At 42.8% G+C, this 60,029-nt stretch overlaps 3 protein-coding genes across 5 annotated transcripts; 2 read left to right on the plus strand and 1 right to left on the minus strand.

The window, feature by feature from the left end:
* Nucleotides 1-1,634: 1,634 nt before the first annotated feature.
* Nucleotides 1,635-22,212, plus strand: DHTKD1 (dehydrogenase E1 and transketolase domain containing 1). Its single transcript, XM_069869436.1, has 17 exons — nt 1,635-1,794; nt 4,438-4,593; nt 5,365-5,576; nt 7,573-7,767; nt 8,085-8,354; nt 11,959-12,130; nt 12,615-12,813; nt 13,668-13,980; nt 14,970-15,054; nt 15,709-15,848; nt 16,153-16,303; nt 17,794-17,900; nt 18,984-19,148; nt 19,495-19,577; nt 20,668-20,837; nt 21,344-21,429; nt 21,865-22,212. Exons 1-17 carry the CDS (start codon nt 1,635-1,637, stop codon nt 21,964-21,966), a joined length of 2,766 nt encoding a protein of 921 aa, XP_069725537.1. The 3' UTR covers nt 21,967-22,212.
* Nucleotides 22,213-24,950: 2,738 nt separating this feature from the next.
* SEC61A2 (SEC61 translocon subunit alpha 2) lies at nt 24,951-42,390 on the plus strand. 3 transcript variants are annotated; one of them, XM_069871112.1, is made up of 12 exons: nt 24,951-25,052; nt 26,547-26,614; nt 30,362-30,427; nt 32,215-32,293; nt 35,858-35,989; nt 36,134-36,243; nt 36,839-36,992; nt 38,606-38,766; nt 39,793-39,990; nt 40,206-40,397; nt 40,527-40,603; nt 41,277-42,390. In XM_069871112.1, exons 1-12 carry the CDS (start codon nt 25,046-25,048, stop codon nt 41,461-41,463), a joined length of 1,431 nt encoding a protein of 476 aa, XP_069727213.1. In that variant the 5' UTR covers nt 24,951-25,045; the 3' UTR covers nt 41,464-42,390. The 3 variants fall into 3 exon arrangements, with proteins under 3 accessions (XP_069727213.1, XP_069727299.1, XP_069727374.1); XM_069871198.1 differs by lacking the exon at nt 24,951-25,052 and adding an exon at nt 27,408-27,496 and having other exon boundaries at nt 26,558-26,614; XM_069871273.1 differs by lacking the exon at nt 24,951-25,052 and adding an exon at nt 27,408-27,475 and having other exon boundaries at nt 26,558-26,614.
* A 1,086-nt stretch (nt 42,391-43,476) lies between these two features.
* NUDT5 (nudix hydrolase 5) lies at nt 43,477-57,003 on the minus strand. Its single transcript, XM_069872153.1, has 9 exons — nt 56,986-57,003; nt 53,032-53,140; nt 49,435-49,502; nt 48,288-48,340; nt 47,497-47,604; nt 46,517-46,612; nt 45,382-45,492; nt 44,184-44,237; nt 43,477-43,817 (listed from the first exon to the last, which is right to left on the minus strand). Coding segments are annotated over exons 2-8 (501 nt in total). The 5' UTR covers nt 53,095-53,140; nt 56,986-57,003; the 3' UTR covers nt 43,477-43,817; nt 44,184-44,235.
* Nucleotides 57,004-60,029: the final 3,026 nt, after the last annotated feature.

The raw sequence follows: 60,029 nt of genomic DNA on the forward strand, positions 1-60,029 counted from the left end.
AGAAGTATTTCATCATCATGTGATCTGCCTGCAACATTTGTCTTTCTCCCCAAGCACAGAATAGAAATGTTTAACTACGTCAACCTTTCCTGCCTTTTTACTGTCAACTCCACAAAGTCATGTAGTATTGCAGCATTATTTCCAAGGTTCCTTTGTTCTAATATACGTTGAAATAATCAATATTCAAAGCTACATTTCTACTGTGCTTTACTCTATTGGTCACAAGCCAGCTATCCTACTACAGCTGTATCTTTTTTGCCTTTTTTGCAGCTTTAAAGGTCATTCACTTTTATTTTTCTCCTAAGTGGGCAGTTATAAATTGTCATGGAACCAAACACACAGGCTTCATGGAATACAAGTGACCCATCTCCAAGAACTGTGACTGTCACTGAATCCCTGGCCAACTGATTGAGTTGCAAAATCCAGTTTCACCTGTTCCAAAAGCATATAATCACTGTTAGATATGAAGGAAAGAATACTCTTTGATTTCCCTGTTGTAAGGGCAATCTGCAAAGTAGATTTGTGGGCACAAACCGAGCCTGTGGAAAGACAGTTTGCCCTTACTGCTCCTGCCTCCCAGGCCTGCACTTGCATGAAGTTTGGAGAATCACAGGAAGCCTGAGGTTGGAAGGGACCTCTAGGGGTCATCTTGTCCACCTCTCCCTTCTTAACAAGGGCTACATAGAGTTGGTTGTCCAGGTAGCTTTTGAATGTCTCCACGGATGGAGACTCCACAACCCCCCGGGTGTCTTGTTCGAGCATTTGGGTACCCTCACGGTAAAAAAATGTTTCCTGATGTTCAGATTGAGCCTCCAGTGTTTCAGTTTATGCCCATTGCCTCAGGTCCTGTCAGTGGGTACCACTGAAAGGAGCCTGGCCCCATCCTCTTTGCACTCTCCCATCAGGAATTTATACACATTAATAAGAACCTCCTGAGGCTTCTCTTCTCCAGGCTTAACAGTCCTAGCTCTCTCAGCTTTTCCTCATAAGTGAGGTGCTCCACTCCCTTCATGATCTTCATGGTCCTTCACTGGGCTCTCTCCAATAAGTCCGTGTCTATTTTGTACTTAGAAGCCCAGAACTGGACAGGTGTCCCTGCCCATGGCAGGAGGCTTGGAACTAGATGATCTTTAATGATGGGATGTGATGGGATGCAGTGAGACAGGACAGGCAGCGGGATGGGACAGAGTGGGATGGGACGGGATGGGATGGGATGGGATGGGATGGGATGGGATGGGATGGGATGGGATGGGATGGGATGGGATGGGATGCAGCAGGACGGGGTGGGACGCAGTGGGACAGGGCAGGAAGTGGTGGGATGGGACACGGGGATGTGGCGTAAAACGGTGTGACGGGGCACAACGCGATGGGACGCGGTGGGACGGGAAGCAGTGGGACGGGGCGGGAGGCGGCGGGGCCCCTCCCCTCCCCTCCCCTCCCCTCCCCTCCCCTCCCCTCCCCTCCCCTCCCCTCCCCTCCCCTCCCCTCCCCTCCCCTCCCCTCCCCTCCCCTCCCCTCCCCTCCCCTCCCCTCCCCTCCCCTCCCCTCCCCTCCCCTCCCCTCCCCTCCCCTCCCCTCCCCTCCCCTCCCCTCCCCTCCCTTCCCCTCCCCTCCCCTCCCGGTCCCGTGCGGCCATGGCGGCGGCGGCGGCGGGCGCGCTGCCCCGGGCGCTGTGGCGGGGCGGCTGGCGGCGCTGGTACCGCACCGAGCGCGGCGTCTACGGCTACAAACCCCGCAAGGAGGAGAGCGAGCGAGCGGCGGAGCCGGGCGGCGCCCCGGCCGGGGGCAGAGCAGGTCGGAGACCGCCCTCCCGAGGGATCCCGAGGAGGGGAAAGGGAGAGTTTGAGGCGATGAGGCCGAGGGGAGAGCTCGTCGCTCTCCAGAGCTGCCTCAGAGGAGGTTGTAGCGAGGGGGGGGGTTGGTTTCTCCCTGGCAGGCGGGGACAGGACGAAGGGAACGGCCTGCAGGGGAGATTTGGGTTGACTCTTAGGAGAAATTTCTTTACTGAAAGGGTTGTCGAGCGCTGGAAGAGGCTGTGGTTGAGCGGCCGGCCCTGGAGGGGTTTGAAAGGCGTGTAGATGTCGTGCTTGGGGAGATGGACTTAGCGGGGCTGGATCGCTGGTTGGACTCGATGATCTTAAAGGTCTTTTCCAACCAAACCCGCGCTGTGCTGTGGTTCATTCCCCCCACCCTCTCTGGGTGCTCGGGGAGCCTGGGGCTTGGAGAAGAGGCGCTTGAGGGCAAGGAGTTGGAACTGGATGGTCTTCAAGGTCTCCTCCAACCCAAACTATTTTATGATTCTAAACATAAGGAAGAATTTCTTCATCTTGAGGGTGGTGAGGCACTGACACAGGTTGCCCAGGGAAGTTGTGGCTGCCCCATCCCTGGAGGTGTTCAAGGCCAGGTCAGATGGGGCCTTGGGTAACCTGATCTAGTGGGATGTCCCTGCCCATGGCAGGGAGATTGGAACTAGATGATCATTAAGGTCCCTTCCAACCCAAACTATTCTGTGATTCTATGATTCTGTGATTCTGTTTAGCTCTAAGCTCTATCCAAGTCTCCTTAGGGCTCCTGCAGTGCTTTCTGCTCTGCCCTGGCTCTGAGATGTGGGTACCAACCTTGCTTCCAGGCAGCGGTGACTGTCAGTGACTTGGGGGATGGGTTTTGTGGCTTTTTACTGCTGGTAAAGGTGCCTATGCTGCCACGTCTCTCTTCTGTATCATCCTGCTCCAACCAGCTGAGGCACTGGGACTCTACTGCAGCACTGTGATGTGTTTCGCTCAGTTTGATACAATAGAAAAATAACTTGGTAGGGATAGGATGAGGGAGGGATGGCTTTAGATTGGAAGGATTTAGATTAGACATTAGGAAGAAACTCTTCTTGATGAGGTTAAGAGAGTTGGGCTTGTTCAGCCTGGAGAAGAGAAGGCTTCAAGGAGACCTTACAGTGACATTCCAGTACCTGAAGGGGCTACAAGAAACCTGGGGGGGGACTGTTCACAAAGGCATGGAGTGATAGGACCAGGGGCAATAGGTATACAATGGAGAGGGGCAGGTTTAGGCTAGACATAAGGAAGAATTTCTTCACTATGAGAATGATGAGGCACTGGAACGGGTTGCCCCCTCCCTGGAGATATTCAAGGCCAGGTTGGATGTGGCCTTGAGCAGCCTGATTTAGTGGGACATGTCCCTGCCTATGGCAGGGGGTTTAGAACTGGATGATCTTTAAGGTCCCTTCCAAACCAAACCATTCTATGATTCTCTGTGCTTCAAGCAGAAAACTCTAGGACAGGAGAGCCATGCCTGTGGTAGGAATGAACCGCTTTGCACATAAGCAGGAGTGAAACCAGTTTGTTGGCTCGTGGACACCAAGTCCCATCACCAAGCAGCCTTCTTGTTAAGCAAGGAAAATGTTGATATATTTTTACATTTATTTCAAAAATCATTTTTAAGTGGCTTTCTTGCTGAGAGTGTGTGGGAGGCATTACAGTTATATTCTTCTCCTGTAGAACCTATTTGAATGGGCCGACTGTGTGTACGTGACAGCTGGAGTGGAGTGCCAGCAGCAGAAATAGGAATAGCAGAGAAATAACTTTGTGAAACAGTCTCAGAAATGGCTGTGTTTTGAAAACAGAAGACTTCAGGTCTGAATACTGCCAGGGCTGTTCCTTTATCAGGATGAACTCTTCCCTCCCCTATTAAAAATGCGTTATAAACTGGTTCATATCATTAGTTTGTAGCAGATTCTGTTTGCAATGGGTTTTGTTGAGTTACAGTGTATCGACCTTGTCTGGGGCATGTATTCAATGACAGTAACTTCGTGTGCATGACCTTCCAGCTGGTCAAGTTTTGCTTATGTTGATAATTTTTTTATCTTGCAGTAGAACGCCTGCAACAGTGTGTGGCTGACATCTGCTAAAAAACGTGTTCATGTTTGGTTTGTTTAGTATGTCTGGCTCAGCATGTGCATGTGCTGTTGGCTAGTGCCTCCAGCAGATGCAGACTTTTTTCTTTGAAGTTGTAGGACCAGAATTATTAAGACCCTATCTTCCTGTCATTCTAGCAAGGAACAGGGAAAGCAAGTAATATGGTTTGAGTTGACTGAGGAAATAAGACTTTGCACGCTGGCAGTGTGCCATTTGCAAGCTGGCTCTACCTGTTGTAAAGAGATTCAAAGCAAAATGAAGTAGCTTTACATGTGTTTACAGGAATCTAACTATGAGGGGACCCGTGGGGGAAATCTAGAGTGTACTTGCTTGAAAATTTGTTGTGTGAGCAGATTTAGCATGGATGTGAGCCATTGTGAGGTAATGGGGAAAACATCTGTTTAGAAAATTATCTTTCCAGCTAGAACCTTGATGAATACTGTCTTGGTGCTGTAAATGGGTTAAACGTGAGCTCGTGTGTGATTCTGTTCTGCTTTCTTTTTGTTTGTAGTTGACCATGCTCTTGCTCGATTAATAACTGCCTATGCTGAACATGGCCACAAAGCAGCCAAGATAAACCCCCTGTTTGCTGGCCAAGCTGTTATGAATATGGTACCCGAGATCCAAGAGCTGGCAGAAGTTCTTCAAGGGCCTCTCATTACTACAGGTAAGCCCGCAGTCGTATCACAGCAAATTGTCTTCACAAGTGATTTATTAAGAGACTGTATCCACTGCAGAAGGGCCAAATATTGAGTGGTGGTTCAATCAGTAATGAACTCTTGGATGGAGAATTGTTAACTTCAGCCTACTTAAATGTTTGCTGCAGAAATCGTTGTGTGTGAGTGGCTGCCTTCTAGCATCCTTAGAAACTGTGAAACATTTTACTTCTTCTTACAGCTACTGAGGTTATATATTAATTTCTTGTGTTGCTGTAACAATCTATGATTTAGCATAATGCTTAACAAGGTAGTAAAGCTGCCAGAGCAGAGCCCCAGAGCACTGGGGCGGAAGTCAAGACCTGTCTTTTCTTGGGTCCATTAGGCTCTTGCTGTGGCCCTTGACAAAGGAGGGTCTCTCTGCATGCCTTATTTTCTCCATCTGCAGAACAAGTGCTTATTTACTTGTGATGCAGCTGGGATTGGTGCTCTGAGCCACAACATACCAAATGCTATATACTGAGTCACAAAAGCAGTGACTTTGTTTCATTCAGGGGAAACTATTTCAGAAAGGCATTTCAAGCACCTTACAAATAAGAATGAGGCCATCAATAACACTGAAATGCGCTCATAAGATAATGTCTTTTGTTTTTAATGGAGGAAAGGAAGACAAGACATTAATTCATATGCTTAAAAGGTTAACATGATTGCTAGATAACAGTTTAGGTCTTATGCTTTCCCTTCGTCCCCCAAAGTGGCTAACAACATTAATTTCCCACCAGGGCTTCTAAACATGGGAAAAGAAGAGGCTTCCCTAGAGGATGTGTTGGCTTACCTTGACCATATATACTGCGGGCATATTTCCATAGAAACAAGCCAGCTTCCAACTTTGGAGGAGAGGCAGTGGTTTGCTAAAAGGTTTGAAGAGCTGAAACAAGAAGCATTGACACCCGAAGAGAAAAAGTACTTGTGCAAACTGATGTTGGAGTCTCAGGTACTTTGTTCACTTCTGTTGGATTGTAGCAAGAGTTGTGGAGTCTGTCATGAACCCTTCACTGCTCCAGACTTTATTCATGCAGAAAATGAACAGTTGCCATCCTGAAAGGCTTTGACAGTGTGCAAAAGGAAGAAGTACAAGTTTTTGCCTGAGAAAGTGCTATACACAAATGCAGAATGCCATTAGAGATTGCTGCTGAGTTTACTTAGCAGCCATTATTGAAACAAATAGTGATACCTTTTGGTTTACATTGATTACTTTGGAAATTTTTTTCTAGAAAAATATTTCCAGCAGGTTCCATCCTCAAAAGACTTTTAGAACTAATTAGAACATCCATTGTGTGTAATATATATTCTTGTAACATATTATCTTTAACATCTGGAAACACAAGTCATGATCCTACAAATCCATGAGTGATTGGTCTTCAAAAGTGAGATTCTCTCAGGCTAATGGTCTGACAGCCTATATTAAACGTTACTGATGGGAATGCAGGGCTGGGCAGAGCAAGGTGAACTTTTGTGCTCTGGTGTAGCTGTTCTTTGTTTTCCTTTCACCCTCATGCTGTTCTGTTTTATTAGTTTTAACATATGTGGTGTCTCAAGGTTTTGGGAGAACAAAAGAGTTGGACTGAGGTGTGAGCCATATAGAACAGGTAAATTTCTTGCTTGGCAAAGGAACCTTTGTTCAATGCGTTCTGTAAGGAACTGAAAGATTTATGTACTTGCAAATATATATATAGAAAACTTATTCCAATACTTCTGTACTGTGAAAAATGTTCTTCCCCTCCCACCTTTTCTCCCTGTGTTATCCAGAAGGATGGGAAGATGGCAGAGCAGGATCTGTGGAGTTGTCCCTGTTTTCACTTTTCTGAGTGGAAAGAGTGTTAAATGTACAACTTGCCAATGACTAAACAGAAGTATATGGCATAATTCATACTTATCTTGCCTCTTTGCCAGTTGAAGGAGTTTGACAGTGACACAGGAGGGTGAAATCAAGATCCTGATAAATCCCCCACTGGCTTGAGTATGACCAGAACAGTACAGAGTGTAGAATTTGTTAGGGAAAAATCTGCTTCTATGTGTGATTAGTTCTGGATACAATATTCCTTGGAACTAAATGTTGCTTAACTAGAAAGTATTCAGCAGTTGGCTTGGCTCTTTGGCTGTGGCTCAGTTTTCCCTTCTCAGTTACAGACTCCGTTTATTTTCAGACTTCAGTTGCAAAACACTACAGATGCTTCCAGTGCTTCCAAAACTTTGTCACTTGTGAATAGGTGAAGTGGGAGGAGTGAGAGGAGAATGAAGTAAATATAGATTCATTTATTTTCCTTCCCTCAAGCATTCTTCCACCTATGTGCTAAGAATATGGGTCTGTTAGAGCAAGTCCAGAGGGAGGCCACAAAAATGATAAGAAGGCTGGAGCACTTCCCATAAGAAGACAGGCTGAGAGAGTTGGGATTGCTCAGCCTAGAGAAGAGAAGGCTCTGGGGAGACCTTATAGCGACTTCCATTACTTAAAGGGGGCCTATAGGAAAGTTGGGGAGGGGGTCATTGTCAGAGAATGCAGTGGCAGGACAAGGGGGAGCAGTTTTAAGCTGAAAGAGGGGAGATAAGAAAGCAGTAGAGGGACTATTCATAAAGGCTTGTGGTGATAGGACAAGGGGAAATGGGTATAAACTGGAGAGGGGCAGATTTAGACTAGACATTAGGAAGAATGTCTTCACCATGGGAGTGGTGAGACACTGGAACAGGTTGCCAAGGGCCAAGGGAAGTTTTGGCTGCCCCATCCCTGGAGGTGTTCAAAGCCAGGTTGGATGGGGCCTTGGGCAGCCTGATCTAGTGGGATGTCCCTGCCAGTGGCAGAGAGTTTGGAACTAGGTGATCTTTAAGGTCCCTTCAAACCTTAACTATTCTATGATTCTCTGATATAGATAATAAACAGAGGGCTGCTGCTTAAAATACCCTAATGCTGAATTTCCTCCTGTCTTTAACAGGAGTTTGATCACTTCTTGGCTACAAAGTTTGCCACAGTGAAGCGTTATGGTGGCGAAGGAGCAGAGAGTATGATGGGTTTCTTCCATGAGTTGTTCAAGATGTGTGCGTACAGCGGCGTGACAGATATTATTCTTGGAATGCCTCATCGCGGAAGACTTAATCTTCTCACGGGTTTACTTCAGCTTCCACCTGAGGTAAAAGACTAAGAGTATCAGTGACAGTTGCTCTGTGCCTGATGTGTTTGCAGTGAAGTAAAAACCTAGAAGTCTGTGTTCTGAATGCTGAAGCAATAAAAAGAAGTTGTCTGTATGAGAGCGTATCTCCCTTCTGTCAGCACCTCAGCCAGATCTTGGCAGAAGACTGTTAAAGAGAACTAATGAAGTTCTCATTATCTGTTACCTGAAGCATCCTTGAAATTTCAAGGGTAGGATTGCATACAGTTTTGTAAAAGTTTTCTTTTAATGTGTTATTGAATTTTAAAGAATATTTAACCAAATTTGTTTCTATGCAGCTCATGTTCCGTAAGATGCGTGGTTTGAGTGAGTTTCCAGAGAATTCAGCAGCCATTGGGGATGTTCTCTCCCACCTGACATCTTCTGTAGATCTCGACTTGGGTTCACACAGGCCCGTGCATGTTACCTTGCTACCTAACCCCTCGCACTTAGAAGCGATTAATCCAGTGGCCGTGGGCAAGACACGAGGAAGACAACAGACTCTGCTTGATGGAGATTACTCCCCAGAGAGCTCTGCACAGCCTGGAGACAAAGTTATTTGCCTGCAGGTATTTTCGCTCATGATTTATAATTGATCTTTGTAAGACTTCCTGGACTAGCATGTGAACAGAAGTGGTGGATATAGAAATATCAGACAAAACTGGTCAAGAACTAGGATCCTCTTTATGGAGAAAGAGGAGGGCAAGGAAGATTTCCAGGTGACATATGAGATGACACTAGCATTTAAACAATTCCACTTCTAAGATTTCTGAAGAACTGATTATGATACTTTCATTTATTTTAATAATACTCTGCTTTGAGAGCTACTTGTGCCTTTCCTCACAGACTACTTTAGTGTTTAAACCACCACTGTTAGGCTTTTGTTAAATTAAATGTATTTGAAGAAGAGCTATGAACTAGGTTGTGAAATATACAGGAGGATTTAGAATTTTGTCACTTTCTCATGGTACTGTTGCAGGAAGTCTGCTGGGATTGGCTTTTACTCCTTGAACTGTCTTTCATAGCTGTGGAGGCAGTGCTAAATAGTTCCTTGATAAGTCTTCTGTTCTTGCATTGCATTTAACTTGGAAATACAGGCGAGTCCATCTCTTAAACATTCGTAAAGTCAAGAGCAAAAATGAATTGGGACAGAACTGCTCTCCTGTGTAGTATAATAAACATAAAGGAAGTTATGGGTAGAAGTGATGACATGTTTCAGTTAAATGTTTTGTTTCCTTCTGGAGGGGTGTGGATAGTGAAAAAAAGCAGAAGGGAGAGTATGAAATACTGAGAAAACTGGAAACAAGTTGAGGTTTTACTGTTCTTATATTTTTATTAAAAAAAGTCTTTGAGGCATGCAAGTGCAGGAAGAAGTTTGTTACTTGATGTGTCTTCTTGTGCTCTCTCAGTGCAGTTATGTCAGTTAGTTTGATCAGGTATTGCTTCTTAGAGTCTCTGTCTCATAATGTTAGATCTTTGCTATGTGGTTATGAAACTACTCTGACTCCTTAAACAAAGATTCTTTGGGATAAATGGACCCTCCCTATGCTAGAAAAAAATAACATTTTTTTTAGTTAAAGGGTAAGTGGTAAGGAAGGTTGCATAGTAGAGAAGAACGACATTTAACTCTGAGCTAGTAAATTGTGTTCCTCTGTGTTAGTAAATTGACTAGAAGTATTCACCAAAGAATGAAAATGTTTCATTTAACACGACCATCAGTATTCATGATTGTGCCTTTAAGAGGTCCGAGAGGTAGATTAAAAATGAAAAAGGCAATTTTTACAACTGTGACTGTTAACTGCTCTTACTCAGCTAATCAAGAAGAAAAAGATGAAAGCAGCCACCACCTCTTTCAGAATCTTGGTTTGGATGTTTCTCTTTGGGCTTTCTGTTTTCATAGTTCTTCCTCTCCAGAAATGTAAGTGTAGAAACTCTGAGTTAAGCTTTGCTCTGGCATTTTTCCTAGTCTTCCACGAACCTGAGTGCCAGAGCCTGAGAGAGAAAAGAGTAAAGAAGAGCTGTGGTGCCAGTGTCAGTGGTAAGCGTAGTTGTCTGAGGTCTGAAGATCTTCCTTTCTGGAACTTCAGTGTGCTTGGAATATACGGAGACTATCCAACTCTTTATTGGATAACTGCCATGGACACTTCTGCAATGTTTTAATTGTTCACCTCTGCTGAAGACATCAAGCAACGACTGGTGTCTATGAGTTAAACTGAAATCTGAGAATAAGATCTCACTGAATTAAATTTCACATTTGACGTTCCACTGTCAGGATCACTGATGAATTAAGCTTGATGGTGATCTTCCTTTTATGTTCTTTGCTAATGCTGCCCAGAAAAAAATGTGCTAGCAAAAACTGTTTCCAGCTTTCTGCTGGAATGAGTAACATCCTACTTGCCCCACAGGAATTGAATCAGCTGGGGCTGAGGTGCATATGAAGAGCCTTGTGTAGTTGGGTAATCACACTGTCTGTAGGCTTTAATGCTTTGGGATGTACTGAAGTCCATAAAGTTCTTTCAGACGTTCTAGGGTCTTCATTCAAATGGTGACACCAAGATACATAATCTTCGTAGGCAGTAGAAGAAACCAGAAGGGGAAAGTGAAGGCCTAACACTTCAGGAACAAGTGTAGCATGGTAAGGGGTAGAATGGGGATGCTGTGTTGGCTCTCTTTTAGTAGCTGACTTTGGTTTTCTGTGATGCCTTTTAGAAAAGTCTCTGCACTAGGACTGTATCAAAACCCAGTGCTGTCATTTTGCTGGCTGACTACACCTCCACTCTTTTCCAGGTGTACTTGTACCTCCAAAAGTCACTTAAGACTTGAAACCATTATCCCCTGACCAGGAAGTAAAACTGCCATTTGGTTTTAATAAGGAACTACATCGATCTTTGTAGTGACTTTAACCTTCAAAGGATTGAATCTGTGTTCTGAAAAAGTTGTGATCAGATTTATCAATGGAGAGCTCTCTCTAGTTTTAAAATGTTGAAATGCTGGATGATATTACTATGAGTATTTCTACTTCATTGGAAACATGGATTGAATGCCACAGTTGTCTCCACTCCCCTTCCAAACTTTATTTGCAACATTTGGGACCTCACTTGGCGTATATTGTCCCATTCTGGAATCCTCAGCATAAGAAGGATATAGAGCTGTTGGAATGGGTCCAGAGGAGGGCTACAAAGATGATCAGAGGGCTGGAGCACCTCTGCTATGAAGTCGGGCTGACAGAGTTTGAGTTGTTCAGCCTGGAGAAGAGAAGGCTCTGGGGAGATCTTATAGCAAACTTCTAGTATGTGAAGGGGGTATGCAAGAAAGCTGTGGAGGGGCTGTTTACAAAGGCTTGTAGCAGTTGGACTAGGGGGAATAGCTATAAATTGGAGAGGGGCAGATTTAGAGTAGATGTAAGGAGGAAATTCTTCACCATGAGAGTGGTGAGGCACTGGCACAGGTTGCCCAGGGAAGCTGTGGATGCCCCATCCCTGGAGGTGTTCAAGGCCAGGTTGGATGGGGCCTTGGGCAGCCTGGTCTGTGGGAGGTGTCCCTGCCCATCACAGAGGGTTTGGAATTAGATAATTTTTAAGGTCCTTTCCAACCCAAACCATTCTATGATTCTATGATTTATTTGCAGTTATGAAATGTAACTAAGGACTTGGGCTTTATTTCCTTCTGAAAGCTTTCATTTACTTTTATATGCTTCCGTTCAATTCCTTTTCCACTTTTTTTCTGTCATGTCTGTTCTTGTCTCTCTTTGCTAAGGTACAATAGGCATAAATCCCAGTTCACCAACATTTAACTTGCAGCGAAGAGTATAGCAAGTGCTATGGTGACAGGCTTCCTTTTGGTCAGTGACTTGTTGCTGACCTCTGCAGCTTTGCTATAGCCGTGGAGCCCCTGGTGAGTCAATTTTAAGAGATTCTAGGTCCATGCCAGGTAGGGATTACATCAGGCATTCATGACAGATGTTGGCTACTGTGATGTTGTGTTAGTCGTAAGACTGTAAACTCTCAGTTCATCAAAGCGGTAGTCTTAAAAGGGTTAAGAAGTAGATCCAGCTGAAGCTGCACCTGTTTTACCTACTCAGTTTAAAACATCTTGCTTAATAAGGTCTGGTTTAGATTTTGCTGTTCCTTCAGTGTTTTCTAATGGATTTTTCCATCTTCTTCCTTAATGTAGGTTCATGGTGATGCTGCTTTCTCTGGGCAAGGGATTGTTCCTGAAACACTGACCCTCTCTAATCTACCACATTTCAGAGTTGGTGGGAGCATCCATTTAATTGTTAATAACCAGCTGGGCTATACCACTCCTCCAGAGCGAGGAAGGTCATCTCTGTACTGTAGTGACATTGGTATGTATTGAATTAGAAGGCAGATTGCCTGTTGTGTTTGAAAGGATTTTTAACTCCAGTATGAATATGTGTTCTGGCCTGTATGAATTCATAGGAGTGATAGCTTAGGATAAGAAGGAAACAAAACTTGGAATTTTTTTGAAAGAGAAGCCATCAAATAGTTCTCAGCCATTGCTCACAGACTTCCAACCAGATTGATAAGATGTTGGAACTGTATATAGAAAATCATTTTAGAATTTAGTCCTAGTAAAGGAATTGTGCTTGGACTGTGACGAATACAACAGGTTGGGCTGATTGCACTTTCTCTCAAGGAAGAATCCTCCTTGCCCCAGCTTTCATCACAAAGAACATCTTTTGTAGATTTGTTTTTGTTGTAGGCAACTTGTGATGTGTGTTTAGTTTTCAATAGAGTAGGTGTGTGTCTGCTTTCTTTGGAGGGGGTTGAGTGGAATTACTGTTGTTATGTTTTGAATCCCCGGGGCAGGTAAAATTGTTGGGTGTGCAGTTATCCATGTGAATGGGGACGATCCTGAAGAAGTTGTCCGTGCCACTCGCCTGGCTGTCAAGTATCAACGACAGTTCCGCAGGGACGTAATAGTCGATTTGCTGTGCTACAGACAGTGGGGCCACAATGAACTTGATGAGCCATTCTTCACCAACCCCAGCATGTACAAAATCATCAGGTAAGGGTAGTGCCACTGATGGAGGAACCCAAAATGTACTCATGTCCACACCAGCTCAGTATTGCTGGCTACTGTAATAAAAATCTCTGTGTAATGAAGATACTTTGCCATACCAACAAGTGTTTATATAAGTGTAGCTACATCAGCAGCAGCCTTTGGCTGAAGTGTGAGCCTGTCAAGTTAATGAAGATGGCTGCTAGTGTTGGTTCATGAATGTGCAGCTTGATGTCTCTTGGAGAGCAGTCTTGCACTTAGCCCTTATATTTCACATTCATGACGGCTAATAATCAGAAGGCAAAGCTGTCTTCTGTGTGTTAGAGGGGAGGGTAGATGGTGTGGGAGAGTGGGCAGGGAGGCTGTATGATGTGTACCTCATCTTTGTCTGGTCCTGATGGCTCCAGTGGGGGCTCATCTAAATGTATTCAGATTCTGTCCTTATCCCCAAAGAACAATACACATAAAAATTTACTGGGCAGTGAATTCTGGTATTTTAGGTGAAGTATTAATGGAATGGATGGCTTGATTCTCAGGTGGTACTGAAATCCTACTATTAATTTATCTGAAGAAAATATGCATGATAGCCAGAGCCAGTCTAACTGGGAGGGTGTTTTGACTTGCTTTTACCTGTAACTGCCAACTATGGGCACTTTTTTTAAAAATAAAGGACTATAAAGCACTTATCCGAGGGAATTGTTACTGGAAAACAAACTTGATGCAAATGAGTATAATGCACCAGGACATCATTTATTTTAGTTTCCCATGGTACTTGACAGTAGTTAGGTGGAATTGCCTTGCTCTGCAGTGACAATGTTTTCAAGATGAATATCTATGGGGTTTGATTCCCTCCCTGACAGATCCCGTAAAAGTATCCCGGACACATACGCAGAACACCTGATAGCTGCTGGGCTCATGACTGAGACTGAAGTATCTGAGATAAAGACGGCATACTATGCGAAACTGAATGATCATCTTGCCAACATGACTTTATATAGTCCACCTCCTACCAATCTGCAGGCTCACTGGAAAGGCTTTGTTGAGCCTTCTGCTAAAATCACCACTTGGGACACTGGTATGCCTGTACCACTGCTGCAGTTTATTGGAGTCAAGTCTGTAGAAGTGCCCGAAGAACTGCAGATGCACAGCCATCTTCTGAAGACCTACGCACAGGTCGGTAGATCGTAATTGCTCAAAGATGTGGCCTGTTACAGGAGAAACTCTAGCACAGCAAGGCTGCCAGTTAGATAATAGCATAATATTCTCCAGGAAAAATAGGGTGCTCTCTCTATTGAAGCTGGGATTGTGGCATTTGTCCTCCAGATTAGAGGAGGAAATAATAATTTCCATAATAACCTCCCTAATTTGTTTTTTCCCCCAAATCTGACTGTATACTTAATTTTGTTATTTCAACAATGTTTTATTGCAGTAAAGAAAAAAGTTCTGAGAAAATACGTTTTGTTATTCTTACAAATAATAGAAGCTGTTATTTATTTATATACTCTGAGTATTTTGTGAGAGAATGCATCAGGAGTTTGGCAATAGTGTACATAGTTTCTAAAGCCAGCAGTGAGTGTTTACGTTTTTTATATAAACATATGCATACTCATGTGACCAAGTTTGAGGGTCACTGTGTTTGATGCCTCATAACTTTTCGTGCTCATAAATTTGGATTGCTTTGGGTTTGTGAACATTTCTCTTTGAATGATGACCATGTGCAAATGCCCTGTTCACATCCATAGAGAGGTCATGAGTTGAATACTTTAGAAGATGGATGTTCTTGCCTTCCCAGCCCAAGCCAAGAACACCACAGCTGGGTACAATCATTTGTCTGCAGTTCTGCAGGTCAGAACAAGGGGGAATTCTGGAGACTGAAATATTAAAACCTGGTATCTTTTCATCGCTGCTAGCCAGGCAGATCAAAAGTCTGTCATAAGATTTTTAATATTTTTAGTCTAAGACCTAATTTGTTACTCTGCAGTTTGCTGACTGGTAAGTGAACATGTGGGTCATTCCAAACCAGACTAATTTGCCTACAGGAATATGGCATTGCTCTCTACTGTGGTTTTGTTTTCCTAGCTTCTAATATTCATCTGTGCCACAAAAAGAAATGTAAGTGGGAAAAGGCAGTGTAGTAACTTCCTTGTTATTTACTTGTTTAGTCAAGGGTTCAAAAAATGGAGGAAGGAAAAAAGCTGGACTGGGCAACAGCGGAAGCTTTAGCATTTGGTTCCCTGCTGAGCCAAGGTAAGAGGCGACTAGACAGCAGGCAAGAACATACTTTTGCTTTGATGGCAGTGAAGTACAGCATTAGACTTGGGTGTTTGTAAGTCCAGAGGTTGATATGATGTGTACATTTGACAATTTGCAATTGTAAGATCCTAAAAGAACGTGAATATGAATACTGTGTATCACAAATATTTGTAGATTGATTACTAAATGTCTTTGAAAAGTTGTTGCTCCTTCCCACTCTCCAACAATGTTTGTCCATAGAGCTAAGCACAAGAGCAATGCAGCTGACATCAGTGGGGCCTACAAAGTGCTATTATAGTGCATTTCATACTGCTATTTTCCCTCCTCTCTAGCCAATTTCATATCTCCGTTTACATATGATAGAGAATGTATGCATTTTGCAGTTTGCTTCAGTAAATTGTACTGTTTACCACAAAATAATTCTTGTCTGCGGAAGGAAAAAGGGGAAATGCACAATCATCTCTGTGCTTCTGAGCTGGAGCAGCTGCTGTTTAAGAATTGCATCTCAGAGTTGATGTTGCTAATGAGGAGAAATCAAAGAAGAGACTTTACAAGTGACGAAATGTTTTAGAAGTGAGGAGTTGTTGTCCTGCGTGCTTTCTTGTTACATGACTTGCTAATCTGGTGTTTTGTTTATTTCTTGGCAAGGCTTTAATATCAGACTAAGTGGACAAGATGTTGGCAGAGGAACCTTCAGCCAACGACACGCGATGTTGGTTTGCCAGGAGACAGATGATACCTACATTCCTCTGAATCATATGTCCCCAGACCAGAAAGGTTTCCTAGAGGTAGGTTCTGTGGTCCACAAGACTGTCTTCTTCAAATTGTGCTGAAACAGAAAGCATGATTTAAAGCTGCTGAGGCATACGTAGGTAGCCTTTTTCTTCTGGCAGACCCCAGATACAGAGACACAAAAGTGGCAGAGCACCCCTGTTCTCTGTACTTACCCTCTTTACAAATTTAACAAGGTGTTTTGCTTGAAGTGACTGTCAGTTGCCTTTAAGAGTGCATGTTCTCAGTGGTTCCAAAGGTTCTTAACCTTGGCTTGGCTTCTTCCTTACCCAACCCCTCCCAACAATTTCGTTTTGTTAGGTGAGTAACAGTCCATTGTCTGAAGAAGCTGTGCTTGGTTTTGAATATGGAATGAGTATTGAGAACCCTAATTTACTGCCAATTTGGGAAGCTCAATTTGGAGACTTCTTTAATGGAGCCCAGATAATATTTGACACTTTCATCTCTGGAGGTGAGTGTACAAGGAGCTAATATATTTAAAACCAAATCACTTGTAGTAAGTATGTTTTTAGAAAATCCTTCATCTTTAAAGTAAAAGGGCAATGTGTTGAGAAGAAAGAATTCTGTTTTCTCAGTAAGGCTTGTGAGCTTGCCTGCGTGGTCCTGACTTGTGTGCAGCTTTTCTCTGAAGACAGGCCATCTAAGACATCCTGTCCTTGGTGGGAGACAGTACTTCCAAAATGAGAATTGATAATATTAATGGCCATTCTAGACCTTCCCCTCTTGATTTCACTGTGTGTATATACAGTTGATAGCTTTTTAGGCTGTACCTTGCTTTCATGAGGCAACTGAAAAATTCCTGAAGCAATAGAGAAGGCATATAGTTATCGCTTACAGCAAACACCACAACACCTTGCAACCAACCTCTCAGTTGGACTCTGGCATGTTTTCTGAGTGTTCAGATGTCACAGAAAGACCTCTCTTAGCTGGACCATGCTGAGAAGATGCTAAGTTGGATTTCTACAGTGGCATTCCTTGTATGCGAGTGTCCAGGGTTTTGGCATCTAGACTTAGTTAGGCCTCTGCACTCCAGCTTTTATGATCAATGGAAATTCAGAGGCCCTGTCATACCACTCATCCTCATGTGCTTGAGGCTGTAATGAATTACTTTCAGAGTTTAACTGTAATCCCTTAAATAGAGTAGGAGGTTTGACAGAGCTTGGGGGGCCTAGCCTGTGCCTAGTACTGCTGTGTTAACTGGACTGGCTCACAGGATGCTGCCTGGGTCATAGAATCACTGGGGTTGGAAAAGACTTATAAGATCATCAAGTCCAACTGTCAGCCCACCATGCTCTCTAAACCATGTCCCGAAGTGCCATGTCTACACAGTTTTTGAACACCTCCAGGGTTTAAAACTCCACTGCTTCCCTGGGCAGCCTCTTCCAATGCTTCACCGCTCTTTTGGTAAAGAATTTTTTCCTAATACCCAGTCTAAGCCTCCCTTGACACAACTTGACGCCATTTCCTCTCATCCTATCACTTGTTACTTGAGATAGAGTCACACCTGCAAAAGGTTGAATGACCATGATATGCAGCAAATATATAATGAATTTGGGTTAGGGGTTTTCTTACTGAAGAGTTAGCTTCAAGGTCCCATGTTAATAAGGAGGACAGTTTCATTAAGAGGATTCTTACATACCATAGTGATGTTTTTAGGGTAAGTTTTAGAAGCTTCACTGCTTCACGTGCTTCATGTGGAGGGTTATGGCTTGTGGAAGCACAAAGTTATGTGGTGATTGCAGAAACTTCAGATTCTCTTACATGTGTTGTTTCACTGTTGTGAGTCTCATGGCTAAATGCCAGCAGCATGTTTCAGAGTTGTACTTAATGGTGTGGAAATTAGCTGTTCTTTTACACTTAGTAATTTGTGCAAAGTAATATGCATTTGAGGACTTTGTTCTGTGGAAATTACTTTCTTTCCTCCTCATTGTGTGTTTTCAGGTGAGGCAAAATGGCTTCTGCAGAGTGGGATAGTAATTCTTCTTCCGCATGGCTACGATGGTGCAGGCCCAGAGCACTCATCCTGCCGGATGGAACGTTTTTTGCAGGTATCTCTCCACACACTACCCTTCCACACATCTTGCATTCACATAGTCCCCATAGTAGCAATGGCAACCAATGCTCTGGGAGTCTTGCCATAAAATGCCCCATTCCTGATGTACCTGCTAGTGACAGAAGCTGGAGACATACCAGGATCATACCATCATGGTGTGATAGGAATGGGCTGGGCTGGAAGCAGAGGAAGAAAGGGAGTTGTGATGAGAAGGTGTAGGTCTAGAAGTGGTGAGGAAGCAGTTTTAGTTTAAATCCTGCCAGAACAGCTTTGGGGTGAGACTCTGGTTGAACCTTGTAATAAATATTTGTTCCTGTTGCATCTCTGTCACTGGCCCAAGTGGGTGTGTGGTAATGTGAAATTTTGGAAGGTGTGATTTGCATAGTGTTTGCAGAGGCCCTGCGCTCTCTGCAGAAAGCCCTAGGGGGACATGCTGCAGCACTGCCTGCTCTCTTTTTCTTGACTGCTGTCCTTCAGCCATGTTGTTGTACCACAGAGCGACAACAGTAGCAAGGCACAACTGCTGAATTGCAAATAACAGACCTCTAATGGCTACTTCTTATAAAAAGCATTTTGGCAGCTGCCCTGTTGTACAAACCACTCACAGACCTATCCAGCAGGCACAGATCATACAAACAGAATGCTGGACACCTTTATATATCAATTAGTAAATCTGTGGCACGTTTTTACCTCTCACAAAAATCCTCTACTATGCTATTGTAACTGTAGTAAGTAAACAAAAGCCTTTTCATCTGAGTAACTTCCCCCTGAGGAGGGGTTTGCAGCATGTTTAGAGGAAATTTGCCACTCTGGAGAAATCATAACACCTCCACTGTTAGAAAAACTGTCATACCCTGGTTACCGTGTGATAGTAGACAGTTCAGATATAATATTACTAGTTAAATGCTAAAACCATTTATTCTTTGAAGTTTTTCTTGCTGTGCAATCTGTGTCTGAATTGGGATATTTACCTTTCTCTTCTTATACTAGTCAGTGTGCCTTATGTGCCTGTATTCTCTTGTGTATTTGGCTCACTGTGTGCTTCTTGACAAGGAATCGCTGTGTTCTCCTTTTACAGATGTGTGACAGCTCAGAAGAGGGGGTCGATGGGGACCAGGTCAACATGTCAGTTGTGCATCCCACCACTCCAGCACAGTATTTCCATTTACTCCGGCGGCAAATGGTCCGAAACTTCAGGAAACCTCTCATTGTTGTTTCTCCCAAAATGTTACTCAGGCTCCCTGTAAGCTGAAATCTTTATTTTCCTTTTTTGATTGTTTTTTTCTCTCCTCTTCTGTGTTCTCTTCCCCTTTCTCTTTCTTTTACTTCTGTGTTCGCCAGTCTCTATTTTGGGGTCAAATTGATGGGATTTTGCCTCTTTGAGGCTGGATAGGTTGAGGGTTAAAGCTAAGTGGAGGTGACGTAGGGTTGATTCCAGGTCTGGTGGTGTTCTTGAGAGTCTTTATCATCCCAGTTTTCATTGGTGGGAGTGGGAATGGGAATAGGAGAGAGAGGGAAGACTCTTATCTTTTGTCCTTACCAAAAGCCTGTCTTGGTGTTTGATAACTTGCAACTCTTCCCCCATGTAGGCTGCTGTATCAAGTTTTGAAGAAATGGCTCCAAGGACAACATTCAAGCCTGTCATTGGTGACTCCTCAGTAGATCCTAAAAGGTAGCTCTACGTACTTGAAGGAAAAGCTCAAAAGGATGTCCTGTCCCTTTCTCCTACCTAACAGCTCAATTTTGAGTTGATACAAAAGAGGTGACTTTGTTAGGGGCAGTAAATATTGTTTTATGATGGGTGACTTAGTCTTACTTGTTTCTTTCCTTTTTGTCTGCTTATTTGGTAATTACCATGTCTGCTGCACAATAGTAAAGTGTTCAGGCTTTCAGTCCTTGTCCCCTACAGTTGTGACTGTAGTTACTGATCTGGTAGGTGCTCTTCTGCACCATGCGTGCACCATGCATGTTAGCTAACAGTCACTGGGAGCAGTTGTTCCATGAAGAGATGGAACACTTGTGCTGATTATGGGAAGTTAGGGTGATATTTTGTGTGTATCTTACTCCCTTCAGATAATATTGAGAATCCTCTTCACAATGGGCAACTCTGGCCTTCATTTCTTTTTCCCTCATAAGGTTCTTATCCAGTCCTTGTTCTAGTAGTACCAGAGTCTGACAGCATCCCTGATGTTCACAACCTTACCCACAAACAAAAGTCTGGAAGTATCTTAGCATCTTGGGTTTTTTTAAGTGGGATGGTGAGGCTTGAAGGGTGAAGTTTATCTCCTCACCTTTGTCCAGTAAAGTTAGACATCCAAGACATCTCTGTCTGATGGAGGGTATTGCATATCTTCAGCAGACAGTTCCTCTTTGGCATGGGAGAGGACTGTCCTCTGGGGATACTTCTTTCCCCCTCTGGTTTATTCTCTATGAAGAGCGTGTAGATGACTGACTAGGTGTTTAATTTTTAGATAGTTAAAGCTAAGCAAGATGGATCCCATTGTAAGATAACTTTCTCAGTATTACTGAAGAAATGGGGCTCTGGTATACTGTGCCCAAAAGTTAGTTTGTCAACTAATGCAGGAGAGTGGGAGGGAAGGGAAGGCAAAGAAGAGAAAAGATGATCTAAGGTAACAATGTAGCTTCATAAAATTGTCTTTGAAGTTTGGCTGGTTGTTTTTGTTGAAAGTGTAAAACTGAAACTGTCGTGCATAGAGTTTCTGTAAAACACTAAAGTTGGAAACATTACTGTTTTTCTTCAGTGTCACCCAAGTGGTGCTCTGTTCTGGTAAGCATTACTATGCTCTGGTGAAGCAAAGAGAGATGCTAGGAGAGAAACAGCACAACACAGCTATTTTGAGACTTGAAGAACTGTGTCCTTTCCCCCTGGAAGCTCTACAACAAGAGTTGAACAAGTACAGCCGTGCAAAAGGTCAGCCAGATTTTTACCTTTGTGTTTCTAGACTCTTTGATGTAAAGAACTAAATCTGTTGACTGTATTTTAGGATGAAGAGTTGTAGCGGCATTTTCCTCTTTGCTCTCTCTTTCAATACATTTAGTGTTTCCAGAGTGGGATAATACAAATGTTTACCACTTGTGCTAAAAGACTTTGTCTCTCTGCTATTGTTAGCTTCTATAAAGCACTACTAAAAATCAGAGGGCATTTTTTACATTGGTATCTGCAGTCCAGTCCTCTAAGTAGCTTTTGAAAATGGCAGTAGAAAATCAGAATATACCCACAGTCCTAATGGTGGACATACTTTTAGTTTGGCTTCAGCGAGCTGTGGCCTGCAGGAGAATTCAATCTGGCAAGTTGTCAGTTCAAAGACAGTGCCAAGACAAGAAAGACAGAGATGTCACAAAAGAAAAAGCTTTCTTTCTGAAGCTGCTGAAAAGATAAATGTGTGCATTTGTAATGTAGCTTTCTCCTTCCTTTAGTCTTCATCTGGAGTCAGGAAGAACCACAGAACATGGGTCCATGGTCTTTTGTGTCACCACGCTTTGAAAAGCAGGTGGGGGTTAAGGTAAGTTGTCACTATGGTGTTTTAGTCTTTAAAACAAAGTTTGAAGTTTTCCTTGAATGCAAAATTCTGTGATGCTTACACAAGAAAACTAAACCTGATGCCTGAACCGAGTGTGTGTTCTAATTTAAGCTGCTTGTGCTCTTTATAGCACCATTTAGTCCTGTTGAGAAGGACTGGAGTATGATGAAAGATCCCAGGTGGGAAACAACATGCTTGATCTGAGTAGGAGGACAATATAAAGCTGCTGTTTGCTCTGGCAGACTGTGCACTATAATGTTCTTGGAGCCATGGTCTTTGGGAGATGGAGAATAACTTCCTGTATTGCTTCCACTTGGGACTGCCTAGTATCTAGCAGTAGATATCGCCATGGCATCAGAGGACCTCATGGTGTGATCTTGTGCTTGTGCTTCATTAATCATTTCCTCTAAATTTCAGCTCCATCTTGTGAGCAGACCTCCTTTACCTGCCCCAGCAGTTGGCATTGGAACCCTACACCACCAGCAGCAGGAAGACATTCTTGCCAAGACATTTATCTAAGTTTCCAATGGATGAACTAGTCCTGCCACCAGTCACATTTGGTGCCTTGCCCTGTGAAGAACAAATACCAGACCCTTAAGACTCTTAGTCTCCAAAATGGGAGAAAAGATTGGAACAAGCTCTGTAATAATGAAACAATATTTTCATATAGGGGAACACCTAAAGATAAGAGGTGACACCTATTGCTTTTAGATACTTCTTGTTCTCTTGTAATACTGTCTACAAGACAGCTTTTAAAGTTAAAAAGAAGAAGTCCTGTCTGGGGGCAGATGGGTGAGGTGGCTATAAAATACCTTGTATCATGTTGCTTATCTGCACTTGGCAGTCTCTTGGAATGCTGCAGGTGTGGAAACAGTTTCTGTTTCCACAGAAGTATTAGTGCTGTCTGGTTGAATACATACTCCCCTGTGCCAGGGAACAAGCCATTTCTATAGCAGACGGTTGTGGATTTTCTCATTTATTTTCATGTGGGCCAGAAGTGAAGCCTTTTGCAGCTGTTGGTGCTTTTCTCAATGCATGAGTTGTTAAAGCAGGATTCCTGGGAGAGACCTTGTGGAGTGGCTCCTGAAGGCTTCAGGCACCACTGTTTCTCTCACCCAGAGAAGCAGCGTTTTCCCATCAAGCTTGCAGGGTGGAAAGCACACTGGAGGGCTCATGCTGTATTTTAGAACCATATTTTGTAGAAGCCAAAACAGGTTCTAGAGGCCAGCCTGAAGAGTGACACTGCCTCCTGCTGGGAAAATTCTTCTCAGTGTCCTCCTTCTGCTTTGTTTGTGTTTGGTTTTTTTTTCTAACCCCAAGATTGTACTGTTAAATTGGTCCCTTGGTTTAGTCTTCTGTGTAACTTTTCAGTAGCAAAGTCATAGGGAAGTTAAGAAACTCTCTCTTTTCCAGTCCCAGGCTGCTGCACTCTTTCACTTCTCATGAATGTGGCCTGTTTTCAAGGGCATTTCTGCTCAATTTCTTCCTTAAGTGGTCCTTAGTCCCCACACATAAGTTTACTCATGTTGGAAGAAGGCTGAAGTTGTGACCAAGTAAGAGCAACAGAAAAGAGTCAAAAACTGTGGCAAACTAAACAGAGAAGTGCAGTAAGGCAGGCGGCAAAGAGCTTGAGAGATGGCTTGCTGAAAGGTATAATAGTGAGGCCTCTTTCAAATACATCAGAAAGGCAAGAGATTTAGGAGGAGGACAGGGCTCAACATTCCTCCTCCCCACAACTGCTGTGGCAAAAAAACAACCAAACAAACCCAACCCAGACAAACATTATGGCTTTTTTTAGGTTTTGCTTTTTCCCTGAGGGCAGTCCTCATCTGGAGGCATGTTAGGGAGTTCCTGACCAAAAGCTCTTCTTTGCAGCGACAGTACCACCGACATTGTCTTGAAAAGTGTGTTAATGAAACAGGTTATAGAAGAAATTGGTGAAAGGAAGAGCAGCAAATGACAGAACAGGAGTCAGAACAGGAGTGGTCAGGCAAGTTTTCTGAAGGAGCTCGAACGGATATAGGTATTCAAGCCACTTGAAGAGGTTCCCAAAATGCACCTCTACTCCAACAACAAGACAGCGTGAGGAGAGCACAGTGAATAGAGTTGAGCTTTAGCCTTCCCAAGCCTTGTCAGAGCGGGTCTGGAGGAGAGCCATAAAAACAATCAAAGGCCTGGAATACCTCCACTATGAAGAGAGGCTGAGAGAGATGGGGTTGTTCCGCTTGGAAAAGACTGAGTAGACCTTGTTGTGGCCTTTCAATACTTAAAGGGGGCTTTAAAAAGAAGAAGCTGCTCGACATGGGCCCGCAATGCGCGCTTGCAGCCCAGAAGGCCAACCATATCCTGGGCTGCATCAAAAGAAGCATGGCCAGCAGGGCAAGGGAGAGAGTTCTGCCCCTCTGATCCTCTCTTGTGAGACCTCATCTTGAGTACTGTGTCCAGTTCTGGAATCCTCAACATAAGAAAGATGTGGAACTGTTGGAATGGGTCCAGAGGAGGGCTACAAGGATGGTCTGAGGGCTGGAGCATCTCTCACAAGGACAGGCACAGAGAGTAGAAGTTTTTCAGCCTGGAGAAGAGAAGGCTTTGAGGAGATCTTATATCAACCTTCCAGTACCTGAAGGGGGCTACAAGAAACCTGGGAAAGGATTTTTTAGAAAGGCTTGTAGTGGTAGGATGAGGGGCAATGGGTATAAACTGGAGAGGGGCAGATTTAGACGAGGTAGAAGGAGGAATTTCTTAACTCTGAGAGCAGCGAGGCACTGGCCCAGGTTGCCCAGGGAAGCTGTGGCTGCCCCATCCCTGGAGGTGTTCAAGGCCGGGTTGGATGGGACCTTAGGCAGCCTGGGCTGGTGGGAGGTGGCCCTGCCCATGGCAGGGGAGGCGAGGCTGGGTGGGCTTTAGGGTCTCTTCCAACCCAGAGCAGTCCATGATACTAGGAGGAAACTTTTCAGCAGGGACGGCAGCAACAGGACGCGGGGTGGTGGTTTTAAACTAAAAAAACTTTAGGGCGGATATTGGGAAGAAATCCGTTTTTCAGCATTTAAGTCACTGCGACACTTCTGATCCGGACCTGGGAAGGTTTTACTTCAACATTTGATGCTTCTGCCCCATTCCTGGAGCTGCTGAAACCCAGCTCGGAGGGGGCTTTGGGCGGCGCCGGGGCCTGCGGACGGGTCACGTGACGGCGGGCGGGTCACGTGGCCGCCGAGGCGGAGGGAGGGAGGCGTGTCACGTGACGACAGCGGGCGGTGGCGGTGACACCGTCTGAGGCGGGCGGGTCACGTGATGACAGCGCTGAGGCGCCCGAGTCACGTGACGACAGCGGGCAGTGGCGGTGACACCGTCTGAGGCGGGCGGGTCACGTGACGCACACTCCCGGCTGAAGCGCGCGGGTCACGTGACGGCACCGGCGGCGACAGCGGCTGAAGGCGCGCGGGGTCACGTGGGAGGGGCGGCTGAGGGGAGCGGGTCACGTGACGGTCGAGGCGGGCGTCGTCGTCACGTGACGGCAGCGGCGGCGACAGCGGCTGAAGGCGCGCGGGTCACGTGACGGCGGCGACCGCGGCCGCGGCGGGAGGGCGGCCCCGCCGCCATGGGCAGTGAGTACAGACCGCGGGGCCTCCGCGGGGGTAACGGCGGGGCCGGGCACCGCCCCAGGCGGCGGGGCAGCCTGAGGGGCTGAGGCGAGGTCGCTGCTGCGCGCCGGGCTGCGGTTCGGCTCCGCTCCTCCGTGCTTCAACCCCCTCCCTGCCCGTGAGAGTGAGATGCTGGGAAGAAATTTTTTCCTGTGAGGGTGCTGAGGCGCAGACTGCCCCATCCCTGGAGGTGTTCAAGGCCAGGTTGGATGGGGCTTGGAGCAACCTGATCCAGAGGGAGGTGTCCCTGCCCGTGGCAGGGGGTGGAACTGGCTCGTCTTTAAGGTCCTTTCCAACCCAGCCCGTGCTCTGATTCCCTGGAGCGAGTTCTGTCTTCTGGGGAGCTGTCTGAGGGCTTGGGATGCATAAAGAAGTGCAGCAGAGCGTACAAGCCAGCGTGGCAGTTTGACTGAAATGTGACTTAACTTGGCTTGCAGTGTAATAAATGTGCTTTCTTTGAAGAGGTACTGATGGTTGTGTGCTGTGGCCGTCTGTCTGGGAGTGATGTACAAATTCTGGAGGACAAACCGGCCAATACACAAGTGCTTTGGTTTATCTATTTTTTTTTTTTTATTTTCCTGAAAAAAAGGAGCTCAAACTGTTGAGCTTTTCATTTTAAAGGAGAAACAGTGAAGACAGACATATACAATCATAGAATGGTTTGATTTATCTATTTATTGTTGCAGAAAAAGAGCTCAAAGTGTTTAGCTTTTCTGTTTATTTAAATGAGAAACTGTGAAGAGAGAGGTAGAGATTCATAGAGTAGTTTGGGTTGGAAGAGACCTTAAAGATCATCCAATCCCAATCCCTGTGCCATGGGCAGAGACACCTTCCACTGGGCCAGGCTGCTCGAAGCCTCATCTGACCTGGCCTTGAACACCTCTAGGGATGGGACAGAAGCATCAAAAGTTAAAATAAAATCTTCCAAAGTTCTGATCAGAAGAAGTGTTGCAGTGATTTAAACGATGATTTCTAAACATGGTTTAGCGATTGAATTATTTTCTCAGCTAAATGCATCTGTGAAACACAAGATATTAATTTCTACATGGATACTTTTATCCTTTGCTTCTGTATTTAACTAGCACAGACTGGTACTAGGTCATTTATTTTTAGATGTGGTACAATTTAGTTCACTTCTGGTGATATATACAGTGATGTTTCTCATCTTATACGGATACCAGCTGTGGAAAAAAGGATGGGCCAAATCTGATTAGAACAAGAATCCTTGGAACAGTTTGTCCTTGTTTTCAGCTGTTTTTAAAAGGCATTAGTTTTCAGGCACTGAACCAGGTTGTGTGTTGATGAAGTAATTCACTTATGTAGTGTTATTTACAGCTTATTTCTCCCGCTAGAAGTTAGGTAAAGTTGTACGAAGTTTTATTAGGTTTTGAAGGTTCACTAATATATTTTTCTCTCCTCTTTTTTTTTTGTGTGTGTGTGTTTGTTTTTCTGTTACAGTAAAATTTTTAGAAGTTATTAAGCCATTCTGTGCAGTGTTACCTGAAATCCAGAAACCGGAAAGAAAAGTGAGTGCTGTGTTATGTTCTTACTTTTACTTGTTTACGGATAAGAGAATATTGTGATATTCAAGTTCTCACTGTCATATAAATATGGACAATGGGCCTTAAAGTAGGAAATATTCTTTGGAGGAGGGAGAATTCATGTTAAGGTAAAAGATTACCATGATGATAAGTTCTTAACAGCCTTCTGATAAATTGACCTGCTTGGTAGTTATGCTGGTTTTTTAAAAGGTCTCGTCTCTAGACTCAGTTTATTTCATTTCAGTTCCATGTGATCGTATCTATTTATATGTACAAGAACAGAGTTTTCAAGCTTTTTTTTTTCCCTGTGGATACAGCTGTGGCCTTCATGAATACCACTTTTGGCTTTGAGTACTGATCACAACTCTGGACTTTGAGCTGGCTTATATGTTACTGTGAAGAGGCTTGTGCTGTAATTTGGGAATCACAAATTCAGTTATTCCTTTCCCACAAAACATTTTCCACTCCCGTAGCCATAATTCACCTTGATCAAGTGGGAAAGCAGTCTGTGATCTCTGTTCTCCTATCCCTGGGAGGTCCTTGCCTTTCTCAGCACATTTTCTAGATTAGAATTAGTTAATTTCTGCAGATCAGGAAGAGACTTGCCCTGTCAAAAAAAAAAAATCAACTAACCACCCACCAGTATTTACTTCCCAAACTCAAGCAAGCCTAAGTGACAAAGGTTCTGGTTAGATTAACAGATTTACCTCATATTCATTGTCAGGAGTGGCATGAAAATTCCTTAAGACCTAAATGTTGATTTTTATATTCTTAAAAGGAAATGCAGAGCTGTGAACATGACACCATCAGAGAGAACCCTCTTTTGTTGATGAGAGATTCCTGAAGGTTAGGACTGGATGCAGAGAGGTTTGTGCTGGTACCCATAGCTGAGCTTGCTGGATTGAATGGAAAAGATACAGTAAAAACTGATTATTCCCCTCTGGAATTGATTTTTAAAATGATTGGGTTTTATCCTTGGCTCTTTGCTCCTTCTGTCTTTCCTTGTTGCTTTCCAGCATCTTTCCCTCTTGGGATACGTTTCCAAACCTTTATTTTGGTCAGACAGAGGCATGTTCAGAGCAGGACTCTCCTGAGCCTGGCCATGTGTTAAGATCTGGATGCGCCAGATGTGTGTGGAAGATACCCATCTTTCTTTGTGCAGCAGTTAACCTTAGTGCAGTTTTCTGGTGCTGATTTATGGCGTATCTGTCGTTACTTGGTTACATCCACCTTTTTTTTGTCTAGTGAAGTGGATGGGATGAGGAAGCAAAGACAAATCTACAGATATTCCTGTTTCTGTAAAAGCTCATTGACAGCTGTGATTTTTCTCTCCTTTTTCGTCCTCCCTTTCTGTTTGTCAGAGAGGAAGAGGGGCTCAGTCTGCCCATGCCCTTGATCAGCAGATGAAGGATGCCCAGAGGGTTGCCAAGATTCCTGTCCTCACTATTTGGGTCACTTTGTCGTTATTACAATCTAGGTCGCTGTCTAGGCAATTACTGCTGGTTGCCAGCTTTGTACAAATTTGAAGAGAAAATATAACTGGGAACATCTTTCCTAGACTGAAGAGCCCTTTGACCATTTTAAGTTATGTTCCTTGCTTGCATGTAGTCTATCAAGTGACCTAGGTTGTTCTATATGACTGTAATGCTTTGTTATTTATCATTTCATTGCAGGATGTCACTGGCAGACATAATTAGTGATGGTTTCAGTGGGTTGGTTAAGCAGACGTAATCTATTTTCTCTAAACTTGCGTTGATTGTTAAGAGAAGATGAACTTTTGGTTCAGTTGGGCTCTAATTGAATCGTTTTGCTGTTGATGATGAGGGAAGCAGGTGCCTCTATCACAGGAAGTGTTGCTTTTGTGTTTTGGCCCACTTGATTCACAGAAGCACTTGCTACTTTTTTTGGTTTGTCGTATCAGTTCATGTTTCCCTATTTCTGAATAGAACACACTGTTCGGAGCACCAAGAGGATGGTGCTTAAGTCCCTTCATTTTCACAAATCTTAAGAAAAATGTCTAGGGAATAAAATGTTCAGTTGAATCTGATCAGGTGATGAAATGTACTGTCCCTGTGGTATCAGTTGTGGCTGGAATATTTTTGAACCGATCTGTATTTTGCTGTTCCAGATATAAGGATTTGCATGCCTCTTTCCCCCCGCCTTTTTGAATCATAGAGGCCGTTTTCCTTGTGAATAACTGTGATTTGGGTGATGCAGAATTTCTTTAATGCTCAGATTCACCGCAGTCACAGTCAGAGCAGCTGTAGAGTTTGGCTGGTGCCTCAGAAGCTCAGGTTAACTGCTGGGCTGCAGAGATAGTTTCATTATGCATTTTTCTTCTTAACAGTCTGCACTTAAAATCTGAATTATAGAATTCAAACAGTGCTGGGCAAAGTGGGTCAGCACTGCATAAACTCTAACAAAAGATACTGTTTGAATTTGTTTGCTGCCGTCATTATTTTTCTTTTTTTAACTTTGTACTGTGAGTATTTTTAGCATCTGGCCTCTTTAAAAGTGTGAGGTAGTATCAGTAAATAAGTTAAATTACTGGCATTATTTTGTTCCTAAGCCAGTGCACGCTTTCACTCAGAAGGGTACACTTGACTTCTGGGTTTTCTTTTGCCCAAACAGCTCTGCTGCTGCATCAGTTTCTAGTTCTCATTTGTGAGTGTTCATTACCTATAAAACCAGGCACTAATCTTTTTTTCGTGTTAGTTCTCTACAGGCAGATTCAGCAAAAGGAGGCAGAAATCTTGCATTTCTGCTGCATTTGATCTTACATGTTAGTTCATGTCACGTTTTAGTCCCTGCTGTATTCTTGCCTGCAGTGAACACACTTATCCTAATGTTTATGGTCCGTGGAGGAGAGGTGGGAACTTGAGTGTAACACTGCATCTTAGCTCTTGCTGGTCTCTTCAAGTGCATTTCTTTCTGTCTCATGCTTCAACTAATCTTCTGGTTCAAATTTAAATCTTGTGATTCAGCTTTTGCACCTGGCACTAGTTCCAGTTGCCTCAAATGTTGTGACCCTGAGATTCACATCAATGACCATCGATCTGACGTTCTTTTAAAAGTAATACATAATCTACATCAATAAAATATTTTGGAGGGAAAAAAAGAATCTTTAAGGATTATATTATGGTCTCTGTCCTTGAACACAGTGGTGAATTAAAGCTCCCTCTAACACCCTTTGAAGAACTTAATTATAATATTTTGAATAGCTGTCCAAAACTCATGGTTCTTCTATTTTTTATCACTTGTCTTCACAGCAGTTAAATATCTTAGAAAACTTTGTAGTGCTTTAGTTTAATAACTTCCAGCCTTCCAAAACAGTGCCTCCAGTCTGTTGAAGCCTAGAGCACTAATCACTGAAAATACAGAGTTGTTGGGTTTTTTTATTAATCTTTCATGTTTGTTCTTGTATGTCCATGTTTTTAGCCATGCTGTTGATTTTCTGTATTCAAATGCTGTATACGAAACGTGTGCTACTGACTGAATGTCAGCTACAGTCTCTGCCAGATCCCATATACATTTTCTTGGACTACGCAGAAGCCCATAACAAGCGCATACTCTCTCAAATCTCAGATCGTATTAAAAATAAATTCTAATGAGAAATTATGCCTTCTGGTTCAGTATTTTCATATTTAATTCAGCATGATAATACTTCTGGTACTAATGTGCGACTGCATTGAAAATTTTATATACAATGAATGTATTAATCTCTTTCTGTAGATACAGTTCAGAGAGAAGGTTCTATGGACGGCTATCACACTCTTCATTTTCCTAGTATGCTGCCAGGTAGGTATTGATTTCTGTGTTCAGAAAATGTGCGTTCTCTACAACTAAAATAGCATGTTGGAAGTGTGAGAAGTTCTTGTTTCAGGTTGACCTGCCAGTTTCAGTTACGTATTTTTATGGTTAACTGTTTAAAGCTCAGTTAAAGAAACGTGATTCTCTGAACTAGTCTTTATTATTGATTGTATATGTTTTCTGAAACCGATGCTTTCTATTTACTCTAAAATACATGTTTTTATCTTCATATACAAAGAGTCCTGTCAAATGATGATACTGGTAAACAACCGAGCTAATCATTCATTGAGTAGTATAAACAAACCAAGCAATTTTATACATTCCTTACCCTCTCTTCACAGCTAAACTTAAATTTTAGTGACAAGTTTGAAAGTGAAATAGAAGTGTCTATTTTTACCTGATATTTCTTGCACAAGCTGGTAGATTGTAAATATTGCAGAAAAGTGTTTTTCTGAGGTGTGCTAAATTTGACATATAGAACTTGGTTTTTGTGACTGTACTGGGAAAGATTTTAGCAAAGCCCCCTCCAAAATACATGCATTTGCAAACATTTACATGATCTTTATTACTTATAGTTGCAGGAGTTCCTAGAACCTGTACTTGGGTTGTAAACAGATAGCGTGGGGTTTTTTAAAGAATGCTTAGGTATTGCAGAAAATAAGAATTTATTCTTACTTGATTTATATTTTTTATAAGATTTAAAATGGACTGTACACCTGCAGCATCAGACTTCTTAGATTACACTTATCAACTTACCCGATCCAGACTCTGGAGTAGTAGTTTAATAATTTTTGTTTACAACCCTGAAGGATTGTTGAAAGACTAAAACCCAGCTATTGTACCTACCAGTTTTTTTTGAAGGTGGGAATGATACTAAGAACTCGAAGAACTTGTAATTTATTTGGGTTTCCTAGCTGCTGGATATGTCCGTAATTAAGATTTTGAATCCATACAATGATTACAGTAGCTGAATATGGAAATGGGGTGGTGCAGACTGCAGTTTTCAGGAACTAATCTGTAAGATTACCTTGATTCCTGTTCTGCTGTTCTTGTGATTAAGGAGAGTTTTAAAGAGCTCAAAATCCTTCAGTGTTGACATGTAGAATACTGGAGGTTTTGTGTAAACTTGGCTAACTCTGACAGTTCCATATGGGAATATGTTTTAAAACAGTAGAATTTGAATATTTAAACTTGCTGGAGGAAGATATTTGCATGATGGTTTATGCTCTATCTTTAATTTGTACTGAAAAGAAAGTATGTTTAGCACCATTTACAAAAAACCCAGAAAAATCCCAAACCTGTGATCTTCTGTCTTCTCAAAGATGTTCTACTACGAGTTGTTATATTTTTTGAAAGTCAAAATTGCTGCAAAAATTATGGTGAAAAAACGTAATGTAACATCAGCTAATGTTTTTCCCTGTTCTGTTAATGATTTGGGGAGGTGTAGTGCTGCGGAATCATGTAAATCAGGCATTTACGTCTTTAACTGCAGTAATCTGGTTTACGTGCACTGACTCTTTTCTAGGGGTTTCTGCTTTTTGCTGTAGAAGGGTCTTAGTTTACATAGTTTACTCCTCTGAGTCATACACCAGTTGGAGGATTAAAATAGATGATGTCAGTGTATCTTATTGTACCCTCTGGTTTAATTGAAAAAAACCAAGACTTGGAATAAATTATATTAAACAGCGTAACCATTTAATCATTGCACATTAAGGTTTTTGATTTCTGCATGCTTTCTTTGTGTATCTACTTAACACTGCTGTGCACTTTGACAGATACCTTTGTTTGGAATCATGTCCTCAGATTCTGCAGATCCCTTCTATTGGATGCGAGTCATTCTTGCGTCAAACAGAGGTCAGTAGGTTATTCCTTTCGGTGTTTTGTAGCGGGAGAAAAACAGTTGGCTGTCTAAAACACTTTCTGAAGTTCCTAACACAGATGTTAATTAAAATTGACTGATACTTGAGGATTATTGCACGTTAGGAATGGGGGTTCCTGTCACGTGCAGAGAAGGTTAATCTTGATTCTTAAGTTTTGGGATGATTCTGATTTGAGTTGTAGAGCAGTGTCTTTCTGATTAATACTCAGGAGGGGGAATCTTCTGCCCCACCACTTATGAACAGCACTAATATGCAGTGTGAGAGTCTTGACTAGAAAATACCTTACGTGTGTGACTCAGTTCCATCTCATAATATTTTGGCAACATTATGGATGAGCAGTTTTGCAGGTGGGAAAACCGAGAGCAGAGATCATTAGGCTTATGGTTTAGCAAAGCCAAACTAACTTATTTTAGAAAGGACGAGTCGATTGCAACCAAATGTATAAGATGACTTCAGCTAATGCTAGAAATCTGAAACTTAAAATGAGTGACCTGGCTTGCATGACTCTACATGAGGACACTGACCTCACCTGTATCATGGAAAATTGACTGGAAGTGGGGAGATGAGTGGAACCCTCCCATGCGAAGGTCCAAATTATATAGGAATGGCATATCTGTCACACCAGTGAAGGTAATAAGGTAAATAAATTAGCTGTTTCACACTCTGCTGCAGATCGTGTATGCAAAAACTCTGTCTCACTAGCAGTGTGTGACAATGCGCTGAATATGCTGTCCACTGCCCAGACCGAATGGTAACAGTGGCCAAGAAAAGACTAGGGAGACTGTAAAGGCAACAAGAAGCCTGAGTGGGAAAGTTCTTTTATACCCAAGTCAACTGACTAGATGTCATTGGAGGATGTGAGTTGAAGACTGAAATTTATGACATCCTAATTTCCTTGCTGTTGGACAAGTAGAGATTTCTTTGAAAGGTGATATAGTGTGCTACCTCCTGAATGGTGTGTAGACTCTAAGATGCAGGTATGAAAGAGCCGTGTTATAATCATGACTATAATGCCTTCGCATTTTTTATTTTGATAGCAGGAAAAATATGAAAAAAAATCATGAAATAATGCTTAAGTCTTTTAGAAATTAGAACTGAAATGAGGACTCCGGTGGTTAGGCAGAAATGAAGAGAAGACTACACACAATAGGAAACACGCTCAAAAACACTTTGTTAAATTCCGATTACTTCTTAAAGGCTCTTCAGGAAATTAAACTATTGTGGGACAAGAAGGAGGACGTAATGGCTTAAGAACTGTCTGTACAAATCTGTAATGCGCCACAAATTGAATATTGCGTGCAGTTCTAATTTCCCATGTCACAAAGGGTAGAGTAGAACTGAAAGAAATAAACCACTTGGGAAAAGGCGCTGTGGAGAATCTAAGGTAGATATTAATTTACAGAAAGAGATCCTAAAAAATAAGGATTCTTTGCCTTCTAATGTGCATATTCGAAATGTCTTTTACATCTTCATCTCTGGAAAAGAACAGATGGGGAATGGATAGTCAGTTTTTCCTTACACTGTAAGGGGAAGGGGCAGCCAATGGTATTATAAGCAGCCCATGTAATTCAAAGTTTCAAAGTAAATTGCCAGAGAGAAGAAGTTGCCAAAAGCAGTTTCTGAATAAATGACCAATAGATGTGAAGAGAGGAATACAGAATGATACTTCCCCCAAAGAAGGGGCCCCTTCTGTAGGTGGGGTTTGAGACAGAAAAGCTTCTAGGCCGATCAGCTATAGATATACTTTCTACTTCTTTTCATCTTCCATATCACCCTACAGACCATGCTTCCGAACAAGAACAACTGGTTCTTGTTGAGACTTTCCAAGTCTGCAGTGGCTAAATGGTTTGTAATTAATAATTTTCTTGGTCATTTTTTGATGGAAGACCATAGTACTACACGTGAGAGCCAAGTTCCACTTCAGTGTGCAGAACTGAAAAGAATTGTGACTTGATGGAATCAGAGAATGGTTTGAGTTGGAAGGGACCTTTAAAGGTCATCTAATTCCAACCCCTCGCCATGGGCAGAGACACCTCCCACCAGCCCAGGCTGCCTAAGGCCCCATCCAACCTGGCCTTGAACACCTCCGGGGAGGGGGCAGCCACAGCTTCCCTGGGCAACCTGTGCCAGTGCCTCACCACCCTCATGCTGAAGAAATTCCTCTTTACGTCTAGTCTAAATCTGCCCCTCTCCAGTTTATAGCCATAGCTCCTTTGAATCTCCCTGGTGGATATTGTGACTTAACATCAGAAAAAATTATTTATGTCCATTGAGTGACCAGGTAGAAGATGTCAATGAGTCATTTGATCTGGCTTAACCAAATATTAAACTTGTAAAATGCATACTTACGCAAACTTTTTTACTGTAAGGTTCCAGTTTGGGAAATGTGAAACGTTTTATCACTTGATAGTTTTAGTTTCCTAATTTTCATCCACATTTTCAATGTTTTGTTTTTGTAAGTTTTCAACATCTCCAGATAGGAGAAAGTTTTATGGTGTTAGCTGGAGGACAAATTAAATTTCAAAAAATAATCTCTTTATAATGCTGTTGCTCTGAGAAGATGATGTGGAAGAATGTTACTGTATTGAGGTGCGCGAGTATATTGTACAGGCTATTTTGCAGGGGCGCTATTTTCCTGAGTTTAATTGGTTTGTGTATTTTCAGCTCTGCTCCCAGACTGCGTTATGATATAACTCAAGCAGGTCTCAGTACTTCAACAAGACCTTGCTGAGATTATTTCTGATTAGAGTACCAGCTGGTAGTTCTGGTGTTGTGGGAACGTTGGTCTGGATGCGAGCAAAGTGAGTGATGCCCCAGTTTTTATTATACCTGTTGAAATGATTGGGAGGGAAAACTAGGCAGGTTTTCTGGAATATACACCTGTGTGCTGCAGCAGTAATTTTTTGTGAAGTTATAGCACCCTGTTCAAGTTGGATACAGTTGGAAGTTGATACCTCAGTGACATTGCACCAGTAGGTGAGTTGGCAGAGTACAGCATTTTAGTGACGTGTTTGTTTTGTTAAGAATTAGTTTAATCCTTAGCTTCTGTGCTCTTAACTGGAGTCAGTGATTCCACGAGCAGCGTTATCAGCCACTGTGGGTCTGCAACACCTTTCTCATGGTCTTTAAAAGTAAACTTATGGAAAACATGACAGTTGAAGCACCGACAGAGTAGACAACCAGGGACAAGGTGCTTTATGGTGAATGGTTCCTTGATATGATATGCCAAAAAGCTGATGTTCGGTGCGCATTGACCTTCAGCGTTAGCGCGATTTCAGAAAAATACTTGATGTGAAAAGCAACATAGGTTTTTCATGCTGCTTTCAAACTTACAGATTTTAACATAGCAGCCTTCTTTCTATCTTTGATAATGATCTTTGTTGTGATCACACCTATACGGGAATATACATGTTTGAAGTGTTATGAAAAATGTTTCTGATAGGTCAGAAACCTTTCAACAGACGTAATGTCCTCAAAATATTAATTCTTTAGGAGAGATGCTTGAATGGCAATTATATTAATTTTCCTTCCTGCTTAGGTACTTTGATGGAATTAGGTATCTCGCCCATTGTGACGTCTGGTTTGATCATGCAGCTGCTAGCTGGAGCGAAGATCATTGAAGTTGGTGACACTCCAAAAGACAGAGCCTTGTTCAATGGAGCTCAGAAATGTAAGCACTGTCCCAATTAAAATTAATAAGCATAGTTTTATTCTTTAGAAAGCAGCTTGATTAGGTGATGCTAAATGTAAGATGTCTTTGGTGGATGAAATTAACAGATATTTTTTAACAAATTTGCTTTCTCTCTTGTTCTAGTATTTGGGATGATTATTACCATTGGGCAAGCCATTGTGTATGTTATGACTGGAATGTATGGAGATCCTGCTGAAATGGGTGCTGGAATTTGTCTTCTCATTATAATTCAGGTTTGTAATGAACTAATTTGTGCGTAACAGAGACTGTTTAGGTACCAGATAGCTGGAAGGAAAAGTCCTTTCATGTCCAGTTGCCTTTTATTTATCTGTAATGCTAGAAAACATCATCCTTTCTATGTCTGTCTATATATGAGAAATTCTGAATATTCCATAAATGAGGAGAAAGTTGGGATAGTTAACATCAAAAATGTTTCAGATAGGAGTGGCTGTTTGATTCTAAATACAGGAATTAGTAGACTTTGAAAGCAGCAGCTGCTGTTCAGTATCGTGGAGGACTTGTCACTAAATGGCACATATGCAGCTTTGAGATGCTGTCCTGTAGAGCAGAGCAGCAAATGCACAAACTTGAACACTTTTTGAAGAAGCAAAAAAGTTCTTTGAGTTATCTGTTTGCTAGCGGCAGCATTGAAAAGTCACAGAGATCATTGCCAGGTGAAATGCACAGGCATTTGTACGTGAAAGAGCAGAAATACTGCATGGGTGTTGATAACTCTCCAACGTGATGAAAATACTGATGCAGGGAATTAATACATAATCCTTGACTTTATTTATTTTTTTCTGTTCACTTTTGTTTCTTTTCCCACAGCTGTTTGTTGCTGGATTGATTGTGTTGTTGTTAGATGAGTTGCTACAGAAAGGTTATGGCTTGGGGTCTGGTATTTCCCTGTTTATTGCTACCAATATCTGTGAAACCATTGTCTGGAAGGCTTTTAGTCCCACTACCATCAACACCGGCAGAGGTACGTGTGCAGGAATAATTAATTATAATGTGTTTCAGTGTGCGTATATTGTACATAAACCGTCAGATATTTATTAGGTGGGCATTAGGAAAATGTTTTAATGTGTGATGATTAACTTCTGAAGTCAATTGTTTAGCACTGAAGATGAAAACGGTGTCCGAGTTATGTGAAGGTTAACAACGTACAAGTTTGCCTTTGCTGATGTGATTGCAGGAGTTAAAATGGGACTTGAAGCTGCTTGGCTGAAGAGCTTAGGATTTCCAAACCAAAACAGTCTTCTTTTAGCATCATTTAGTCCATGGAAAGAGATGATAAGAAATTCTGTATGTTTGAGTTGTTTATGATCCCAACGTTGTTTGTGGCCATAGGATGCTTTTATAGTTGGTACCTCCAAATTGTTTTAAGCTGGTTTGATTCTTCAGAAACTGCTGTCTCTTCATTGCTCAACCAAGCTTTGAGAACATCTAGTTGTCCTGAGCCCCTGGAAATACTGAGCTAAGATACAGCCTTTTTGCACCAAGAATTTAGCGACTTTCATGCATACATGTGAAATCCTGAGCCATGTTTCTAGTTTGCTTTTGTTATTATAAAATCATAGAATGGTTTGGGTTGGAAGTGACCTTAAAGAGCATCCAGTAATGATGATCACGTAATTTTTAGTAGTTCTGTCTGTTGCATTTTATTACTGCTTTTATAAAGCTGTTTATTATTTCTTCCTTCAAGTAATCCTCCTGCCCCCAGAAAAGAAACAAAAAAATACTTTTTTATGTGTGGTCTTTTTTCAGCCAGGGATTATGTAGATTGTTCTACATTCTGCAAGCTAAAACAGAATCCTGTATTTCAGTGTTGTTCTGGTTTGCGCTAAAGTAGAATCAGTGACATATATATTTGTTGTGGCAGGATTTATGTCCTGTTGTATCTGATTTTGTCATAGAATCAGAGAATGGTTTGGGTTGGAAGGGACCTTGAAGATCATCCAGTTCCAACCCCCTCTGCAATGGGCAGAGATGCCTCCCACCAGCCCAGGCTGCCCAAGGCCCCATCCAACCTGGCCTTGAACACCTCCAGGGATGGGGCAGCCACAGCTTCCCTGGGCAACCTGTGCCAGTGCCTCGCCACCCTCATTGTGAAGAAATTCCTCTTTATGTCTAGTCTAAATCTGCCCCTCTCCAGTTTATACCCATTGCTCCTCTTCCTATCACCACAAGCCTTTGTAAACAGTCCCTCCCCAGCTTTCTTGTAGCCCCTTCAGGCACTAGGAGGTCACTATAAGGTCTCCTTGTAGCCTTCTCTTCTCCAGGCTGAACAACCCAACCTCTCTCAGCCTGTCCTCGTATGGGAGGTGCTCCAGCCCTTGGATCATCTTTGTAGCCCTCCTCTGGGCCCATTTCAACAGCTCCATATCCTTCTTATGTTGAGGATTCCAGAACTGGACACAATACTCCAGATGAGGTCTCACAAGAGTGGAATAGAGGGGCAGAATCACCTCCTTTGACCTGCTGACCTTTGATGATGTGTCATTCTTAAAACTTGCAAAAGAAAAATCCTAATTTAAAAATGTTTTTCATTCAGAGATTAAAATTTCTTTTACTTTTTTTTTTTCCTTTGTGCAGGAACAGAGTTTGAGGGTGCTGTAATTGCATTGTTTCATCTTCTGGCCACACGAACTGACAAAGTCCGGGCTTTGCGGGAAGCTTTTTACCGACAGAATTTGCCTAATCTCATGAATCTGATTGCTACTGTGTTTGTATTTGCTGTAGTCATATATTTTCAGGTAAGATGAGAAATTCCTCCTCATAGCTCTGCAGCTGCATAGGTAAAAGTAGATGGACCCTGCTGGACACTGGGGAAAAACACAGTAGTTAAACTAGAGTAACTGGGGTATCTTAGCTTTGAGTTAGGAACTCTCTCTTTCCGTATTGTTGCAGTAACAGACCTCTGTGAGGGTGCAGCTGTTAAATTGTGCAGCCAGATGCCCTCAGTGATGTAATCTCACATTCCATTAAATGCCATAGACACTGTGGGAGTATTTTTACTAAAAATGGGTGCTGGAACTGCAGTGATTATATCACGCAAGTAAATGACTTGGTACTTGGGGTTTACTTAAAAGAATTCCTTCGGATGGAGGTAAAGAACTGTGCTTCTTGGGGGCGTGCATTGTTCTGAAAAGCAACCGTGTAATTAATGTGTAACTTACTGTTTTTTCCCTAATTTCCTTGAAATACTTAGTTACTGTCTTTAAATTTTAAGTTTTTACTAGAAGAGACACTAAATGACATCCATACAGTGACTTTTTTTTTTTTTTAAATTCATTGTGCCTATGGCTAAACTGTGATTTTTTTAAATTATTTTCTGAAGCTGTTGAGTCAGAGAAAGGTATGATCTGGTTTTCAAATCCATGTGGTTTTTCCTGGGTCTACTCGGGTAGCAGTCTGCCCCAGAAAACAGAAGGCTGGGCTTACTGCGCAAAGGTTTGCTGGTCACTGCTGGTGAAGTTAAGTCATTAAAGCCTTTTATCAAACCCTGTTCTCTAAAGTGTATTTTTCAGGAATATAATTTATCGGATGAGAGGAAATTTTTGTCTAAAAAGAATGTGATACAGCTAAGCACGGACGCTTATAAATCCTTAGAATTTGTAGCCCAGACTGTCGCAGAAAGCTGTGGGGTTTTACTGTCTCAGACATTGCACTCTGCGTTTATCTCGCAAAAACTCTTATCTTCAGAACTAGCTTTTCTGACGCATACTCGGAATACCTTCTGTCATGGAAATAAATCGGTGCATTTGTGTTCTTCCCTGTAGGGATTCCGTGTTGATTTACCTATCAAGTCTGCTCGATACCGTGGACAGTACAGTAGTTACCCCATCAAGCTCTTTTATACCTCCAACATTCCCATCATCCTGCAGTCTGCCTTAGTTTCCAACCTCTATGTCATTTCCCAGATGTTGTCTGTTCGATTTAGTGGCAACTTCTTGGTGAACTTATTAGGACAGTGGGCGGTAAGTATTTCATCGTTTTTTTAACTGCATAATTTTATTTGTATGTTCATTGTGAATCTTTGGTACGTAACGAGTGGAAAACTGAAGTATTTCCTTTTAGCATCTGTATATGAGAGCTGTTTCAAACATTGAAGAGGAATTCCTCTATAAATACAGGATAGGAAAGCAAGAGACCTGTAAGAAATAACTAACTGCCTTTTTTCTTCCCCACTTAGGATGTCAGTGGCGGTGGCCCTGCTCGCTCTTATCCTGTCGGTGGCCTGTGCTACTACTTGTCCCCTCCAGAATCCATGGGTGCAATATTTGAGGATCCCGTCCATGTCATAGTTTATATAATATTTATGTTGGGATCCTGCGCATTCTTCTCAAAGACTTGGATTGAGGTGTCTGGCTCCTCCGCGAAAGACGTAGGTGTTCTGAGCAGCGTGTCTAAATGTTTTAGAACTGACTGGCTGCTACCTGATTGGTTTTTACTCTGAGCGAGTATCAAGTGACTGAAACACTGCTGCAGTTTCATAAAATTATGGTTTTCGCAGGTTGCCAAGCAACTCAAAGAACAGCAAATGGTGATGAGAGGCCACAGGGATACTTCAATGGTTCACGAGCTCAACAGGTAAGGAAATGCTGACTTCCCGATGGTTGAGTGCTGAGAGTGTAAACTGGAGCAGGTGTCCTTGGGAAGATCCAAGACCTATTTCCACTGCCAGTGTCAAAAATTTTCCCATTCAGCTGTTGCCTTTCCTAGTAGTGCAAGAGATGCCTGCAGCAGTAGGTAGGAGATTAACCTGCAGTGTCTGTTGTTTAAGCGGCATAATGAGGGAATACAGGTTGAATCCCTTCCATGTTTGTAAAAGGAAGATAACGATTTTTACAGGTGTTTAATTTACTGTTACTGAACCAAGCCAACGCTACAAAAGCAGTATCTTAGTGTGCAAAGCCTGCAGGCCTGTATTGAAACTTAGATTTATGTGCTTGAGCCAAGGCAGTTGTTCCTGGCCCTGTGGAGGTTCTGTAGCATATATATAATTATTATCCTATTAGTTGAGCAGCTTTGCCCGTGCAGTTATTCACGCAGCTTTCTTATTAGTGAGTATTCATCTTAGTTTCTCCTTTGTGCAAATACAGAAGATGGTGAGCGCTAATGGCCGAGTTGCATTTGCAGCACTAGATTTGTTGCTCAGTATTCTGGTTGGTTGTCTTATTAGCAGAAGTATTGTTAGAGTCCTTGGATGAGAGTTCACGTTTATGAATCCTTTTTCCTTTTCTTTTTGTTTGCCTTGGTGCAGGTACATCCCTACGGCAGCTGCATTTGGTGGCTTGTGCATCGGTGCCCTTTCGGTTTTGGCTGACTTTCTGGGAGCCATCGGGTCCGGCACTGGCATCCTGCTTGCGGTCACTATTATTTATCAGTATTTTGAAATATTTGTAAAAGAACAGGCTGAAGTCGGAGGAGTAGGTGCGTTATTTTTCTAGATGTCCAAACATTTCATGGTTTGTGTGAAAGGGAAAGTATTTTGACAATACGCGTCATTTAGTCCAATAATGCTATTTTCTTTTTACTTGTTTTAAAGTGCTATGTGTCCCATGACTGTAATGGGCGTTGAGCAATGCCTGTGCGCAGCATTAGTACCAGCTGCCTTAAGAATAAAGTTTACATTATCTCGTTTAATTATTATTATATTATCTAGTGTTGCCTGTAATGCTGGAAACCAATTCATCTACCTTGCTGTTCAAACACTACAGTGAGATGGGACAATGTATCAGTTTGGTATGGGTAAACATTTTTGCACACAGCATTAAATTGTTAAATTTATTTCCCTGTCCTTAATAGGAAAACAAAAATAAATTTGAGTTCAGATTGCCACGTGCCAGTATTCTTGACAAAGTTTATTTATAGCCTGTATTTTACCTTAATTTTTTTATACTTTTTTAACGTGCATTTCTCAGTCAGTGAACTCAGCACTTCTTATTCCGTTGTGGTGTCTCCACCCAGACACCTTTTTCTTAGCTGTAAGGGTGGACAAGCAAGTGTTTTACCAGAGACTGATACTCATCTCACCTGTGAATTGGTTCTGTCGGGGATTTGCTGCATCGCAGGGCCTGGAGCATCTCGGGTTCCTTGCCCTGGGCCTCCCGTGTGACAGCGTGGTCGCTGCTGTCACGCTAGCAACTCAGCCCAGTAGTTTTGTTCAAACATGTACTTGTGAAAACTGTGCCACTGAAATTTATGTCCACTTTGCTTTTGTGAGTCCGAAGAACGAGGCCTGGTTCCCAAAGCAGTGTTCGTAGAAGGGAAAGGCAGGGAAGGAGGAGTTCCTGCAGAAACTTTATCTACGTTGTCGCCCTTTCTAGCGGCAATGTAACAACTGTAAGTGTTAGATAATAAACTTATTTAATTAAGCTCTCTCCTGTGTCTTATCTATGCAAGGTGTAATTCATACGCGGTTTGTGGTAATTTCTAACGTGCTTTGTTAGTGAGGGAGGACTGGAAGGCTCCTTTTTCTCTTTAGCTGTTCTCTTCCTAGAATAGCATCGGAGGGGTTTGGTTAGAATGGAGTTTAGAGCCCATCCAGTTCTAATGCCCTGCCAGGACACCTCCCACTGGATCAGGTTGCTCGAGGCCTCATCCAGGCAGGCCTTGAACACCTCCAGGGAGGGGGCAGCCAGGCCCTAATTAAAAAGCAGATCTCAAGATTCCTCCCCTTAAAATCAAGCTTTTCTGCTCAGCTGTAAACAATGACTATCCCTTTGATTTCACGTTTTCATCTCTTTCTCTCTTTTCTCATGCTTAACTTCAAAGTAACTTTGTGTTGTTTGTGATGGTAAGAAAATATTAAGTGAGTTTTCTTCTTCATATCTCAGCTAGGGAAGTCATCTTCATTACATGTCTTCATCCAAATTTATTACGTGGCAAGACTTTGATCTTATCATGTTTCCTGCAGCTCTCAGATCTGAACCTTCCAGCAGTGGTGGTTGTTCACAATCGGCATCAGTGCAGTGTGCACAGATCCACTGCAGGCTGCTCAGGCAGAAGGAAGGTGCCACCTGGGTACAGGGATGTGTCCCAGGGACAAGAAACGCTGCAGGGCTGGGCCATCTCGGGGCACGTAAGCCAGCCCACACCTTAAACAGAATCCCCTGGTTTGCACCAGGGGATCATCATTGTCAGAATCTACGTTTTCTGAGATCAAACAAACCCGTTTTCTCTTTCCGGATAGTTTGTTTAGGGCTGGGAGAAGGGAGCAATAGCTTCAGGTCTAAATCCTAAAAGGAAGTTCCTGAAACTGCGATTAGAAGCGCAGCGTCCCTGTTGCAGCAGATTCCCTGTAGCTGTTGGAGCGATGCTGCCTGTGGACAAAGGAGAAGGGCGCTCTTCTGCTTGTCTTGTTTTGCACAAGTGGTGTCACAACACCAACTGCAGCCACTGGAAATCAGCGCACTTACTGAAATGTAAGTGCGCTGATGCATATAGTGAGAAACGCACCATTCTGAAAATTAAACAGCATTTTTATTATGATTATTCTGTCAGGGTGCGACTGAGCAGTCAGCAGAAATGTTTTTGGTCAGTTCCATAATTCCAGATAAAATTATCAGAATCATTCCTACAATAGTTTTGTTGCTCTACAAGTAAAGCAAAGGACCTTTATCACAAGAACAGTTATACTTCTAAGCCATCTGAATTGGATAGTTTTCACCTACATTTCTCATCCTCTAGTTTTACAACTTCATAAAAGGGACCTGGACTGGTTTTTCTGCTGCACGCTTCAGGGCCAGTGCGTAAGTGTAAACCCTGGCATCCACTGCAACATGTTCTTCTGCGATGAGATCTGCAAAAAAACCCCAAACCCAAAAGTATGAGATGCTGTTAAACTTGCGTAAATCATAGAATGGTTTGGGTTGAAAGGGACCTTAAAGATCATCCAGTTCCAAGGACCCGGCCATGGGCAGGGACGCCTCCCCCTGCATCAGGTTGCCAAGTCCTTTAGTAAAATGGAGATGTACAACACTCCAGACAAATTCTCAATGCTAACCCCTCATGCTCTCATTGACTCGGGTACCTGGCCCAGTCTCTCACAGCTTTTTGTTTTGGACACTACTCTAGGATGGGAGATGCCATGAGGAGCTGTGAGGGGAGAAGCTAAGGGTTTCCTGAAGCTCACGTTAGTGCACTGAATGTGTCAGAGAGCTCTTACCATTGATTCTCTGCAGTAGGTCATCCTTTGGAACTGAAATAACTTCCACAAATTCTAGGAGAGAAGAAAAAAAAATTTATGGACCTTTAATTTAGTGAACAAGAGAGGAAACCTACTTGTGTGTCTTGTTTCTCATGGCTTAGAAAGGGAAACAAACTGCCTGCATGCTCATCACCAATCAAAGGCTGTGAGCCTTTATTTATCACTAGAAGGCCAATTAAAAGCGGGAAGGCAGTAAGTGGGGTAATGAAAAAAAAGGTTTGGCAGAAAGAAACTGAGAAAGAGCTGGGAAAAACAGAGTGTAGCTGACATTGCTCTGAGGAGACCTTCTACATTCTGAGAACAGAAAATATACTGTTGAAGTGGACATTTGTTTGGCTTATACTGGCACAGTCATGGATCGTGGATGCACTTGGAAGCCCAAAACAGCTCAAAGACAAAGGGTTTCTTCTCAATAGCTTTGTGTTAACTTACACCTCCCCTGTCTCTCCAAATCAATTGTCACTGGGGCTTGATCTACAGTTGCTGTGGATCCAGTAATCTGTATTTCCTGAGATACTGGTGTAATAGGTGCAATGCTAGAAGATAATTGATGTGACAATGCCCCACAGGAACCTTCAAGTCTAGGCCAAAGCCTGTTACATGCATGTTTGATTACAGGCAGGAGATCAACCAAGCCCAAATAAAAAAATGGTCTAAATGACATTTTCTAAGTCAAACCTGTCCTAAAAAGATCACACGTGGCCTTAACTGTCACTGTGAGCACAGCTGTGTAACATACCTCCATCATCTGCAAGAAAAAAGAAACATAGCAAGTTAAGGATTTTGCAATACACTTGAGTTTACAACTAAAAAGCATTTTGACAGCTGACCAATCACACATGAACTGTAGTTACTTCTGGAATCAGCCCAAAATTCAGAGGAATATCTAGGTTCACAAGTGCTTATGGGCCCTGCTGAAGTTTGGCACAGATTTCTCATTCCCGTGTGCCAACAGCTGACACCCGGCACCTAAATTTCTCATTCCTCCACGGTGAAGTTAGCAAAGCACCATGGCTCTGCTTATCCAGGCTGCAGGATATAATTTGAAGGATGTTCAACATCTAAATCAGCTAGGACAGAAGAGATGCAGTGGTAGGGACAGCTCTCTTAAATCCATTGTTTTGTTACCTTTGCAGAGTTTTCGGATAAAGAGTACAAAACTCACCAAGTTTTTGCTTAGGTCTTGTATTGGCAGCCTCATCTCCGTTAATGGTGACACTCACAATGTGTGTCGTGCTGTTGGACAAACCCGGGTCCAAGCAGAGAGCTGCCAGCAAGCACAGACAGAGGTTAATTTTTCAAAAGCAGAAGTCAGGCACCCAGCCCTTTTAATGAAAGCTTTCACAGAAGTGTATCTGATACAAAAGGAGAACATATATTTGGAATACATTCATGCTGAAGAGCTGCGAAAAGCTTGGTTGCATGCTCCTAAAGGTTTTTGTAATTCACAGCTCTTTTACAGATCCCTTGTAAGACTTGTTCTCAGCAGCCAGGTTTGCTTTCCATTCCACAGACTGAAGATTAAGCTGTAAACTATAATTCCCTTATTGATCTCCTCAGCCTATTGGAGTCTGAATTTTGCCATCCCTGTCTCCATCTCTTGGTCCCCAGCAGCTGAACCCAAAAATCAAAAGCCAAGCCTCAAACTGCAGGGATATTTACTTGAAAACCATATGTACGTTGCCTCACCTTTCCACCGACCTTCTTAAGTTTTATTTATAATCCTTGTTGTGCCTCCATTCTGCTTAATGTAGGAAGCATTGGATTGGCAACAAGCACATTCCAAAGCACCTCTGGATTTACCACAATTATTCTCTGCTTCCTTCTTTCCAGTTGGAGAACCTGAGCGCTGGCACCTCCCCACAGCTGACATGAGGTGATCTCTCAGACTCCATTCTGCATCTATTGTTTCTACCTACAGATGCTGGAACTGGATGATCTTTAAGGTCCCTTCCAACCCAAACCGTTCTATGTTGTTCACATTAAGTCCAGCAGTTCAGACCTTTATATTAAAACGCCAAATCACAGCTTGAACAATTAGGTTTCGTGTAAAGGATCTTAACAGCAAAGTTCTCCCCTATAGACACCGAACTTTTCCTTTAGTCCTGTGTGCTAAACAGGAGTTCAGCCACTGGTTCGCAAAGGAAACAAAGAGTCATTGGTGCAGCCATGGGATACTGCTCTCTGCTAATCTGTGTAGAGTTTTGATTTGGTTTAGAGCATTTTAGACACTTAAGAGTACCCACCACAGGCAGAATTAGCTTTAGAAAAGTAAAAAAAAAAGCAAAGACCTGGAGTACATTCGATGACTTCCCCCTTGTACCCAGTTTCTTCCTCCAACTCTCGCAAAGCAGCACTTTCTGCAGTCTCATTTTCCTCAATGAGGCCTGTGAAATAAATAAAACACAAGACTAATTAACAAGTTAGCACTTCACTGCAATACCAATCCTGAGATCTAATCCAGCTTTACAAAGTGACAAGAAACATTGTCACTACTTTCATTTTACAGAGGGATAACCTGAGGCATAAAGAAGGATTCCAGTTCCAGGATTCCTCATGCTGCTGCCCACATCTTCAAGTGATTATCGACAGGAGCCTGCGACCTTCCCAGGACGTGGCATTAACGTTCTTAGGAGGGAAAGAAGCCAACGCTTTGGCTCTTACAGAAATGAAGAGTGGAGGGAAATGCAATATTCTACTCACAGGCTACTGTGCAAAATGACTCCAATCTTCTTTAATCTAGAGAAAAGGAGGTGTAGAGGAGACCTTATCACTCTCTACAACTGCCTGAAATGAGGTTGTAGTGAGGTGGGTGCTGGTCTCTCCTCACAAGTAACAAGGGATAGGATGAGAGGAAAAGGCCTCAAGCTAAGCCAGGGGAATTTCAGTTTAGATATTAAGAAAAATTTCTTCATGGAAGGGGTTCTCAGGCACTGGCACAGGCTGCCCAGGGAAGTGGCTGAGTCACCATCCCCAGAGGGTTTTAAAAGATGGGTAGATGAGGTGTTTAGGGATCCGGTTTAGTAGTGGACAAGTACAGTTGGACTCAAAGGTCTTTTCCAACCAAATGCTTCTATGATTCTAAAACGAATTATGTTTATTCTGTATTCTTCATGATGAAATATTCCTATTTTTGAATAGCACACTGAGCTACAAAGCTCACCATGATCTTCTGGATAGAGCTACTTTATTAAGACTGACACTCTAAGCACATCTACGCACACTTAACTGCCAGCTTTATGTGACTCATCTTCATGTTTCAGCCACTCACCTGCCGGAAATTCCAAGCAATAGCCATTAATTGGAGGCCTGAACTGTTTCACTAGGACGATGCAGTCATAGTGGAGAGTTCTCTGTAATACTGCTATCACTGCCACACCTACAAACAGTGATGGAAGACACAAATACACAGACTGTGAGTATAGCAGAAAGTGTGTATTTAGTGCTAGATCTCAAAAGGAACCCAAGCACTGTTACTCTGAGCATTAAATGTTTAGATGCCTGCTCCAGAATCCTGAATGATGAATTTATGGTTCTTGTATCATGCATGGTGAGAGCTAAAAACCCCAAACAGGATCTTTTTAGTCCCCCAGCAAATGAGAAGTGCACATACCAAGCAAGACCGAGCCTTAACCCCCCCACTATCTAGGGAAGGGCTCTCCTTCCTGCAGAGACCATTTGGAAGCCATTGTATAGAACCCCCTCCTACAGTCAAGTTTATGGCTAGATCATGTCCCGTTGTCACCCAGAAAGAACTCTATCCCTAGCTCCTAACAGCAGACTCAACTCACCAGTCTGTGAACTACTCTGTAGTTTATCCATCCCATCTTTTAACTTGCTCCACTGTTCTAAAGTGGATACAATGGTCTTGAGAAAACACTCCTACTAGGAAGGTTCTGGTTCTTTGGCACTTAAGTTAGCATTTCATTAGCTCAGGGATACAGCAAGCTCCGCTGAGCTGTTTGCTCTGCATCCTCATTCACTCAGAAACAGGTATCTCTAACTCTGCACTGCAAGTTTACTCCAAGAACTTTAGCAGGGAAAATGTCACTAATGTCTTACCATCAGCTGAAACACCCTTTTTGTTGCCAGTACGCTTTACAGTTTCCCAAGTTCTGTATAACAAAGAGAAAAGAACAAATTAATAAATGAAAAGGAACAATATCAATTCTACACTTGCTACTTAAAAGCAAAATACACTAACACACAGCAAAGCCCCATAAGATCACAGCTGGCTGTAGGCAAGCCCTGTCACATACTGGCAACGTAAAATGTCCATAGTATAATTCTGTTTTGCTTACTTAAAGGAGGGAGAGAAAGACATAAATGACTGTCACCGAACAGACAGGTCTTACAAAAGTGATCTGGAAAAGTGCAAAATAAAGCAATTTAAACATATAAGATTTGGACAGACAGTTCTGTAACAAGACCGTATGCGTTCTGTCTTTTATCTTGCTTTTGCATAAGGTTTATGTTGGGAGTTACAGGGAACTCAGCTCAGTTAGTTGAGCACACAAGGAGCATAGAGGCAAGGAAGACTGAAGCTACTCTCTCAAAGTAAGTGATGGGATGAGTAAAACCCAAAAAATCCAGAAGCAATAAAAATCCTTTCAAAAAAGCTCCAATCTTTGTTATTTTTTTAAAGGATGCTTGGCTGATTAATTGGGAGGCACTAGAGAAGACAATCAGTACAGAATCTAATACCTTAAGGGGACGGAAGTAAAGCAGTGTTGTTACACCTAATTGAAGGAAAACTAAAGCATCCAGAAGAATTGGACAGGTGTGGTGACTAACAAGAGGATAGTAATTCGGCAATGGTATGCAAGATCCAGCACCATCAGCAGGGAGAAAGGAGCCCTTAATGAAGAACCAGAAAAGCCACGGGATGGACTCTCTGTCCATCACACTCTAGTAGCACGGCCAGAATTGCTTCTGCAGAGCAGCTTTACAGGGAACTGGAAACACAAAGTAAACCAGGCTCCAATGGGCCCAAAAGGACTTAGGAGCCCAATTTGATCCTACATGCCAATATATCTGCTTAGAGTCAGATTTTTTTCTCTGAACACTATGAGCTGTAAAGGAATTGCACAATGAACAGATCTCATCTTGTGTTGAATGATAGGTTCGTAACGCTTATGTTCTCTAGCCTGGGGCTATTCTGTACAGTTGAGAACATTATAGGAATCTGAAATGTTGGAGAGGCAATTACCTGGTTTTACCAAAGGGATCGGTGTAAGTTGTTTCTTCAAGCTTCAACCATTTTCTTTCTGCAATTACCTAGAATAAAGAATTCTGTGTTACATACATTGTAAGAGTAATCCCAAAGAAATCTGAAGGCTAAGGGAGAAACACTGCAAGTATTTTTGGACTCTTGAAGTCAAAATCTCAGCATCAGAATAAATGCAGAACATGCAAAAATATTCCTGAAGCTAACATGGAAAAAAAAACCAAAAACATTCACTCCAAGTTTTTGAATAGGAAAAAAAGTGCCCAGTAACTTCTCTCGATGTGACTTTCACAACTATGTTTCAATGAATTCAGTGAGATTTTAAGTACTGGAAAGTCATCAACATTTTTAAAGACTTCCCAAAAGTCACTTTTCAGCTGAAAAAGGGTCGCTGTTCTGCAGAGACTTTAGCTCTGCTCGTGATTATGAGTGCCTGCTTACCAGAGAGCGTGGCCCAATAGCCAAATGTGCAAGACTGAAAACCAAACCATTTTGAACCTTTTCTTGCCACCACTGCAGACTGTGGACTTGTGTAACCACTGTTTTCTGCAGCTGTGAGCAGTGATACATGCCTGCCCTTTTCACGTTTCTGAGACCTGCTGAGTCTTTTCTGAGCTAAAAGAGTTTATTTATTTGCTCTGTGATGTTTCCTCATCTTTTATGTAATTCCTTTAAAAGGAAAATATCCCTAGGTATTAGCCCAATAGTTTAGTTCATTTAATATAACTTGTATTTTTAGCAGACAAGAAGCTTGTCTCCACAGTTTTGTATCGAGCTGGCTGTAGGTCTGACCACAGAAATCAGAAGTAATCAGTAAGAGGAACAAATCACTTTCTATTGTCTAATGAGACTTGCTGCTGACAGCAACAGAAAATCATAAACAAGGGGAAAAGAGGATCTGGGGGAAAAAAAACAACCCAGAACACATTAAATTATAGCAAAAGATGAAGTCTGAGAGGCCATTCATGTGGCTGGCACACTGCAATTCTCCAGCGTAGGACAAGGAGCAAATAGGGCCTGTGTAGATCTTGAACTTAAACCTGGGAGATTCACTGACTAAAAAAAGAATATAGAGGCATGAAATTTAGCACAGAATGAAGCTATAACTGGAAAACAGAGGTACTATACAGCATCAGCTGGAGCCAGAAGGCAAATCAGAAGTGATTCAGGCACCCAGTAAATTATAATTGAGCTGGATGAACTCGCATAATCCCAAAATGTGTTCCTTGGAACAATTAGTTTGATAGGCAATTGAACTAACAATAGCACTCCTGAGGCTGTAAATGCAGCTACACATATTTTTCATGTAGGATTTCTGGCATTTATTTTGGAAAGTATAATATTTCCACGTAACATGAATTGGAAAAGGAGAGCTATACATTCTCAAAAGGGCTTTCTAATAGCTCTGTAGTCACAAAACCAGCAGGAATGGAGATGATGAAGTACATTAAGCTCATTACAGATACAAGATGTAATTCAGTTTGGAAGCATCAGGTACATTTTAAATCACTTTGCATCCATTCCTAAATCACTGCAGAATTAGAGTACAGGAAGATCCAAAAGAGAAATAGATGAGAATCAAGTTCCACTGATTGTGCAAGGAGAAGTAAATACATACTCCAGTTAAGTAAACAGAGCCAAACATTTTGTGTTAATGAATTTTTTAAAGCATTACAGAAAACACAAAGGACTGGATTATTGATCAGGGTCCCACACTGCTGCAGCATTCAGCAGACCTGGCAGGTCATTACCACTGTTGCTCAGAAAGGGGAAAATGGCTGAAATCAGAACCATGTCACTGTCCCAAGGAATCCCAGAGGAAAAAGAAAAACCCTTGTCTGTAAGAAATTAGGCCTATCCGAACTCCAAAAAGAAAACAGAAGGGAAAATACCTAGGTTTTATGTGACCAAACAACATCAAATAAATTCTTTTGGTTTTAATCAGGTATTCTTAAGTAGAGCATCTGGCCTCTACTGTCACAGAGCAATAACTTAAGAGTACAATAAGACATGTAGCACAAATATTCACAATGGAAGTGTTCCACAATCCTCTAAAGTCAGGAGAAAACCTTGCTGCTAGCACACTACAGGGTGAGAAAACTGAAAGTTGCCAGCTTTCCCTAGAGAAGAAAGAGAATTTTATTGTCATCGGCCTCATCGGGTGCACAATTAAAACCTGTGGAAGTTGGCACAGAAGCGTAACTTCTGCTTTGCCAAATCCCCTGCTTAGAACCTAAGGACACTTTGTAGGATGTGTTCCACTTCCCATATTTTATAATAAGGTTTTTTTATTTATTTCTTTGACAGGCAAATGACATCAGTTTTTGCTTACAGCAGCCTGACTGTGGGTTTCCAGAAGTAGGAAGAAGGAAATAAGATCAGCCACTACTTTCATGAAAGAAGATATTCCAACATCAGACCACACAGTTACTGAAGTTACAGAACTACTTTTAACATAAGGGCCACTGGCAGAAGCACAGTAAATAATCTCCTGTATTAATACCACAAAATGACTGAAAAAGCCAAATAACTTAAAATATGTAATATCTAATTCCAGTATCACCAAAGAACACAATATTCCAGAAGACAAGAAATAAGAGGCACCATAGAGAAAGAAAAAAAAAGGATAAAATGAAAATTTTACATGCAAAATCACAGGTCTTAATAGAAAATCACAAAGCTTACAAAACTGAAGCCCCTTATGCTTGAGAACTATTCATATTAGACCACCACCCAAGGGAAAAAGCCATAAATATATCCCAACAATGTGAGTCTCCTCTTTCCGGAAAAAGTTTTGTACCTTGAAAGCTAAAGAAATTACAGTGCTGTGTTCATTCCAAGGAAGGAATGCTGGACAAAAGAAACTACATTTGTGCTAGAACAGCAGCACGACACTGCTAACAAAACTGTCTCTAACACAACTTTTATAAATTCACTTAGAACAGGAACAAATATAGGCAGTTTAAATTATGGTGAAAATGCTCCTAATAAGCACCCAGAAGCATCTCCAAATTCCTTCCTCAAGTTATGATATTTTCTGATTCTGTGACGATGCAAGCACTACATTTTTGAAAAAAAATCTTACTACCTCCTTACTAATGTCTTTAGAACAGCAATTATCTAAATTCAAACCCTTTCAGAAAGCATCAAAGAAGTAACAATCCTAATCGTTGAGGCAATTCTTAGTGGTTCATCCTAAAGGAACAGAAACAAATCTGTTTCATGATCCCCCCATTTCCATAGTCTCTCAGAAGTATCAGCATTATTTCTGAACACTGGAAACAGCCTGATCAGACAAGACAAGAAACAGCTCCAAAAACCCCCAAAGAAGCATCTTAAAATAATGTAACACTCTAGATGTCTCTCTCCCCATTGATAATTTGTATGATTATTTCAAGAAAGAGAAATTCCAACTTTTATAAAATTCTCTGACCATCAGGAAATATTTTGTCTATTGAACAGATTTTACAAACAAACAGCATTTACAGCACTTCTTACTCCACACTCACAAACATTCTGATCAGTCTCAAATAACTGTTACTTAACATAAAACTTAGGTCAAACCCAAGCATGTTATACCTCTTCTTTAAGGACGGATTGTCTAGCAGGTTTTGGAACGTCTGTGGATGTCTCAGTTGCCATTTTCAGGAATGTCAGGCTTTCCCCCTCCTGTTCAAAGTCCAGATTACTATGAAACAAAGTCAATATTTGCTTTCAGAGTAAAGTTAAAAGGTTCATTTCTGCATTCTAAATTAACAAATAAAAGTTGCTGGAGAAAGTTAGGGACATATGATGCCAAGTGCAATGCACATTTTCAGCTCCACCTGACGGTTTCAGAGTCAAATAACTCAAAGGAGAAGCGGAAGTTTGGGTCAAATCCCTGACTCACATAGTTGAAATAGTCCTAACAGCTGCCAAGTAGCTATGCTGGCTGAAGATACTATCCTTAACTACTCAAAGGTCAGGCACATGTAGAGACAAAATTGATCAAACTGTTCTATTCTGATCTGGCTGAAGTGCTCTGTCAATATAGCATTACCACAATGGGACCATGCACTCCACTGTGAAAATGGAACAAAACATTAAAAAGGACTTCAGTGGCAATAAGTGTCTGCCATGGAGAAAGAATCAGAATTAGAAACTACCTCCACCATACAAATATCACAAACATGCAAGTGACTCAATCCTTCCCCCAAAAAACAAGGTCAAAAGGTAATCCCTGTGTTGCAAGTCTAGGTGGCACGTGGAGTTATAGTGACCGAAGCATGCCACTCTCACTTACTGGGAATGATGCGGCTAACGCTGTGCAAGAAGCACTTGAACACAGCCCAAAGCAACGCTCCGCACCTGCAGCTCAATACCTCAGCCTCCACCCTAATGCTCCCTAAGAGGACATGATTGTCCACTCACTCTTTCAATCTGTTTCTAGCTGAAAGGCACACTGGGCAGCAAATACAACGCATGAAAGATTCACTATTAGTTGTCTGTCTCACTTTGGAGCTGCGGGGCACTTTCAACACTGAAATTCTTGTTCCAAGGGAGCTCATCTCTCACCTCTGAAATTATGTTGCAACACTTAAGTCCTGAAAATCTCATGAATTGTAAGCAAAAAGACAATGCAAAGAAGCAGACGAGTTTAAACACCAGGTGACACAAGCTAATCTTAAAGATCTCTAGCATTCTTAGTGCTGATGGCTGTAAACTTTTCATAAAGTCAACAGGAATCTTTCCATTGACTTCAACTATGGTTTAATAAACCTTAGTGGTTTTTTCTAGCAATGAACAGGTCCAGAAGTGAGTGATCACCTCTGTCAATTTTAGCACTTTCATATTTTATTTCATCTTTATCCTTTCATGATAACATCTACTGCACATTTGTGGAATATTTAAGAGCATGCGGCCACAATCAGCTTTCTTATGTATTAGATTTGTATTTAATTTCACAAAATACTTAAAAGGAACAGGTAGTACAAAATATTTCTGGTTATCCACAGGATTAAAATTAAGGTACATGAATCCATTTCCTCAGCATCTACACAGGGAAGGCTCTTTCTTAAGTAGGTCATAGCGGTCAGATATTCAAATTGTTTTTATGTAACAGAACTCCTGAAAAGGAACCCTGACCTATTAAACCCAATTCTGTTCTTTCAAAAATATGTTCTGTAATCCTTACTTAAAGCAATTAAGCTCCATCTTAAAACTACATAGGTTTACTATCTATCTTACTACTATATGCATGCAAAACCGTCCCAGAACTTCACTTGCTTATCTTCCTCTTTCTGTACCGCGTTAGTTCAGTTCTCTGTTACCCTTTTGTTCTCGAGCCAGCAATGTTGCAGACTCTCTTCACTCAGGGTTTAAAAGCTGCAGCTGGACAATGGCCATGGGCTCTTGCTGTGACTCTAAAGTACAAGACCAAGTTTTCCAACAAACTTATGCAAAAGAAGCACAGCCCAGCATACCAATTCCAAGAGGTTCCTGGTCATCCAGAGGAAGCAAAGGACACTCTGTACGATACCCAAAGTATACAGTCTCAAAAATATAAACCCGACATACCTAGCCACCACAAATTCACTTCCCATGTCTGGAAAGAATTACAGCCTTTTGGACTGACAATATAAACATGTCAAGAGAGCAGACAGCAAACCATATAACTGTTAAACTTTTGTGTTGACTTGGCTCAATAGGTCTTGTCTCCCCTCGCAGGAAATCCCGTCCCATTGATTATATTAATCCTTCTACACAAGCTTACAAGTATCACTGTATCTTTCCCAAACACCAATTACCACAATTGTACCTTAAATCCCACAAGCAGCAGTACATACAGTTTGTATTAATTTGCATGAGTATTAATTTGTATTAGTATTTACCTATATCAATTACAAATACATACTAGAACCTTGTTTCAGGGCAAAAACTCTCTTCAACACAGCTTGCTCCTTTCTGCAGTGGACAGATTCAAGGGTGGCTTGTGCCTTAAAATAACAAAAACGCGTACAGCTTCAGGGTTTTGAATTATCACTAAATCTAAAATCAGTGAAAACGAGAGAGCAGAAGACTCATCTATCTCATCTTCTGCAGTTTTGATCCTCTCCACAAGTGGGTGCAATAACTCTATGCATGAGTGACATTTTTAACGTGCCACTAAAGACGTATTTTTTCCAAATTCAGTGCAATAGAAGTGAGAATTTCTGCCGTTAGAAAGCTGAAATACCACTTGGTTAAATGAAGACTGCAATTCTGCTATCTTAGGTTAGTCACATGCGGCAACACCTTTTATTTGTAAACAAAATTAGCTGCAACTGAAAATTAAACTTTACACTAGTGACAAGTTTCATAACTCAGAACAGACCTTGTCTCGCAGCCCTCAGACAGGAAGGTTCTTCCATTTCATAAAATTAGCACTGCATCATTTGAGTTAAAAACACAACAGCTCGCACAGTAGCCTGCGAACCTGGGTTATGATTACATGAACTGCATAAATATAAATTTGTGACAGTTATCAGTGCAATTTTAAGACTATGTCAAAGTGTCCACATTTATCAGCTTTCTTAGCGTGACTCAACAGCATTTGAACTATAAATTATGGAAAAAACTCTTCAGTCCACTTTTGCCTTCTCTGATGATTTGTGTGGCCAGTATCATAGGCTACTGTGGGCAAACCATGCTACTTGTTCCATTTCTTTCAGATGAGGGTCAAATTCAGACCTGAAAAAGGCCAGTTTGGAGCTTTGGAGCCAGCTCTGCCTGACCTTAAATTTGAGACAGAGAAAGAATCATAGAATCACTAGGCTGGAAAAGACCTTTGAGATCATCAAGCCCAACTGTACCTGTGCACTCCTACATCATATCTCTAAGCAGGACAGACAAGGAAAGGCTGCAAACAGAAGTGATTACAGAAGAAGACACATCTGTTCAGCAGCAATCATACTTGGATATGGAGCTATTGGAACAGGTCCAGAGGAGGGCTATGAGGATGATCAGAGGGCTGAAGCACTTCCCATGTGAGGACAGGCTGAGAGAGTTGGGGTTGTTCAGCCTGGAGAAGAGAAAGCTGTAAGACCTTATAGTGGCTTTCTGGTACCTAAAAGTGCTACAAGAAAGCTGGGGAGGGACTGTTTACAAAGGCGTGCAGTGACAGGACTACAGGGAAGGAAAGTTTGAAGGAAAACAAACATATTATGAGAGGGACTTTCTGCCTAACTTTCAAAAAAATTACAATTATTTAGCTGGAACTTAACTTTAGCTTAAATCAAACACGTTCCACTTTTTGTAACAGCGACTTCTTGCACCGAGGGAGCACTCGCTCCCCTCACCCAGGCCCCTGACTGAAGAGAACTGAAACCCACAGGATCAGAGAACGGTTTGGGCTGGAAGGGAAGGTAACGCCGCCGGGGGCCAGAGGCGGCTCTGTCGCTGCGGGGCTCAGCTCCGCCGCCCGCCCCGCGAAACGAGCGCACGCAAAGCAACGTAGCATCCAAGGCCCCCGCCTGGAAAACCCGCCCCGGCCCCGGTGGAGCCCCGCGCACGTACGAGGCCAGGAGAGAGGAAGGCGAGGCGAGGCCGGGAGCGGCACCGAGCGGCAGCGGCGGCGCGGCCTGAGGCGAGAGAGGAGCGCGGCGGGGGGCGGGGCCGGGGAGGTGCGAGCCTATGGAGAGCGCTAGGGGCGCTGCTGGGGCGGGGCCTCGGGGGCGCGAGCCAATGGGAAGCGCTGGGGGCGGTGCTGGGGGTGGGGTCAGGGGAGGTGTGAGCTAGTGGGCGGGGCCAGGAGCGGTGTGAGCCTATGGGGAGTTGTAAGGGAGGTGCTGGGGGCGGGGCCAGGCAGGAGCGAGCCAATGGGAAGCGCCCGGCGATGTGTTGGGGGTGGAGTCAGGGGAGGCGCTAGGTAATGGAGAGCGCGAGGGGAGGAACTGGAGGCGGGGTCAAGGGAGGTCTGAGCCAATGGGGAGCCCTCAGGGAGGTGCCGGGGCGGGACCTGGGAGGAGAGAGCCAATAGGGAGCGCTCAGGGAGCTTTTGGGGGCGGGGCCAGGAGAGCTGCGAGCCAATGGGAAGCGCCTGGCTAGGTGATGGGGCGGGGTCAGGGGAGGTGCGAGCCAATGGGGAGCGCTAAGGCAGGTGCTGGGGGCGGGGCCAAAGGAGGTGCGAGCCAATGGGGAGCGCTTGGGGGTACTGGGGGCGGGACCAGGGTAGGTGTAAGGCAATGGGGAGTGCTCTGGGAGGTACTGGGGGCTTGGCCAGGGGAGGTGTGAACCAATGGAGAGCGCTAGGGGAGGCATTGGGGGCGGGGCCAGGAGAGATACGAGCCAAAGGGGCGTGGCCAGGAGAGGTGTGAGCCAATGGGGAGCCTTGGGGAGGTGCTGGGGGCGGGGCCAGAGAGGCATTAGCCAATGGGAAGCATCTGGTGCGATGATGGGGCGGGGCCAGGGAGGCGCGAGCCAATGGGGAGGGCCAGGGGAGGTGCTGGGGGCGGGGCCAGGGGAGGTGTTAGCTAGTGGGCGGGGCCAGGGGAGGTGCGAGCCAATGGGAAGCACTAAGGGAGGTGAGAGTCAGGTTTCTCTCTTTGGAGATGGAAACGTCTTTTGTTCAGTCTGGTCTGCGCTGAGCAGATGTGCCTTGTGCAGTTACCTATATTTGAGGTCTTTCCTCGTCTCCAATACAAGGCCAGGCAGAGCTGGCTCCAAAGCTCCAAATTAGCAAGAGATTTGACCGCTGTGAGGTCCATCTTAACATTAAAATGAGCCCTTGGAAAGTAACGGAATATGAATAAGATTTCTGGGAAAATCTATACACGTAAATGTGACTGGCAAATAATTTTTTTAACCAACTCTTGTCTCGCTGTCCGATTGATGGAGATCACTGCCTCGCATGACCTCAGCCTGATGAGGGTGCTTGCTTTCTAAAACTCCAAACCAAGTCTTAGAGGGTTTATCTACCGACACTTCGGTATCAGTGATGTTATAATTGAGTTAACAACATGAAGTCCAAACGTGGATCAATTTACTATTTATTTAGACAGGAAAGCAAAAGCAGCGCTGGGCGGCCGGGGAGTCGCAGCTCCACCAAGGCTCGCAAAGTTAGGTAAGCTGAGCAACCGCTTTTATCCCCGCCCCGAGTTCGTTTCAACATCTTTGAAGATGCCCCCTTGGTTCCTTCCCGGTACATGCAGTTTCCATATGGTCAGATAATAAATCAGCTAAGTTTACAGAGTTGTCTTAGTTAAGCAGTCTTCAAGGTTGCAGTCCTGTGCTTTGTCAAGCAGCTGCTAAATCCTCCTCTTCCTCCTTATCTCTGGGCAACTTGTTCCTTAATTGCACAAGGTCGCATTCTTTGAGCTGGCTAATCTACGTGTGCTGGGGCCCGAGGTGATTTGTTGTTTTTGGCGCTTGCTTCAGGCGGTTTCAGAAGGCTTAGTTGTAAAATTCAGTAGATACTATCTGTAGAATCATAGAATCATAGAATCACCAGGTTGGAAGAAACCCACTGGATCATCAGGTCCAACCATTCCTATCAAACACTAAACCATGTCCCTCAGCACCTCCTCCAGGTGACTTAAACACCTCCAGGGAAGGTGACTCAACCACCTCCCTGGGCAGTTCAAATTTGTAACTCATTGAACTCTTATCCACGATTTCTAGAAATGTTTGCAGCAACAGCCAATCTTTGACTGTCAAGCAGTCCTTCTCAAACTGCTCACAGCACAGCCAGAGCTCCTATGCTTTAATGTGCTGGACAATCAAAGGAAGGAGTTACAATTTCATCTGATACTGCCTTTGCGCTGCGCAGGCCTTAGGTAATTCTTGATCTGTGTTACCAAGAATGTCACACCTGTTCATACAAACAAAAGATTCTCCTCCTCAGGAGCCACACAGACTTTCAAGGTTAGAATGTCCCCCTGATGGGGTGTTTTCTTTCAAACAGTGTTTTACCAGATGCTGTTCACTCTTTGGAGATGGTAACATCTTGTGCTCAGTCTGATCTGTGCTGAGCAGGTGTGTCTTCTGCAGTCACCTCTGTTTGAGGTCTGTCCCCGTCTCCAATGCAAGGTCAGGCAGAGCTGCCTCCAAAGCTCCAAATTAGCAAGAGTTCTGAGTGTTGTGACATTTATAATAACATTAAAATGAGCCCTTGGAAAGCAATAGAACATGCATAAAATTTCTGGTAAAATTTATACACATGCATGTGAGTGGGAAAGATATTCTGTCCCTAACTCTTGTCCCGCTGCACACGATTGACGGGGATCACTCCCTCACGTTGCCCAGGCCTGATAAAGGCTCATTGCTTCCTAAAACTCCAAGACGACTCTCACAGAGTTTATTTGGTGTCATTTCTAGAAAGCTGCCTGGAGGAGAGGGACCTGGGGGTGTTGGTTGACAGCGACTGAACATGAGCCAGCAGTGGCCCAGGTGGCCAAGAAGGCCAATGGCATCTTGGCTTGGATCAGAAACAGCGTGACCAGCAGGACCAGGGAGGTTATTCTCCCTCTGTACTCGGCACTGGTGAGACCGCTCCTCGAATCCTGTGTTCAGTTCTGGGCCCCTCACCACAAGAAGGATGTTGAGGCTCTGGAGCGAGTCCA

Source organism: Phaenicophaeus curvirostris, chromosome 1, assembly GCF_032191515.1.
Source record: "Phaenicophaeus curvirostris isolate KB17595 chromosome 1, BPBGC_Pcur_1.0, whole genome shotgun sequence".
Lineage (NCBI taxonomy): Eukaryota > Metazoa > Chordata > Aves > Cuculiformes > Cuculidae > Phaenicophaeus > Phaenicophaeus curvirostris.

Bases quoted from the DNA above. Each gene is read 5' to 3' on its own strand.
- DHTKD1 (XM_069869436.1), top strand. From the start codon at position 1,635: ATGGCGGCGGCGGCGGCGGGCGCGCTGCCCCGGGCGCTGTGGCGGGGC. The intron at 4,594-5,364 runs GTAAGCCCGCAG...ATTTCCCACCAG, and splicing joins AGGGCCTCTCATTACTACAG to GGCTTCTAAACATGGGAAAA. The intron at 15,849-16,152 runs GTAGGTTCTGTG...TCGTTTTGTTAG, and splicing joins ACCAGAAAGGTTTCCTAGAG to GTGAGTAACAGTCCATTGTC.
- SEC61A2 (XM_069871112.1), top strand. The intron at 26,615-30,361 runs GTGAGTGCTGTG...CTCTTTCTGTAG, and splicing joins TCCAGAAACCGGAAAGAAAA to ATACAGTTCAGAGAGAAGGT. The intron at 39,991-40,205 runs GTAAGTATTTCA...TTCCCCACTTAG, and splicing joins ACTTATTAGGACAGTGGGCG to GATGTCAGTGGCGGTGGCCC.
- NUDT5 (XM_069872153.1), bottom strand. From the start codon at position 53,094: ATGGCAACTGAGACATCCACAGACGTTCCAAAACCTGCTAGACAATCC. The intron at 47,605-48,287 runs GTAAGACATTAG...CACTGTTTGTAG, and splicing joins AAAGGGTGTTTCAGCTGATG to GTGTGGCAGTGATAGCAGTA. The intron at 45,493-46,516 runs GTCTTTGCTTTT...GCTTGCTGGCAG, and splicing joins AGTCATCGAATGTACTCCAG to CTCTCTGCTTGGACCCGGGT.